Source organism: Magallana gigas, chromosome 1, assembly GCF_963853765.1.
Source record: "Magallana gigas chromosome 1, xbMagGiga1.1, whole genome shotgun sequence".
NCBI lineage: Eukaryota > Metazoa > Mollusca > Bivalvia > Ostreida > Ostreidae > Magallana > Magallana gigas.
Genome location: NC_088853.1, coordinates 17,474,500 through 17,546,588, shown reverse-complemented (window position 1 = coordinate 17,546,588; position 72,089 = coordinate 17,474,500). Strand labels below are relative to the sequence as shown.

Sequence of the window (72,089 nt, the reverse complement as noted above, 5' to 3'; positions counted from 1 at the left end):
CAGGTCTCAGTGAGAATTCGTCCCATATACTTGGTATGTAGCGGATCTGCTTTGCGTCTATTTTGATACACTACAACCTTCTTAAACGTGCATATGTAGGTACATCCACAAACAATCTATTTTTGGGGTTGTACCAAAACATTTTGTTGATATTCACGTTTGAATCTGCCTGCTATTTTGTCGAAAATCACACTCGGAATGTCTCGGATTTTATCATTAAAATGGCGATCGTAAACAGCGAAATTTTAAACGTGATGTTAAAAGTGGCAGTGACTTCGTTCCAAAGACAGTAAATATGGTAAAATAGGATTATAAAAGAGCAACATTGTAGGTATTATCTTAGAGACTAATCATATAAAAAAAAAAAAAATGTGAACGGCTTAGATGTTTTGAAGTGATGAAGTGCCGATTTCAATTGTATCGTGAAAATCATACCAAAATCAGAGTGATAAGAAAAATATTTATAAATGGCATTGGTACCTCATAGATAAAAAAACATTATTTGCGATGATATATGATTATTATCCAAAGAGTTGTGTGTTTTCTATCCCCGAGCCTTGACGAGTTGATAGAAAACACACACTGAGTTTGATAAAAATCACATTCTATCGCAAATCATGAGATACTATTTTTATCACATGTTTTACCACAATTTTTTGTTTTACCTCAATCTTTTCTATAACTGTAGGACGCACATAACATTTACTACAAGACGTCAACAACGTTACACACGGAAAAAAGTTCTTTAGATATAAAAAGAAACATTCCTTTTAAGCATGTTTTCATCAATTAATGAAAAAAAACCAGCATTAAATGCTTCACAATCTACACTTTTCAACCTAATGGTTTTGTTATTTTTTTTTATCGTCACTGGCCTAAGAACACACAGTGGAATATCAACAATTTTTTTCATGAGTGATATCAACCGTATATTGTGATAAATATGAAATATTGAACGATATGCCTCTATTTTTTTTCTTGATGCTTGCTTGTGTTTAGAACAAATTTTACTAATAACATGGAAACTGGAATTGACAACAAACCGAATTCAACAAATCGGACCATTGGTAAGCAAAATCATTAACTACATTTTGTTGTTATGTAAGAATATCTACGTTTAAGTATATACTTACTGTCAATAGATTCTGAGGCACATTCTAAGACTAAATACAACCCTAGGCAGGTTGTAAAAATTAGAGACCGCTTCGGCATTTTGACACCGTCCGAATTCATCAAGAAAATTTAAAATAATGATTACATTTATACCCGAATTAAACATAGTTACTATTCACGAATTACCATGTCTTTCTCACATTATGTAAGGTAACATGGGCTAGACTGAATATAAAATGGTTCTTGTGTTTGTTTTTTAGCTGAGCAGTATAGATTTATTTTATTTTTATTTGCATTTCTTTTTTATTACTTTGTTTACGCAAGAAAACTGATTACAAAGCATTTAAAATTTAGTAAAGACGAACGTGCATCGACGATTGCTAAACAGCGACATAAAAACGACCTAATGGGCTTATATACACTTTTCATAGGGTACTTCAAGAGGATTTTGGCAATAGCAAGTCATAACTTGCAAATCTATTTTTTTTTAAAATTTAACGACAATATTTGAAGCAAACAAATTACAAATTTAATAAATAAATTGAAGTATTTCTACATTTTGAATTATCTTGCTCAGATGAATGGATATTTTTTAATTTGAATGTGTTCTTCGTGTGTGTAACCAACAGACGGACAGAGACAGCGACACAATAATTCTTTTACTTGTTGTTACAAATAAGGGGATTGGAAATGATGTGCGGAATTTTTGTATATATATATATATATATATATATATATATATATATATATATATATATATATATATATATAATATAATATAATATAATATCATTTAATACTTAATAAAATAAATCAAATCAATGTTTATTTATTACCAATTTATATATATTTTCAGTAGAACAAAATATTAACTTCATTTTTATTAATTATCATTGTACAAAATGCATTATTTTACAATGTAATCCCCCATCCCCCCCCCCAAAAAAAGTGACAAAAATGGTATGCACTATTCATTTCAAAGTATTTACAACGCTCCATTTGTCTTCTTGGCATATTTGATAAACCGGTCTCATGTTAAAATACAGTACTATCCAAACACAGCGGATTCTTCACAATGAAAAAAAAATATTAGTAATCAAGATATCTTTCTACTCAACATAAAAATAAGAAAATAGCTACAACATAAATTGCTAGGATACACAGGTGCATGTCACAAAATCCAACAGAATGCAAATGTTATCACATTTATAAATAACCATAACATTTTAATGCTAACATAAACATAGTTCTGTTCTGTGTCTGTTATAGAGTCATTTAAAATCTTAATGTTATAAACCTCATGTTTTCCATAGTTTTGTCGTGGTCGTTACATGTACAAACGCTAAAGTCGTGGAGTAAACATCCCTACAAAATGGTATAAACAAGATATCAGACACATATCTAAGTCAAAGAAATAAATGCATTCTAATTTTCATTAACACACTATTGTTCAATATATATGCATGCATACACATAATAACTTACATATATCGCAGTACTTTCCTATCCAGAATATACTGTTGCAAACACACTGGGCCTCTGTTAGCGACATTACTTCACACACGCCGTGTTTACAGGGCATATATTCACAGGGATCTTAAAAAAGAAAAGAAAAAAAAAATCAGAAATAACGATTGTCTCTGTGTCAGAGACAGTCATATGTACGTGTTACTAAACTGTCTCCCAACTGTGAGTCACATTCACTGGTCATTTTTAAGATATGCATACATCCTATGAAATTTTGAGGGGAAAAAATAATATTACGATCTCGATCTGAAAATCAAAATTCACAGAAAAAAAAAATGTTCATAACTTTCTTTTCCTGTAACATGATGGCGAAAAATGCCACTAAACATGACTGTATTTAAAACAAACTTACTTGTACTTATATCACAAAATTGCCCATGCCAGCCATTATCACAAATACACCGTGTTTTTATTTCTGATAGAGGTTCACATCGGCCTTGATTGCATTCGACATTAGCACATACATCTATAAGAAAGAAAGGTAGTTAGTACATCCCTTGAGAATTGTAGGCCTTAATTTGTCTTACCTGTTATTTTACCTAAAAATAATGCAATGCGTAGTATGTCTTTTAGAGCAAAAAAACCCCACTGTGCATCGTAGAATATAAACGTGAACTATACTGTGCACAATCTTATTAACACCTTCTAAATGATGTTTTTTGCTCTTTTCTAATTTAAAACATCTTTATACAAATTAAGAAATATTCACTACTTTTTTTTTAAAATTTACATAGTTATCAATAACTAATTAAGGCAATCATTGTATTTGTATGCTGAAAATGAGGGAATGAGGGCGAGAGGACGGACAAAATCAACAGGTGTTCCTTAGAAAGACTTGATCAGCATGCAATATCATTTGCCAACTCTGTTAATGCAATCGAAAGTGTTACGCTGCAGGCAATAAACTGTATATTGCACCGTTTTGTTGACTTCCGAAACAGCAAGTTATAAAGAAGATTTCATTCTAGTATTTTAGCATATGTGAAGAAAAACCTGATTTGAATCATCGTGAATGAAGCTCTATAGATGTCTTATTTTCAATAGCAAACAAGATAGAGTAAAGTTTTATTAAATATTTAAATGAGATTGATATTTCATAGTTAATAAAGTAGTACAAGGCACAATGCGTGGGCAAAGTTTAAATTTGCCTGACGAGCAAAAAAGGGTTGCATAAACCAGCCTGCAGTTTATATCACTATTTCAAAGGTATACATTATAACACAATGCATATATCCATAACTATATATTCATTCTGTGTGTTTTTTTTTCTTTCAACAGAAAGATATTGTAAACAGTTAAAACCGAAGATTAAGATATTCGACCTACATGTATCACATCTGGACCCGCTCCAACCCTCGTCACAATCACAGGTGTATGTTGAGGAGGACAATGGGAAACATACTCCATTCAGACAACTTTTAACTGTACAGATATCTGTGAAAATGACACTATACATTGTAATACAATAATAATGTAGATTACAAGAAGTAAAACTGAAATACAGTACATGTTACTGGGATTGCAACTGGTTGACCTTTGTAAAGTCAATGCAAAGGTTTTACTACCCGATATATACAATGAAAAATGACGATAACAAATTGGCAACCATCTCTAAAATCAAAAAAACGAAATACAAATTCAAAGCAGAGCAACATGGACCTCTAAAAAGATAGAGGTACATTTTTGTAGGTTCAGGTGCCAAGGAAGAGTTAGCATCATAAGCTACCTTGTCACACTCGCCGTGAGCTCGTTGTCATAATCGGGAAAAAACGGAAAGTCCGTAGACAATTAAAAGATAAATTATGGTCTTACAATTAGAATGAAAATTTACCCTGATTGTGGCTTAAGTTTTTTTATGATCGAAAACAACCCAGCAATGTATGTTTTATTATATGATTCATCGACGAAAATGATTTAAAAATACACGCATCTATTCAAGTGTCATCAGACGAAGGTAACACATCACCTTTTACTTTGCCATTGCCGAACAAATTCGTAAAGGTGATATTTCATTGAATGACATTAACAATCATAACATATCGTTGGGTTTTGAAAATTATCAATCTAATTTCTGTCTGAAGCAAAAAAAAAAAAAAACTCGAATGTGATATAAATACTTATCATTAAATATACCGTTCCACAAATCTTTCTCTTCATGGCAAATATTCATTTGAAAAAAATGTTTTCAATGAAAATAACATTATTCATTAAATACAGAAAAAATATATTAACATTTTTCGCAGTATTGCCCGGAGAATCCAACCTGACAGCTGCACTGAGAGTGGGCAGAGAGTGTGCTTTTGTTGACAACAAGTTCACATGTTCCACCATTTTGACATACAGCATCATTGCAGGGGTTAACTGCACCTGTTGTACAATAAAATATTTTTTGATCGTTATTACATTTATCGTTCCCTATTTTTTTTCAAACATTAACTATAACAATGTCATTGTTATTTTTTAATTACTATTAATCGTTTTTACAATATATATGACTTGGTGTTATTAACAAATCCCTTAACAGTAAACCCATAATATTGATACAGGGTCAATTTGAAAGAACAGTAAAAATTACGCCGTGGTTAATGCATTCAGACTTTTTTTCTTGTTTTAAAATTTTGTACTACACCATAAAACATTTTATCTCAAAATGTTTAACCTTGGGTAGCCTAACTTAACTAATATTAAATAGAGATCGTTACAATTTAACCTTCCTAAAAATTGTTTTTAAATAACATTTCTCTGGAATCATTAGAGTTCCTGGTTGGCCAATTTACAGTTATGATTTTGGGTTTGGGTAGCCCTTCCAAAAAAATAAAATCCTCGACCAAAAAAAAAATAAGAAATTAGAATTCTTACTATAATCGAGGAAAAAAAAAATGCCGGAGTCAATGAATTTAAAAGATTTCACACAATACGCTATTATATAACATCATATGCATTAAACTTACCACAGAGTAGAGGTGTTATCCGGATATTGTCTAGAACAAGCCCCTGGTTTCCATACACACCTATAAACTCGATCTGAATATATATATATATATATATATATATATATATATATATATATATATATATATATATATATATATATATATATATATTTTTTTTTTTTTTTCTTTTCTGTCGCCTAGATTTGTTGCCACGTTTGCATCTTTTCAAAATAGAAATATTTTTTTACGATTTGTGCAAAATATTCAAAGCCACAATCCTTTTACTTGTTCTGATAGCTATGTTTCTGGTCTCTATCGAATTAAACATACCGTCATGTTATTCACTGCGTACAGGTCAATTTCAGCATTTTTCCATTTGTTTAAAGTATTTGTTGCAAATGCAATCATCGAGGTTCCTGTATCACTAGATATCCTGACTGTCAAAGATGTTGGGTGATTACCTCCAATGTTTTCTGCTAAACCATAATTAAACCGCAAGCATCGATTGGCTCCTTAAACAATCAGGAAAATACAATATGGAGTCAGCAATCTTTTGGTGAATTTGATGATTATATTTGATTATAGGAACAATAAAAATCTCATTAACTGCTTTCTTGTAATAGACAATGTGTCTATTCCATTTTATTGTTGCTATGGTTAAATTAACTGTTTAAACAATATTCCTTTTTCAAAATGAAAAAGTATCAGACAGCAGACATGGCCTATTTATGACCTCGTTTTAAACTAACTATTGCATCATTAAGAAATAAATTAAAACATTAAATCAGAAGTAATTACTTTTAAAAAAGACAGATGTTTGTAATTTTGCAACACCTCCAAATGGAAAGGGGGGGTTAGCAATGCTTCCAGCGAGTACAGCCATTAAATAACCATCGGATGCTGTTATGGTAACGTCTTTTAATGTCCAGTACTGTGCAACGCAAGTGTTATATTAATATATTAAAGTCACTTCAACGTTTAGATAATTCAATGTGTACATTAAATAAAATCATTCCTAAAAATGATATATATATATATATATATATATATATATATATATATATATATATATATATATATATATATATATATATATATATATATATATATATATATGCATTTATCAGTAAGAAAAAAACATTGAACTTCCAATTTTAATTTTTTTATACAGCTTAACTTAATATATCTTATTTTGTTGCATGTTATTGGACAAAGCGCTTATTTCACCATATGTACAATAACAAAAGAAATAAAAGTCCAAAATTCTGGAAGTTAACTTTTTTTTTGACAAAACAACGCCGGTAGGACAACTGCTGGTTTCAAAACTATTTCGACATAAATTAATATTCTAAATGTTTTTAAACACGAAAAAAAAAGAATCTTCAGAGGCTGTATATGAATTGTAAAATGTGTTTATCACTTACTATTTGACTCATTAGGAATATTACGATAGCATTTTGTTTAAACCTTATCCTGATATTTAGATGCATGGAACTAAGAGAAATAACATAAGTAAGTAGTACCAATATAAATCGTGTTTTTATTGTACCAATTAACACATATCCTTTAAAACGTTTTAAAGGCAAATGCATTCCTTTTTGTGTTAAAAATATTAGTAACATTTTTAGTATGCCAACGTAAACGAATACCGTAATTGTGGACCATATGAAATCAACCCCCGAAGAACCATGTGTCAATAATGTTGAAAAATCTCGTTCAAAACTCTCTGTCACTGTTGCATTAGCTAGACAATTGCAATATATAAATAGCACAACACCGATTAAACAATGAAAATAAAAACAATGATGCTATATCAAAAATACATTAATTTAACTAGATACAACTACAAGTGTTTGTTCAACATATGTATTACTTCCATTAGTTGAAAAGTCAACATACCGGCTACTGTATCACAATTAGTTCCCGAATATCCCTCCGTACATGAACATGTATACTTGTCTTTACGTGTGCCATCTACACATACTGCGGGATATTTACAAGGGGAACTACTGCATGCTTTACAAATGAAAAAAAAAACCCAACATGATTTAAAATTTTGTAAGAAAATAAGCAGACAAACTAGCACTAAAATATAAGTTTTGCTAATTAAACATATAAGTAACAGTTTGATAAAATAAATACAGTCAGAACTTTGGCACCATCATTTAGTGTAAGTATTAGACGTTCATAAAATGGATTGTAAAGAAAATATGCCGACGAGTACAAAGTATTAATATATTTATGGTTGTAAGCGTTTTTGAATTGGCAAAAATATTAAGCAAATAATGACTGGGGTGAAGAACAACATTGAATGTATTAGCCTCCGAGGGACGACATTTTGTCCGACGCAAAGTGCAAAACCACAGTCAACATTTTTGTTTTTGCTACACAAAGAAACAAATCAAAAACCACCAAGAAAAAGGATTTAAAAATTGGCACTGCCATAACCAAGTCTGAGTTGGAACCTCAAACGTATGTTCATTTCTTTCGAGAATTGGAGTTGAAGACTGATTAAAGAGATTATAAATCATGGTTAAAGTAGAAAAAATAGCCCTGATTTTCTCAGGTTAACATATTGTATAATTCACAATTACAGTTTAGCAGAAACTTTCATTCGTCGACACCAAAAGGTCAATTGTAATATTCCTATCTAATAGGCTACATAACTATAATCAATGTTACCTGAAAACACAGTCAACAATTGTTTTTGTTATATGTAGAAAAAACAAAAAACAAAGAAGTTGAAACGGATTGCTTCAATTTTCTCGGCTCAACATAGAATTCACGAAATACATTTTGCGCAAAGTTTATCTAAAAAATACCGTCAATAGCATAAGGTAATTGTTAATTCAGTAAGTTCATGTATATCTTTTACAACTATATGCTATGTTATTGTATGCGATTTTAATCATCTCCTATTAAATTTTAATTCAATACTATGAGGCTCGTATGCTATGCTATAAGAAATTGAAATGAAGGGCTTAAATGATATGGTATGCTATGGTATAATATTGTTTGCTATGAGATTTGAACAACAAGAGGCCCATGGGCCACATCGCTCATCTGAGCAACAATGGCGAAGTACATTGACTTAACACACTTAACGGTCAGACGCGACCTATCTTGAGTTCCATTATTTTCTATTTTTTCCTATCTCCACAATGTGAAGATTTCCACCAAGTAATTCCATAATTATATTTTCCTGTTATATGATATTTTTTTAAATTTAGATATAAAGTGTTCAATTGAAAATATATACTATGACTTTATTTATAAGCATTCAAATGCATTTTGCATGCTATTTTAAGGAAAATTCTAAATATTATAGCTCTAAAAATAGCCTGGTAATAAACCTTGAATTTTTGGGAATTAACAGGTTTAAATGTTAATAAATAAGGAATAATTTATCAAGGAAAATGATATAAAATTGAGGAACGTCTCGTGTGTCCTTAAATAATTATGAACAGTAAAATTTAATATTTAGCAAAGTTAAGTACCATGATAATTTTCTGACCTAAAACTCGATATTTTATAAAGGGGTAGGGGTGAAAATATATTGTGATATATTATTTATATATAACAACGGTATATTATTTCCTACAGTTTTTACACATATGTGAACAGTATTAGCTCATTTAAGATTTAAAAAAATCATACATTTCCTAAGAGGTATATCATTTAAATAATCAACACCCATTGTGGGCCTACCTTATTGTGTGTAATCATAATTTGAACATTTGGATCTACACAATTAAAGGATGCCAACATTTTATTTCATTAATATGTTGTCTTAGAGGCCATGCAATGCATATTTATTTTATATAATGAAAATACTGGAAAAGGTAGTTACCATTTACCTGCAATATTTCTTGTTTGGTAAATTGGTATATATGAAAAAAAAAATATCAAACTTAAATTAGTGTTATTATCATTTTCCACATCTAAGTGAATATTTTTAGTGTGTTTATTTAAGATGCCAAGCTCTATGAATATACCATGCAGATGAGATACATTTCATTTTCACAGCTGATATTTCATATGTGAAAGTTAACAAAGATTGACGGACAGAGAATCGCCAGCTAGTCTGGAAGGCAGTACGCAATGTTTGAACTCTGTGGCAAAAGTTGCTAAGGCTACAGTAAAAAACTTAATTGGTCTTCCCTTAAATAATTGATTACCTGATGTAAACTTGTGTGACGTTTAATATCCTTACTCACTTGATCGATGAAAACATTTGACTGGAAAATGTTGTCACATGATGTGTTATAAAGCTATATAATTTAATATATTGTCAGGCATACAGGTATCAGTTCTGTACTAAGGCCATTAATTATTTCATATTCCCTCAAAAACAACAAACGGCTACAAACCAAGATGATTTTCTGCTGCAATATTTTCTTTATAATAATGATAATGCACGGATATCCTCATAATTTCAATGTGTCAGAACTGTTAAAAAGAATTTTTTATTTACTCGTTTGAAAAATACCAAAATTGTTGCAGATTTCAAATAATTTATCAAATGAGAAAGGACCCCAGCAAGTAGTTATAGCACATCATCATTTTGATTTTTCTGTACACAAGTATATAATGTTTAGCAAGACAATTCCAATGATCAACAAACATTTCAGCGTCAGTCGTAGAATGATAGGCAACTTTTAAAAACTTATTCAATTTGTTAAATTTCATTTTATTTAATGCATTCATACATTATACAGATAAAATGTTTTGTAACTGAGCTAGCCAGGTGACACAAAATCAGTTTATGCACTGTGTATTTTGGAGAAATTAGTCCTACCCTATGACCCAATTACAACAGTTTTTAGTTTTGAAGATAACTGTAAACAAACGGTTTTGCATTAATTTGGCAGACTAGAGTTATCAAATAATTACAAGTTACCTTCTAATTTTAGTATCAACAAGAAATGTAATGATTATCGATTGTAATTTTCAATGCATCGTATATGTGTTTGCAGCACCCGTATTTATAACCTCTACAGATAAGACAGTCGCGGGTGATTAATCACAACAGGGTTTAACTGAGGCTGTGAAAACGTTTTTTTCAAATTCATAAACATCTTTTTATTGTCTATGGATTTGATTTACACGATTATAAACTCGGAATACATGGCTACTTCAAATTCTCTTTCGGAGGAAATTCCGGCGAACCCAAACAGAAAAAATAGCCTACGGGATCATATCAATGGCTTGTGTGTAAATCATGGTTTTGAGATGATTTCGGTATAGGAAAATTTCACATGCAAATGAGCTAATGGATCATGATTCTCGGGTGATCTGTAAAACTAAACAAATGCAAGAAAACCATGGTCCTGGTATGATCTGTTGTAACAAACAACTCGTGTCAAAACCATGGTCCTGGTATGAACTGTTGTAACTAACAACTCATATCAAAACCATGGTCCTGGTATGATCTGTTGTAACTTACAACTCATATCAAAACCATGATCCTGGTATGATCTGTTGTAACTAACAACTCGTATCAAAACCATGATTCTTATATGACCTGTTAAAGGACAATATTATGCAATGATTTTTTAAAGAAAATAATAACCACTTAATTTATAATTTGCAACAGACAATTATATATACTTTTAATATTTGAAATACATTGTCAATTACCAAATATGAAAAACAGTTTACATATATGTCACATGAACTGTATCGTTAAGCCAATATAATCTGAATAGAACACAGGATCAAAGTATTCCATAATTTAGATGATAATTATACTGTTACTTCAAACTCTTCTAGCAATTATTACATGAATTGTACAAATCAAAATATTATGTATGCATTTCAAAACCTAGCTGCAGGTCTGTAGCTCCCGGTCTGAACTAATGATACATGCATGTACATCCACGCATTAGTTGCTTGCTTCACTTAATAAATCACTTGATAGTGTATTGTAAATTAGTCTTTATAAAATATTATTTACCTCAAGTGAATAAGAATATATTCCCCAAAAATACTTCCATAAATTCACTTTATAAATATGCCAAGATAGAGCAAGATGCCCAGCAATATCAAATTTTCCAGACATGTACATCACATTTAGGCTCCAAGATGAAAATTCAAAATTTGCAACTCAACTTCCTGTTATGCAGAAATCTTAATTCTTAGTGGTCAGTTCATCTGGCAATTAACGAATCCTTTCAAACGCATGCTCTGTTGCCTTCTAAGATAATAACACATACCAGAATCACAAGAAAATCATAGCAGACTCAAAACCAAGAAACAAACCACATCAGGATCATACTTCCTTATTTGTCACCTATGATTTGGGTATGATTCATTTAATGGATCATGTCTAAATCATAGAACAAAACATGAATCTGTGAGTTTGATATGATTTTTAAGTGATTTTGATATGATTTCTTAAGAAAAGTTTTTGTTTGGGAAGTTACCGATCAAAAATCGATTATTTCAATCAAAGTCGCTCCCTTGCCTGATCCTTGTTGACACAATTAGAAATTAATAAACAATAAAAACAAAGGGAAAAGCACTTTAGTACGTTCTTAATGCATCAGATTTCATCATGTTCGCAGGTAAACAATCAACTGCCTATTTACCGAAGTTTATGTTCCACATACAAAGCAATTGTTTCCCAAGTTAAAAAGCAAAATGAAACGAAAAATTCAAAACAAGCTAAAACCACCCTCACAAGTGAAAATGACAACGCGTTGAAATATTTAACCTCAATTTACTTCACAATAATCGGCACCAATGTTATTTCCATGTTTCATAGATTATATTCGCACGTGAACTGTTGCACAACAAACTGCGAGCTTCAAGCAAAGAACCTCGTTTTTGAGATGCGGTAGACTGACGATGCCTGTCATAAGACCAGTCTATCACAATGAATTGCCAGTCTACGTATATGGAATAACGAGCCATTCTTTATTAGTATTTTCGCAAAAATCTCAAATTTGGAAAAGAGTTAGACTTTAATTTTTGAAATTTATATTTTCTTTTCCCTAAGGATGATTTATGCTAAATTACGTTAAGATTAACTCAGTAGTTCATGAGAAGAAGATTTTTTAAAATGCACCCCCCTTTTTTACAGTTTCGAGGTTTTCTCCTCTTTGAATACAATCTGGCCTTTTATTTTTGCAATGTATATTCACCTTCTTATAAGGATGATTTTTGCTAAATTTGGTTAAATTTGGCCAAGTGGTTTTAGAGAAGAAGATCAAAATATAAAAAGTTTACAGACGGACAGACAGACGGACGGACGGACGGACGGACGACGGACAACGGGTGATCAGAAAAGCTCACTTGAGCTTTCAGCTCAGGTGAGCTAAAAACGTCTCCATACACAGAAAAGTTCCAAACATTTAAACAAAATGATAAGAAGCCAACGTTTACCTCTAATCAGCAATGGGAACATTTATTCTTTAAAAAAAAAGCAATAAGAACTGAGTTAAAATCGTTCAGTGTGCTATTCTATGCTGTTCTATGTTATTGTACGATATGCCGAATATATTTCTATGAGATTGTATGTTATGGTAGAAAAAGAAAAAGAAATACAAAGATGAACTAAATGGAAACATTTCAATATCTATTTGTTTATTATGATATAAAATGATTTGGAACATTTCACTTTTTTTTATAAACTGCTTCGAATTGCTTCAGTAACATTTTCTGTAAAGTGAATTTATAAAATTTTAGGAATTACCATACATAATCAAATCGACACATTTTATCATTGGAATTGCAGAATCATCGATTGATCATCGCTTCTCTTTAGACGATTTGTAATGTTATCGAATTTTTTTCTATTTTCAAAGATTCCAAAAAAAAAAAAAATGAAATCGTTGCAAATTTAATTACCTGATGGCACTGCAGTCACTGTCAAAGTAAACCCTTCCCCTGGAGAGACGGTGTTGTGTTGGTCGCTATCAAAGCGGATGATCATTATATTGGTAGGACCAAGGTTTTGCTTGGTGAATGTGGCACCACCCGAGTTTCCACAAATTCTGTGAACAATTTCATTTATGCATGTAAAATTTTGGTGGTATTGAATACATTCACATTGTAACGTATTTTTTATCGCTGTGAACAATAAAGATAAACATAGTTTTTTTAATTCTTTCCCAGATGTGTTCTACAACAGCCTAGCGCGATAGAAATGGTTTTTACTACGAATACGATTAGAGTAATTTGAAGGTATTTCACGTGTTGCTACATGCGTTGTTCCAAAAAGAAAGACAGTTTAACGATTTTTTTTTCTGGTCCTTTCGCCATTGCATTGTTTATAATATATACTGAAGTCTTTCCGTAAGAAATTAACAACCTACATTTCCTAGAGGACCTCGTCATTGCATTACATTGTTTTCATTTAAACTCGACAATTATCTAATATTCATTTAAAAAAAATATATCTTTATGTTTTTAAAAAAAGAAGTGACGTTTTGATTCTGAAAATGAATATTACGTACAGCTTTCCTTTGGCTCCAGAGAGATAATCCCTTATTTCTATGTAATGATAGCATTTGTTTTTAATACTAGTTGGAAGTCCTAAGCTATCAATGTAGACTTGGATCTTTGTCTTTGCAGGGCCCTGTTTTAAACGAAAATTATAAAGTTCAGTTCAAGATATGGATTTCCTAGCATGTTTTCACTGTGAAAATTAAACTGATGACTTTTTTATATTAGATAAATGTAAATCCTAAGTGGCTTTTTGTGAGTTTATTTTAAAATTTAAATTTTGGGTTTTTTGTTTTGTTTGTTTTCCTTTTTTTTCTTTTTTTTTCATTTTTGCTTTATTTTTTTGGTAGAGGGACAAAGATCACTGTCATAAATTTTCCAGACACTCTCTTTTTACAATGTGCTGGCTTCTTTTATAAGACCTCTAGAAAAGGATTTCGCAAATACGTGGTTATTTTCCTCTGATCTTTGTTGTACATATAATGTTAAGTTAACCAACAAGTAACACATAAAAGGAATAAGAGAAATGCTTCTTAAAAGTAAAAGAAGAGAACCATAGTCAAAGAACGCATACGATTAACCTTAATTAACCATGTACAGGTCAAGCCCGTCTTGTATCCAAGCATGTCAATCAACACTGATTCGCTGGATAGCAATCTGATTGTCCCTCCGCATCCTAAATTACAACAAAATTTGATATCATTGTGGTTTTCTGGAAGACAAAAATCTATTTCCAGTATGAATCAGCAGTTATTTAGCATAGGAATAATAAAATACCATTCCTGACATTACGAGAAGTTTTATTCAAACATTTAATATCACTAAATATACATCTTACGATAAAATTTTGATTAACTAGACTAACCAACACTGGTGTTTACTTGTCTGCAGTCTGGTCCTATTAATCCATCAACACATTCACAGCTACACACACCACGCACCTGTTTCACAAAACCTTCGTTCTGGCAAACTGGGGGGTTAACACAGTCATCTGAATAATAAGCAACGATAAAAAGGTACGTTCAGTGGCTCCATATGCCCTAGAGTTTTTCTGTTCTATTCAATAACTTCTCAGAATGATTTATTTAACATTAAACATAAGTGGAAAATCCATGTAAGTTTACTTAGTTTCTTTCATAAGAGATATAAGGTTTAAAAGCACAGTTTTGCTTTTCGGGCACGTGATGAATCTTTTTGTCAACATTCAAATGACTTAATGAAATGATTATATACTATTATATAAATAGTGCCTGTTTGGGAGGGTAACAGTTGAAATTAACAACCCGAGAAAACTATTGTCCATCGACGCGAAGCGGAGGTTGAAAATGGTTTTCGAGGGGTGTCTATTTCAACTGTTATCCTTCATAACAGGCACTATTAAATTTATTACACAGAATGTCAATTTTAAAGAAAACTTAAATGCTTTGCTATATGAATGACTTGACTCTACTACGAACCGTACGCGCATCATTTACGCGCATGTAACAATTCGTTATGTTACCCGTTGCTAAGTGTGTTGCTAATGCTGAAGATAATAGAACGGATTATCAACTGCGTCTAAACCAATCCGATTTTAGTATATCACATGAACGTATAATAAAAGGAAATATTAAGGACAAACCGTACCAGCGCATTTATAAAATGCATTTAGCTCCGCCTTATCGTAAAACGAGAGATCTGTGTGCCCTTCTAGCAAATATTCCAAGTCAGGATCATTAAGAGTAAACTCTTTTCCCCAACCAATCTACAATTTAGGGAAAAAAATGCAGTATATTTTAATTTTAACAATTGTATGTGGTCTTTCTTAGAAATATTTTTGATTATTTAATTGTTTAAACACCATTTTTAAATAACCAGCTCGCGTTGTTATGGAAGTGTTCTCATGTCTTTACACAAATGAAAGACACTCAGTCACATCGTTCGGCTATCAATCGCTTCGTCATTGAATGTGCGAAGGAAATCATGCTATTATAGTTGTTCAGCGGGCGGTGTCTGTATAGCAGCTTGTTTCGGTTTAATCAAACTTTTAATGGCGAAGCAGAAATAGCTGGAAACTCCGATAGACTGGTGTGGTCGATCAACCCCACCAATGGTTTCTTAATCGAATCTGAGAAGCCGGTACGTTTCCTGCATCAGGGTTTCTGCAACTTTGCTCACCTGATTTACGTGACGTCTTCATATTCCTTTCTCATCTGTATTAATTTTATGAGGTCAGTGGTCTCAAACAAGATTTGAAACATGAATTCGTCGGTCATACCTAACCATTAGGGATTGGCCAACGGTAAAAAGGTATACATTACGAACCTCTAAGCCTTGACAGTTTCATGTCGACCAGTTGCTTTATGCATGGTTAGTAGAATCATATTGATCACATTTATAAGAAAACAAACTTGCACTGATATTGATTTTAAAAATGCAATTGAATTCAGACTATCTATCATAAAAAAAAAATTGGCAATTATTAGTTGTTCCATACTTGGAAATTTAAACGCAAGTTCCAGTCTCAAATAAATATATAAAGGATTTAAAAACTTAATTTCAAAAGTTGGATCCATCTGACTGAGGAAGCTGCTTTCGGTCATATCTTTATCTTCGTTGTAGCGCATATACAAAATTGCACAAATAGATCTAAGCATGTACATGTAACAGTTACATGTATCATTAGGCCAATATGAATAAAATAGTATTTCTAACTTTTTTATCTTCATTCAACTATTATGCCGATGGCTGTATTGTATTCATTGTACATACACCAAAGAAAAATCAAATCAGTGGTATTCTGTGGTTTCATCAATATTCTTTGAAATCCAATTTTCGTTGATTTCTTTGTTAAGCTGATCCATGGAATTCAATGTACATTAAAATGAAACTATTATTAAATCTGGTATTGATAGGAGCTAGGAATTTACGTACCCTTCAAACTGTGATATTCATTTTATCCACGAAAATTGATACCCTTGAATAATGAGTGAAACCAACAAAACTTAATTTGTCCAAAACAGCATATCACCTCTTGTTTTTAGTTTATACCTCGTAATGGAGGATAGAACCGATGTTATATTCTCTAGCATTGGACGTATCATAACCGAAGTAGTTGTGTTGCTTGTCCCTGGGAATGTTAGCCCAATTAATAGTAATGGCTTTATGTCGATCACTACCCCTCGACTGTTCATGGACGGCCCCGGCAACGTGCATCATTTCGTGTAGAGCGCCGTCCACCTAAAATAAAGTTATATTAAATTGCTCAACATGTCAGACAAACATGCATCCTGTTATGTTGCTGGTTATAATTTTCTGACTTTAAATAGTTTTTTGAAAGCCGTTTTTTTAAAAATCACTAATATCTTATTTATTTTTAAAAAGTTTCATAATTTGTCTAAAATAATTAAATCTTAAGCAATATATATATCACTGAATCAAGAAATTCTCCGAAATGGAGATCCTGAAAATGTTACTGATCTAAAAGTATTTCTGATAAAAAGCACTGGTTAAACCACATTCAGTTTACAATACCAATGCATTTATGCATAGTTTAGGTGAAGAAAAAAAAATAATAAAAAAAGGTGAATTGGAGTTGCTGTAATTGTTTCTACAAATACCTCTCTTTGTTATTTGACCAACGTGCTTTCAACTGAGTACAGTAGCAAGATATACTTACCCTCGTACAGCCAATTTCTCCAAGAAACAGCTCATGAACCTGTGTTTTCCGAAACCCAAAATGTGTCGCGCACCTGTGGAAAAGGAAACAACAGCAACGATAACAAACAGCATCAACAATAACATAGATTTACAACAAACATATTTTTTTTTCTTATTTAAAAAAACAAATGGAAAAATGAGGAACTAACTAAACATATGCAACTTTTGATAACCCCTGTCTTTAACGTTTATAATCGTTTAACTTTGTAACAATGTTATAAAACACATCATTTATCCGCCTTGTGTGTATATTTACTTTTCACATATGTTGGCATGTAAATATTGTAGAAAGCCGCTGCAGTCATTGCACCAAACGACGGATAATATACATAACAATTAAAATTACGAGTTTTATTATGACGTTACATAGTTAAGTCCTCTGAAATGGAAAGTATTTAATCATTCATTTTTTGTAAGAGATAACTGCAGCGGTGTGCACGTAGATTTATAACGATCTAGCTAACGCGCGATACTCAATTTGTCGTCAAACAACGCTGCAGTAAGGGCACTATATCTTTCCAAAAAAACAATTATTTAACGCTTAAACAATTGCAAAAACCTTTCCACACACTTTACATACAAAAGAAGTGTGTAAAAAATTTAAAGTTTACATAATTGTTTACACCTGGAATGTATATAGTATCCAAGAAAAAAAGACAGCCTTTACTGGTCTATAGAATTGAGAATGTCTAAGTCATTTTTTCTTTAATAAAACATTATACATATGTAAGTCAAAACCGTTGTTGTACCTTTATGTGATAAACTTACAAGAGCTTGCGACTTCCAATTATTTCTACATAATTAGGTTGATTTGTATATGGAACCCATTGAACGCAGCCTGCCCTGTTAAAAAGATTGACCGCCGCCGCCATAACATTATTGATCTTGTTTTCTGAAGAAAATTCATTTATAATAAAAAATGAAGAAAAGCGACGAAGTCAAACAATAAAACAGCCAACCCAAGAAAAAAAACCCACATAAACAAACTAAACGAACAAGGACATTTATCAAGACAAAAAAGGAAAAACAATAAAGTTGAATTTTTCTAAGGGACAAAACATATTTGGCAAAAATATTCTTCAATCTTCAGAGCCAAAAAGCCTGATTAAACAATACTAACGTTTACTCAGTATATATCGTATTTTTTTCTGATCAAAATGCTTAAATGTACTTTTTTGAGAAAAACAAGTTCAATGCAAAACAATACGTCATTGTTTATTAATAGCTGAGGTAAATGAATACAAAAAATAATTTAAAAATAGAATTGTGATATAATTGTTCCTTAAACATACTGTTAATATAAGTTCCATCATTAATTTTAAATGGGATAATTCTGTTTGGCCACAAGTCATCGGCAAAAAAGGTTCTTTTTCCTCGATTGGGTTTTCTATGAGCATTCTGTAAACAAAAATGTCAGGTTTGTGAATCTAATAATATTTTGAGTAGTATGCACATTATATTGAGACATTGACAAATATAACTTTGGTTGACTGGGCTACCTTAACTCGGTCAGAACAAGAGGTGGTTGCAGGATGAATGGTTTGGAATTATCACTGACAAGTTATAACACGGCAAACATTATCAGATTTGTACAACATAAACAAAAATGAACACTCATTCAAATTTAGTTTAATGCGCTATCATTGTATCATATTGTTGAATACTTGTAGTTGCTTGCGTTCTTTTGGCTAAGTAAGTATGATAGTCAGGATATGTTTCAATTTGAATAATGCTTAAATAATAGGTTAAGTAAACTTACAGGCTTATCATTCCAAGGTAGATGGTGTTCATAATTTTCAGCTCTCATAATTTTTTTTGCCTGATTATTGATATTCTTAGGCTATTTGGAGAGGAAAATCAACATTGATAAAATAAAAGAAATACGATTAAAACGGTTTCCATGGTAATTAATCAGCCAATCAATAAGCATGTTATCGATAGAATGCATTGTTAAAATATATGATAAAAAAAATGTGTATTACATATACATGGAATATGTGTTTTTTAGCATCAGTATCTTATGTATTTTTATTTAATCAAAACGATTTGTATCAAAGTTCTGCTTTTGACTTGTATATGATATAATGAAAATCTATTATGGGTGTTGTTGTCAAAAGTAAATCAATTATTAAAACAGAAAGATAGATAGATAGATAGAAAGATAGATAGATAGATAGATAGATAGATAGATAGATAGATAGATAGATAGATAAAGGAAAGATAGATAAATAGATAGATAGATAGATAGATAGATAGATATATAGATAGATAGATAGATAGATAGATACAATTTAAAATGATTTAGAAAAATGCCTTTGTTTGCCGAAACACAACTATCATATCTGAATATTCATCTTCAGTTGAATTCTCGTCAAGAAAAGCTAACAAAAAGAGGCTCATTCGTCACACTGCTCACCATAACAACATTTTCTAAATTTCTTTAAATTTTGAATGTACATCTATTCTAAACTATTGTAAAATTCACAAAAAAACAACAACAAATCGTCTAAATTTAAAAAAAACAAAACGTTACATCAATATACAAACAAGACGCCCATGGGGCCACATCGCTCACCTGAGCAACAATGGGCGTTCAAAAGATATTGTGCCATACGGTCCATCGGTAGAATAACAAAAAATAAATATCGTAAAGTATTCGAATTTTACACCTATTTTTGACATTGTACCTTCATGAAATACTATTTTTTACCAGAATAAGAAAATCCTACGCAAGATATAAAACTAAACATTTAGTAGGGGTACACTGTTAAGTTGTTAACTTCCAATTCCCTATATTTTCGTTCTGCCCCCCCCCCCCCCCGCACTATGTAAAGCGATCAAAATATATGAGAGCTTATAGGTACATTTTTTTCATCAACTACTTACTAGTTATTGTATTAAAAAAAAAATATAATAGTTGTTTTTTACTTCAAAAATCCTACATGTATAGATGTGAAGAAAAAAATTGTACCTCAATGTGCTCAATTCCTTAAATTAAAAACATTCAACAATTTTATTTGTGTGTCAGAACTATAGAAACTGTTTTAAAGATGTCGTTTTTATTTACTCGTGTCTGAAAAACTATCAAAAGTGATGTAGATTTCACATTATTCGTTGTATAAAGAGGGGCCTCAGAGAGTAGGTATATATAGAATGTCATTCTTTTATTTTGTTTGTACAAGTGTTTAACATACTCTAATTCATATAGAATTTCTAATGTTCAACCAAAATTTCAGCGTCAATCGTAGAATAATAAGCAAGATACAGAGCTCACAGTTAGTCTAGGTTTGAGTCATATTTTGTTCACATGAGTTTATTACATTCAGCTTAAGATTTTTAACTTGGTATTTCCTATTCAGCATTTAAAATGGAAAAAAAGAATGGCCTAAAATTTTCAGTTCTTTTATTCACTCAAGACCAGTTCACTGGTATTTGAGGTTCAAAATCAGTTTATACAAATGTACACAAACACAGTCAAGGATCACATGTACAGTAGGAGTAATAATGACGAAAAAAGGTTAAGTTTACAATACAATAAGTTGTTAAAGTTGGTTTCTGGAAGAACAAACTTTGAAAATTTTCTTAATAAATATTGACAAATTTTTTACTTTTTTAATGATCTGTGTACAAACATAGAATTGTGAGCAAATCTCTGTATCTTGCTTATAATTCAAAGCTTGACACTCAAATATGGATAGTAAATAGAAGTTGTAAACAATTAAACACAAGAAACATGCACTATAAAAAATAAAGAACAGAATTTTTTTTTCAAAATAAATCATAGATATACATGTATATACCTACATATTTCCGTCAGCGATATCAAACTGACTATTTAAACTCAATAAACCCTAGAAAGTGCCGAGCATCTCAACAAAACCTATTGCATTAATCTACCATTACGCAAAAGTTAATGTCGAATTACCTATAGAATGAATTGTATTCAGTACTTTTTTGATACATCAGATTTTGCTTAATTTGCGCAGGTAAACAGTTAACTTTTTGATTTACCGAAGTCTCTGATTGATTTGATACGTAAAAATCACGAAATACAGACGGTAGGTCCCAGGTTACAAAGCATAGATAATGAAAACGAAACGATAATCAGAACAAGCTAACACCAACGTCATGTGTAAAAAACAGTCAACGCATTGAACTATTTAGCCTCAATTTACTTCAAAAAATCGGCACCAATACATTTTGCATGTTTCAAAAATTTCCCTTCATACGCGAACTGTTGCACAACAAGCAAATTCATCATAGTCAGATCGACCCTTTTTCGTATAATGTCATGGCTGCTTTAAACAAAGAACCTCGTTTTAGAAGTATGGAATACGAGTCTTGGTAAAATGGGTATGAAAACCCGGGCCGTGGCAAAATAAAAGCCGGGGCAGATCGGCAATTGTCAATTCCAGATACGCATTATTTTGCAGCAATATTTACAGCGAATACAAATATACTGGTCCATCAAATATCCTGAAATTTTAATTAAATTGGCAGATTAATAACTGCCAGTCTTTTGTTTTGCCCAGGCCAAGTCTTGCCTACCCATTTTACCGTATGCCGAAACTGAAGCTATTAAACTGATTGAAACACGCCTTTCCTTTATTATTATTTTCGTAATAACTCAGATTTGAAACAGAATTAGCACTTAATTTTTGCAATTTATATTCCTCTTCCCATAAGGATAATTTATGCTAAACTACGTTGAATTGGACTCAGTAGTTCTTGAGAAAAAAGATTTTTTAAAATGCACCCCCTTTTTTCTACAGTTTCAAGGTTTTCTCCGCTTTGAATAGAGATTGGACTTTTATTTCTGCAATTCATATTCGCCCTCCCATGAGGATGCTTTGTGCCAAATTTGGTTGAAATTGGATAAGCGGTTTTAGAGAAGAAGTTCAAAATGCAAAAAGTTTACAGACGGACAGACGGACGGACGGACGGACGACGGACAAAATGTGATCAGAATAGCTCACTTGAGCTTTCAGCTAAAGACTCTATTTTATAAAATCTAAACTACATTGTTATTCTAGGTCATAGAATATCCATGAAAACGCAATTGGTAAATTTACTTTTTGGGATCATAAAAAAATTTGAACAAAGATCACTGTGACCTTGATAGAAAATATAATGTTATGATAAAAATCATGCGGATTGTATTTCCTGTGATAAAGATTTATAAACATCTAATTTGTTTGTCAAACTTTGAACACATTATGGAGTACCAGTTTTTGCTCGGGCTCACGGCTCTAACAATAAAGCTTCTAAACTATAACGCTGTTTGAATTGTAATATTTTACTTTTTAGAAAACTATATATCTTTTCACAAAAGAAATGATTAAATCTATGAACCCATCTCTGGGGCAAGTACATTGTTATAATCAAATGGTCACTGTTTAAACTAATTACACAATTCACAAGATATATAGGTGCTGCTGTTCATATTTCCATTTTAGACACCAACCTCGAGTTCAATCTTTTTTATCACTTTGCAACACTGATAAAGCTACTATGAATTTGTTTACTTCTCTAGAACAGCCATGTCAAATTAGGCCAAACTTGATACAAAGTATTTTGATAAAAAAGGGGTTTCAAAATTGATAAATCTAAGGAAAATGTCCTATCTGAAAGAAACTACACAACCCTGTTCTAGAGAAGTAAGCAAAGTAAAACGTGTACAGACAGACAGTCAGACTCACAGAAGAACAGACTGACGACAACTCATTGGTGTTCAGAAAGGCTCAACTGAACCTTGGGTTGAGTTTTGTTTGCAAGTAATATTAATATATTTTTTTGGAGTGGGATGTCGTAAAAATGACTTGTTTTTGACGTCATCGATTGTTTTAATTAGTGTTAAAAGTAAAAAAAAGCACACGAAAATTAGAAACAACTTGCTCTGGTTAATTACCTTATCAAGTTCAGTTGGTTCCAACATGTTTTTCATTACGTTACCATTCTCAACTGCTTCATGACGGAAAAATTTGTGAGACACATTCTGACCTGTGACAAGATTTAATAATATGCAAATAACAAATTTATCAAAAACACTAATTGTACGTATTTTAAAATTCTTAATAAAGGTTTCAGAAAAAAGTTTTATCCTTAAGATGTCTTGCCTTGTACAATAAGGTACTTTTTAATCGACAATCGTTTGAGTGACAGGGGACTTTTTTTTAAATACAATTCACTATAGCAATGGCATGGGTGTCTTCGGAACTGTTTGACAAGAATTTCTTCACTTTCCAATTAGAATGAATACGTCTATCTCACTCCTTATAAGGCAATCACCAGTTTTTAAGGAAAATTAATAGACAGAACGTGTAGAATTTTCTACAAGCTGTTTTATCTCTAAAAGTTCGTTGATTGCCCATTTCTCATGATTTTTCAGTATTTAAGATCCCCCAGCTTATTTCCTGCAAAATATTGACATTCCGTATTGTGTGCAGATTGCAACATCACATGTCAGGAACGAACCAATGTAGAATACTTTACAAACATACATGTTTTTTCTAATAATATTAAACTGACGAGAAGTTCCATTTCTAATAACAATAATGAATCTGGCTTGGAAACTATACTTTTTTGCATTTATTAACCTGACACTTGCATTAAATACTAAACAAAGCCAGTCTGAATATATAATTGTTAAACGTATATTTATTACATGATTTGCTCAATATTCTGTAAATATTACTCATACATTTAAATTGTTGATATTCCACTGTGTGTTCTTAAATAATGTGATTGACAAGAATAAAAAAGTAAGAAACTAATTCAGTTGAAAAGAATAAAGTTATTAATGTAAATCATTAAATGATTTTAATTTTTTTTTTTCACACATTGAAAAAAATACATGCTTAAAAATAAAATGCTTGTTTACTGATCCTCAATGAACTTTTATCATGCCTAAAAATGTTGACTTTTTGTAGTAGATTTGCTGTGTGATTCACAATTATGATGATGACAAATGTGAAACAAATATGTTGTAAATAATACTATACATGTATCTCTCATTCTTCTCTTTCAAAGCATTGTTAAATGTAAACGTATCATGATATACAAATTTGCTTTTAAAAACTAAAAACAATTTAACGATAACATACAAACAGCCAAAATGTTTCTCTCCTGGATAAAATGTACGTTTTTATGCTTTGTCTTATATGAAGTTATTGGTTTACGAAATGTATTTTGTTTATGATTTTATTTATCTTTTGTGTTCCTAATCTTTTCTGTTTTTATAAATATCTTAGGACTGATTTTTCCATCGGGCGTAGAAAAAGAAAGATGTGACAAACTCTGTCAGTTAGTGATATGCGAGACAATGCTAACAAAGTTATACAGAGGGCATTTGTTCTGCACTGCAGTGTGGAAATTGGTGTTTTAGGCTTTTAATAATTCGGCATCTAACGCTAAAAACATAACATGTAAAACCGGCTACTTTGACACAACGTACGACACACGGGATTATCTGAGTATCTGTCTCTACATTTGACGCTTTAAAAGCAAACACGTTAAACTAACCTATCATCATTTGCAATGGAAAAAAGGCTCATGAGTCAATTTGCTAAATATTGAATCAACATATCGTATACATGTTATATGATTATTATGCACAATACATTTTTGTCAACCTTTTTAATTGTACTGTTTTTTTAACATTACTAGGGACATTTTATAACTCGTATAAGAAACCAAGCTGTCTTTTTTTTTTATGAATTAATAGAACTCTTGCTACTTTGACCATATGTATTTGGCCGAGTTTTGCTGAGAAAAAGTAAGGTAAGCAATGCTTGCCCTAAGAAAGAGTACATAACTTTTTTATGCTAGACTACGTCAGTGTCGATTTACAAGGTACCCTCACAACTAAGTTTGCTAATGAATGTTCGAACCTCTTTCAAGCCAACAACATCTGCTTCGAACCCTTTGTAGAAAAAAAAAGTCACTCTCTTAGAGGCGTTTGGTTCATTTCATTTAGGTGTCCAAGTAGCGTAGTGGACAATGCACTCGCTTGTCACCGCTGCGACCCGAGTTCGATCCCTGTGATCGACAGTGGTGGTATGTGATAGGGTATGGCCCGCTTGGACACGTGGGTTCTCTGCGGGTACTCCGGCTTCTTCCTACACCAATGACCCCCTGGCGCTAACATCCGTGCCAACGAGAAATATTATTATAAGTTGTAGAACTTGCCTATCAATCGTTGTAAAATAAATAAAGTTCAGTTTCAGTTCATTTCATTTAATGATGTCACTTATTTACTTAGGCCTGTCGTTCCGTGAGGAACATAGAACATCAATAACAGTCCGCCAACGAACATGGTTCGTGGTTGTTTTGGCGGCACTGTTTCAGGTCATATCTAGTGCCTGTAGCTCTGCCTCTGCATCCCGCCTCCAGGAGTTTCTTGGACGTCCCCTTTTCCTCTTGCCCTGTGGGTTCCAGGTATGGGCTTGGCGTGTAATGCTGGATGGTGGTTTTCTCAAGGTGTGTCCTATCCAGCCCCACTTCTGACGTCCTGTTTGCATTTTCATTGCTTCATGTCCTGGTTTCCTCCACATGCCTTTATTTGAGATCCTCTCAGGTCATATAATGTTAAAGATGCGCCTGAAACAGGTGTTGTAGAAGGTTTGGATCCTCTGCAGGGATGCTTTTGTTGTCCTCCAGGTCTTTGCTCTATACAGTAAGATGGACTTAATGTTGGAGTTAAGGATCGACAGCTGAGTGGTAATGTGGATGTTCTTAGAGGACTATATGTTTTTAAGCATGGAAAATGCCGTCCATGCTTTGCCAATTCTTGACTTGATGTCAGAGTCTGTGCCACCCAGACTGTCAGCCACACTCTCAGGGTAGATAAAGGACTCGACTTCTTTGATAGACTTATCATCAACTGTAACTGGTATCTGGGCAGTGGTGTTAATCCTGTTTTTTACAAGTTGATCTTTAGTCCAATTCCTATTATCATTCCTGATGCTTTTCTGTACTTGTTTGTTTGTGTGTATTCCTCCAGAGCTTTTGCTTTTGCTGCGCTTGTCCGGCTGTTGTTCAGTGCTGCTTTCTTTTCGTTCCTCACCTTTAACTTCTTCTTCGTGTCTGCAGATACCTAATCTTTGTGCTGAGTCTTTTTTCTTCCAAGGACTTCTTCACATGTGCAACACCACATATCGCTGATATTCTCCCAATGAGTTGCGATGTTGGTATCAGTGCTTTCTAGCGGAGTTGTAATGGTTTGAATCTGTCAGACAGACTGAAGTGAAAAGCTGTCCTCACTTCCTTGGTCTTGAGGAGAAAGACATTGTACTTTTTCATCTTGTTTATTGTGTTATTGAGCTTCTTGAGGCGGATTCTAACTTCTATCATCAGTAGATGGGGTGTCTGCTCCTCTCATCGCTCTGACATATTTCAATGCTCTACCGAATTTCTTGTTTATGCAAATGTGGTCGATCTGATTCTCTGTTACGTAGTCTGGTGATCTCCATGTGGCTTTGTGAATCCGTTTGGGAGGTAAGATGCTTCCTCCTATCGCAAACTGGTTAAAAGAGCACAGGTCAGCAAATCTCTCACCATTCTCGTTCATTCAGCTTGATCCTTGAGTGCCCTTTCTTCCCTGCTTTATCGAGGAATCTCTGCAATTGCTGGTAGAAGGCATCTTTCTTTCATGATCAGCGTCATTGGTGGGGGCGTACATATATGTAGCATTGGATAATGGTCAGTTTGATTCACTGATATGGTGTGACTGAACTTTTTTCTAGAGCATGTTAAAAACATCTACGGATATGAGAGAACATATAAAATGACCCGAAAATAATAATAAAAAGCATGTATTTAGTTTGTTAACAAACGGACTACATAATAACATGATACGATTCTAAGATTTGATTGTTTGCAACTGCAAAATAGGTTACCCTACAGTTTGTCGATCTTTTACACGTGAATGCAAACGGGGCAACTTGCAGTGTATATGCATTTGTAAATTCCTATCTCGAAAATTCCTCCTCTCAGCAAAAAAGTAAAATAATATAAAATACAAAAAAGTAAAATAATATAAAATATATACTGTAGCTTGCTCAATTGAATCAAATAAAAAGAAAGGACTGTTTCAACAAAACGTTTGGTTGATTTATTTTTTTTTCTCGGTTAACCATACTATAGAAACTGTAGGGAAAATATATGGGTGACCGTTTGCTCAGAATTGGAAAGAAATTACACTGATGATTTTGAGAAACCGTTAATGATCATTAAAGAATAAAAAGGATCCTTTCAAAATTATACTATGCTTTATATATATTTTTTGTAAAATAAAAAAAAAATAGCTGAAATCTTTGTACGAATGGCATTAAAACTGCAAAGATTAAAAAAATCAGTTTGTTTCATTAACAAGTAAAATTACTTTTTAAGTCAGTTATAATTGAGGGAAAACAAAATCTTTTTTGAAAAAAAATCAATGCCTAGTTTCATTGTTTCGCACTATATCGATTTTTCTCTAAGTCATTTTCAATAATATAATTAAAAAAAAAAGTTATGTTAATAATTCTCCGTTTCATAAATACTGTTTAGTGTTTAGAACAAATCTTATTCATTATATTAAAGCTATTAATCAATCAAATTAGGACATCTCGAACGCTGAGTAAACAATATCATTAACTACACTCATATTTATCTAGGAATATCTAAAACATATAAACTTACTTTTAAAAGATGCTGATGCACATTCTAAAATAAAACACAAAGTTAGGCATGTGGAAGAAATTAAAGATAAATTCCTCATGTTGGCCCCGTACTGGTGTTTTTAAAACTTTTAAAATAATGATTATGTATGTTCATCTTACATAAATTCTTTATGCACTGGTTGCACTTTCTATCCATAGCGATGACTCATACAATCTAAATTGATACCAGCATGTTATGAATTCACATCAGGAACTTTTATAAAAGTGCATAACAAGCGCATAACTTATTTAAAGAACTTTAAGAATAAATGCAAGAACATTAAGGAACAAAATCGTGACTTGCAATTACCACAGAGTCGTCAAAGTACCCAATAATCAATTCATTTAAACCCATTAGCACCTTTATGCTGCTGTTTGTCAACTGTCGATGGAAGTTCGTCTCTACTCACAATTATTTGATGTCTTTCATAATTTATTTCATGTGCGTAATAGCAATTTTTCGAATGTAAACAAAGTTATAAAAGAGAAACGAAAATGAACTAAGAACATTATATTGCTAAGATAAAACACGGAAGAAAAAAGATCAATAAATGTTTTCAGTTTGGTCGACCTGACTTAATATTATATGAGAGAGTCTTGCCTCATAATATTTTGTGAAAAGTTCGTCAATATATATAATAGGTATATATTTATATGTAATCAATGTTAAATGGTTTAAAATAATTGAACGGTGTCAAAATGCAGAAGTGGTTTATAATCTCTACGTCTTGCTTGGGGCTGTGTTTGATTTTGGAATGTGCATCAAAACCTTGTGAAAGTAAGTATCTACCTTTATAGATATTCCTAGATTAAAATTAATGCAGTTAAAAAAGTGACTGTTGAGGTGGGGTGCATTTAATAATAGTATCCGATGATTTAGAATAGTCCAACGCTAGCATTAATAATATATATTTTTTATTATTTATTTTTTAATAGTTAATCGGTTTGACTCCTTAATACTAACTCTTTTTACCGTTTAAGCTTTTGCTGCTGAAATATTTAAACATATCTCTCTGTAACCAAGACAATCTATCTCGACACGTTCCTTTAAACTTGTTTTCCTTAATGCATTTTACTGTGTCTCCATTTAGTAACGATGCATCTCTAATTTTGCAAAATTTGATAAATTCACATATTTTTTTCTCCTTCCAAATTGAATATTTTCGGTGTGTATATCTTAACTTATAATTGATATCAAGCCCAAATATATGATTAGAAGCGTTTAGTAACTACATTCTGCACAACAGCTTTAACTATATTTTGTTTTATTAGATCAAAATATTTTAGTAGATTACCATGTTGTAGCATATAGGAACACAATAACTGTTAAAAAAGAAAACCTGCAAACGCTAAATCTGCACATTTTTTGCAGTTATCGAAACTTTTTGCTAAATGCAAACGTATAAGAAATAATTGAATTTCTAAATGAATCATGAAATATCACTTATCACAAATTAAATGGCGCAAATAGTAATGCTTCCGAGCCCTATTCCTTGATATTAAGAAAATGAAATTCCTCCTATGGTCCATTTAATATTGCTAGAATATAAATAGGCTATTCTTTATTCTCGATATGATAAGGACATGTTAAATATTCGTTAGCACGTGATGAATAGTTATAATGGGTAACACTTTTTGCAGATAACATTTTTCTGATACGCTTATTCAGTCCATTTATTTCTGGAATGGTAAGTGTAATTTGTAATTTAGGTTTTTTTTATACGTTTTCCTTAATATTTTGTCACAGGACACAATCTACCGCACATTTTCTCCCGTCAACTACAAAATGAAATAGACAACAAAATGAAAAGAATGATGGACCCAAAAGAACTTGATAAGGTAATCAACCAACACACGTAAGTCATCCCTGTAACATTTTCTTTATTTTTTTAGATACGTAATGTTTACGTCATCATTACTGTTCTCTTTCGTATCAAGTTTCCAGTTTTGCCGTATCGATACCCGACCCTCCCACTATCCCCCACCCCTCCTTCAAAAGAAAAAAAAAGTAATAAAGAAAATATCAATTATTATAAGCTAAACTTAACAAAAGGTTCTATTGAGCATATATGATTAGGACTTCTCTGTTATCCGTCCGTTCAACTGTTTGTCTGTCCATCAGGGCTATCGGTCTGTATACTACATCTCAAGAACCATCAGGCCGTATTTTAATCTTTGCATAAAAAATTCTTACGTCAATTGACAAACCTAAGAGCAAAACCCAATTTAAAAGAAAATACCGAGCACTGTTAAAAGTTTACTTCGTGGTCGCACCGACCAGAAAGTATACGGAATATTATAAAAACTACACTGTCCAAAATACTTAAAAAAATACTACAATGCTATAATTTGGGAAATTAGAAAATCAATCATCTCCGTGTAGGACCACTCTAGATTTTATTGTAAGAAACGTGGCTCTCAGACCAATACTTTGACTCCAAAATGGCTTAAAAAATAAGCAATCAAATTGGATTTTTTTTTTGATTACCAGTTCTGCTATTTGTGATAAGTTGAGACACAAAATTACAAGATCAGGCAGTTCATGCATTTTAGATCTTATGATATGATGCGCCTAAACATAGACTACTTTTTACGTACTATAAAACGAGAAAATTTGGCGCTTATGTATTTGAGCAAAAAAATAGGCGCAAATAAAGTTTGATAAACGCCAATATTTTAGTTTGTGTTTACTCAAGCGCTTGACACAACTAATTTAAGTGTAACTCGCGTACACGGGCTAAATGTATACTGTGCCATATTTTTATTTTTGTTTTACATAACTTTGTTATGCATTAAAATCTAGGAATGCATGAGGATTATGTGAGCTTTGAAATAGTTTTGAAGAGTTGTATATTTAAACAAGATACGCAAATTGTTGACTAAGCGAGCAATGTGGCCAATGTGTCTTTTCTTTGACAGCCGCTTCTTGACGAGAACTCACGAGAAAATGAATTCGCGAAAAGGACGATAGTGTTTCTGGATGGAAAGAAAATAAAGGCACTGTTTTTAAATTATTTGATCTATCTATCTATCTATCTATCTTCTATCTATCTATCTATCTATCTATCTATCTATCTATCTATCTATCTATCTATCTATCTATCTATCTATCTATTTATTTATCTTTATCTACCTGTGTTTTTATATTTTATTACTTGATTTACCTTTGTCATCAAATATTATTAACATGTTCTTAAGAAAACCCTAATGATCTCATATGTCATTTAAAATCATATTGATTACACAATAAGATGTAAAATACAAATATAGGGAAATGCAGATTACACGTAATAAACTTCATGTTTTTTTATTTCTACAATTCATTAGCAATGACATGCTTACTAATCAGTTAATAAATTTTCTGACCTTTTCTTTTTCAGTTTGTATGCAATTATTCTACTGTTTTGTTTTCTTTATAGCCTACGAATATGAATACAAAGCTGAATAAAATGATGGAGTTTGTAAATTATGAGAATCTTCTACCTAAGACGGATAATAAGCCGGTTAGTTAACACAGAAGGTAATTTATTTTTCAGCTAGGAACAGAAACATGTTATATTACAAGTAGGCAAAAGATACCTAAGCAAATTGTAACATTCAACTTGAATAGAATAATTACATGTGACTTGCATTAAACTAAAATTAGCAAAAAGTACAACATCATAGTTTATGAAGAAATGCTACGCAGAAAAAAGTGGCTTGTATCGTTTTCAAACATTGAAACAACAGAACGGAACTGATTCACGTACAAGTATTTATGCAAGGAACTATTTTCACATTAATCTAAACAAGATCTACACGCAAATGTTTGTTTTTTTTTCATTGTTTTCTTTTTTGACTGCATAAAGTACATGTAGGTTCGATCAGTTTGCAAAGAACTGCGAACGTTAACGCCCGTTTCCCGCCTACACTTTACACCCAAATATTTTCAGATTTTTTGTCAGACATTCAAAAACAAAGTTTTAAATTAATTAATTAAAATCAAATTCTATTTGATTTATACCAAAATTAAATTGTAATCAAATTATCAATTTTAAAGCAATAGTTTTACTAACGCGGGATCAGAATTTTTTTTCCCATTGAAATTGGTCTCTATGAGTGAGGAAAACATTATTAAGCGGCCGATATGTGCATCAAAAACTTTTTTTAAAAACACATTTTAACGTTGCATATTTAAGTAAATTTTAATTTTTATTCATATTTGTCATTTATACTTTGAAACGTTACGAAGCAAAATGCTTTCTGGAATGTATTTTGGTCCGTAAACATATGCCCCCCCTCTCTCTCTCTCTCCCCCCCCCCCCCCCCCCCTGAAACAACAAACCCTTTGGTACAAATATGCTAAAGACAATATAAGAAACATAAAACCCCTCAGAAGGAATTGTTGTCTCACAGGGGGGGGGGGGGGGGGGGGGGAGTAAGGAAATGTTTTGTTTAAAAAAACATGAATGAGCTATTTTAGCCCAAAATACATAGTACATGTAATATATCTTTGTATGAACAAATCATTTATATATTCTATGAAAATATACGTTATGTTTACCTTATTGTTTACCTTAAAAATAATTAGACAATTATTAAAGATGGCTTTTTAGTTAAGTTAGGCGGCTAGACAATGCTATCGTTCGAAGTCCTTTGCTACGTGTGCTCAGGTGACTTAATCTCCGGACCTTATTGGTGTATTAAATTTACAAAACATAAAAATACAGTAGGTTCAAGCATAGCTTTTACAACTTTCACCATAGCATGGCATTGAAATCTCATAGCATAGCATTGAAATCCCATACCAAAGCATACAATCTCATAGAATCGCATTCGTCATATCATACCATAGCAGAGCATACAACAATATTTTACCTTGGTTTTAAATGTTTTTATTTGAGAAAATAAATGTTCACATAATAGATATGTTGTATACTTTAGCTTCTTAATATTTTACTTCGATATGTGTGGAACTCTTCTGTGTATGGAGGAGTTTTTTTTTCAAATCTCATAGCAAAGCATACAATATCATTAAGTTCTTCATTTCAATTTCTCATAGCATAGCATACAAATCACATAGCATAGCATACAACTCTCATAACATATCATTAAATTCGCATACCATAGCAAGGCATAAAATTGTAAAAGATATGCATGAAATGACTGTAGAATAAGAACATGGATCAGAGTACCAAAGTGAAAATGGGTTTAATAGAATAAGACTTGCATATAGTTTCTGTATCTGATAAAATTTGCATGAACAAGAATTGGTCATGTTGCAAACTGCGTGCCATGTATTATCAAATGCTGTTTATATTTCAAAGCTTATAATGTGCATTTTAAATAGATTCGCCATTTAAGATTAGGCAAACTCTATGCACACTGCATTCTGTTAATTTCCTTGTAGATCAATGAAGCAACTAGAAGTCTTTTTTTTAAAGAAGAAGAATAAGACTAAATTTATAACAAGTTGTTTTTATTAGGAATAAAAAATGATATACTTCAAAGTAAAAGATTATCATCATCTTTGTCGTTTAATGATGTACTAATTTTAGTTTTTGTTGTTTTTTCTTTGTGAGGAAGGTTGCTGAGCTGTTTTTTTGTTTTGTTTTTTTGTTTTTTTTAAATATATTTTTTTTATTTTATTTTCCTGCACTATAAATGTTTTTACTTCAATCCAGGCACCAGAATCAATTTAGTTATGGCGTGTGCGGTGTAAAAATTTAACAATGCAAGTTGTGTGCAATGGGTTATCCATACAATTTAACCGAATGATGTAGAAGTGATGTAAAGCTCGACCTGGTAAGTTGCTTGCATATTGGTATAATATCACTTGGATTTTCTGACCAATATCAAAGCACCTAGATCTTTCTAGTATAAAGCCTTCACTATAAAAAAAAATACCCACAGGATAGCATTATTTTGTGTATATTTTTAACGGCGTAGGATATATACTTTTTTAAATATTTTAGTATAACGCATTTTTACAAAGGTTCATTTTATCATAACCTCATACGTAACACAATGATAACGTTCGCGTACCGTTTCGCGGGAAAAAACTTTCCCCCAAAACGTCTGATTGTTTTTACCTGTATTTTGTTTATTGTGTTTATTTTGTTAATGGTATCGAAAAAACAAAATCATAAAAAGAATAAATACACTGCATTTTACCAATATGCGCAAAAACGTGTGCAATGAAACCTAAAGTCGGCCTCCTTAATTATAAAACCCATCACACAATATAATTATAAAGAGCGCATCGTGACAATATAAAATTATTACGAGTTTAGAAGGACACGAGGTTGTTTTATAGTCTCTAATTAGTCAAAACCACAGGTAAATTATGGCATCGCCAATTCGGAGAAATATACTTCGACTTTTTTTTCAATTCATGATTTCTGTTCATCGTAAAGCACATGTATCATTTTGACATTTGAGAAATGACAAACGAGGAAGAGATGTAAATCACACACACGTTTTAAAACCATTGCGCGTGAATCTGAGGACCTATCTCTAATAAAAAAGGAGCATTGCCTATACCTGGAAACAATTGCAAATCAATACAATGAAAAATAATTCATACGTACATAGGGCAAGTTTTAGCCTGCACATTCTATACAATTTCTTACTATCAAAGGGCATCTTTAAACCTATTTTTCACTTAAAAAATTGCTATAATCCACTGTTGCAATTCTTTTAAGAGTAACTAACTACACTTATAATCGTCTTTTATATTAGCTGATACTCTGAAAATCAATTAAACTGTATAAATTTGATATGCGTACTTGAATCGTCATTTAAGTGTTGAATACATGTGTGTGTGTGTGTGTGTGTGTGTGTGTGTTTGTAAGCACCTGAATACCACTACACGAGTATGAATACACACGTTTTATCCCACTACATTTTTTCTTCCCACTACATGCACCCGTGTAGTGGGAAGTAAAATCGTTCGGAAACGTTATTTCTCATCGTACTTGATTCAAAAAATATAAAATTGTACTATGTTTGGGTTTCCGGTGTGTATGTGGATTTTTTGACACTCATCGTGGAGTCCATAAGAGTACTTTACACACTTTCCTCCATTGGATATAAATAGCGCATGCGCAATCGGAACTTCCTACTCGAAGATGGAAATAATTGTTTACAGTAAGTATCATTTTTTTCTTCGATATCTAGGGAATTATATCATTCTATTCTAATAGATAAATCTGGTAAACGACTATAACAAGGTCAGGCATTGTCTTTCCTGTTAAGTTTGTCACTGATAAGAGAACACGAGATCTAATTTTGACATCATGCGAATGCCATATTCATAATCAAAGAAGGGATCGTAACTTATTTAGAATTAAAATGTGTCTATTTTATTTCAAGATTTATTTAATTATGGAACAGATTATTACTTATATTTTAAGGGATATATCAGTACCTTCTTAGTGGCCGAATTCGGCCCCATTCCTAATCAGAAATAGTTGATATTTCCTCAATTTAGCGGTATTTTTCCCAACTGGTTAACACTGAGTCTATATTTAATTCTTTTAAATAAATAATATGTATTAAAAGCAAAATATGTGATCTTTTAACCTCAATCAGCATAGCTTTTATCATAATACCTGTTTAAAAACATTCTGTAAACATTGCCAACTTTTAATCCTAATTTCCTCTATCTTTCTAAAAATCATAATGCTGTGTTCTGTGGAATCGTTATGCTGTTTCCACATACATGTACTTGATTGATATACCTTTTCAATTGTACAATTTCATTAAAAATACGGATGAATTACGTTGCATAATTATATTAATAGAAGCATATTAGGAAACGTTACTTTAAAAAAGTGATTTAGTAGGAAATACTGATTTTTATCATTAAAATGAAAAGTTTGAGTTTTCTCATGGGGTTAAATTTCAAAATAAATGATATTTACTTAAGCTAATGGTGATTATTTCTTGATATTAGTACGATCTGAGATAAATTTGGGTACAGATAATGATCCAAAAAGATTTAGAGGGTTTCCTAAGTGATTAAGTGTACAGATTGATTTTAGAACGTTAAAATGAAAAGTACAGGTTTCCTCATTGGGGTCTAAGTTCAATAGGAAAGGATTTTTACTTAAACTATTGATGATTATTTCTTAACATTAGTGTAGTTTAGGATAAATTAGGGTACAAATATTGATTGAAAAAGATTTAGATGGTTTTCTATGTGAATAAGTATACTGAATTCGTAACGTTTAAATTAAAATAATGGGTTTCTTCATGGGAGTCTAAGTTCAAAAAAAAGGATTTTTACTTCAACTAATGGTGATTATTTCTTAGTATTAGTGTAATTTAAGATAAATTAGGGTACAGATATTGATTTAAAAAATTTAGGGGGGGGGGGGGGGTTCCTAAATAAATACTATTATTAATACTGATAATCATTTTAGAACGTTAAAATGAAAATTAAGGGTTTCCTTATGGAAGTCTAAGTTCAATAGGAAAGGATTTTTACTTAAACTAATGATGATTAATTCATAGTATTTGTGTAATTTAGGATAAATTAGGGTACAAATATTGATTGAAAAAGATTTAGGGGGTGTCCTAAGTGATCAAGTATACTGATTTTATAACGTTAAAATGAAATGTATGGGTTTCCTCATGGGAGTCTAAATTTAACAGAAAAGGATTTAACTTACACTAATGGTGATTATTTCTTAGTATTAATGTAATTTAGGATAAATTAGGGTACAAATATTGATTGAAAAAGATTTAAGGGGTTTCCTTAGTGATTTAGTATACTGATTTAAGAGCGTTAAAATGAAAAATATAAGTTTCCTCATGGGGGTCTAAGTTCAATAGGAAAGGAATTTTACTTAAACTATTGATGATTATTTCTTAACATTAGTGTAGTTTAGGATAAATTAGGGTACAAATATTGATTGAAAAAGATTTAGATGGTTTCCTAGATGAATAACAATACTGAATTCATAACGTTTAGATTAAAATTATGGGTTTCTTCATGGGAGTCTAAGTTCAAAAGGAAAGGATTTTTACTTGAACTAATGGTGATTATTTCTTAGTATTAGTGTAATTTAGGATAAATTAGGGTACAGATATTGATTGAAAAAGATTTAAGGGGTTTCCTAAGTGATTTAGTATACCAATTTAAGAGCGTTAAAATGAAAAATATAAGTTTCCTCATGGGGGCCTAAGTTCAATAGGAGAGGATTTTTACTTAAACTAATGATGATTAATTCATAGTATTAGTGTAATTTAGGATATATAAGGGTACAAATATTGATTGAAAAAGATTTAGGGGGTGTCCTAAGTGATCAAGTATACTGATTTTATAACGTTAAAATGAAAATTATGGGTTTCCTCATGGGAGTCTAAATAAAACAGAAAAGGATTTAACTTACACTAATGGTGATTATTTCTTAGTATTAGTGTAATTTAGAATAAATTAAGGGACAAATATTGATTGAAAAAGATTTAAGGGGTTTCCTAAGTGATTTAGTATACTAATTTAAGAGCGTTAAAATGAAAAGTATGAGTTTCCTCATGGGGGTCTAAGTTCAATAGGATATGATTTTTACTTAAACTAATGATGATTAATTCATAGTATTTGTGTAATTTAGGATAAATTAGGGTACAAATATTGATTTGAAAGATTTAGAGGGTGTCCTAAGTGATCAAGTATACTGATTTTATAACGTTAAAATGAAATGTATGGGTTTCCTCATGGGAGTCTAAATTTAACAGAAAAGGATTTAACTTACACTAATGGTGATTATTTCTTAGTATTAGTGTAATTTAGGATAAATTAGGGTACAGATATTGATTGAAAAAGATTTAAGGGGTTTCCTAAGTGATTTAGTATACCAATTTAAGAGCGTTAAAATGAAAAATATAAGTTTCCTCATGGGGGCCTAAGTTCAATAGGAGAGGATTTTTACTTAAACTAATGATGATTATTTCTTAACATTAGTATAGTTTAGGATAAATTAGGGTACAAATATTGATTGAAAAAGATTTAGACGGTTTCCTAAGTGAATAAGTATACTGAATTCATAACGTTTAAATTAAAATTATGGGTTTCTTCATGGGAGTCTAAGTTCAATAAAAAAGTATTTTTACTTCAACTAATGGTGATTATTTCTTAGTATTAGTGTAATTTAAGATAAATTAGGATACAAATATTGATTTAAAAAATTTAGGGGGGGTTTCCTAAATAAATACTATACTGATTTTAGAACGTTAAAATGAAAATTAAGGGTTTCCTTATGGAAGTCTAAGTTCAATAGGAAAGGATTTTTACTTAAACTAATGATGATTAATTCATAGTATTAGTGTAATTTAAGATAAATTAGGGCACAAACATTGATTGAAAAAGATTTAGATGGTTTCCTAAGTGATCAAGTATACTGATTTTATAACGTTAAAATGAAAATTATGGGTTTCCTCATGGGAGTCTAAATAAAACAGAAAAGGATTTAACTTACACTAATGGTGATTATTTCTTAGTATTAGTGTAATTTAGAATAAATTAAGGGACAAATATTGATTGAAAAAGATTTAAGGGGTTTCCTAAGTGATTTAGTATACTGATTTAAGAGCGTTAAAATGAAAAGTATGAGTTTCCTCATGGGGGTCTAAGTTCAATAGGATAGGATTTTTACTTAAACTAATGATGAATAATTCATAGTATTTAACATTAGTGTAGTTTAGGATAAATTAGGATACAAATATTGATTGAAAAAGATTTAGATGGTTTCCTAGATGAATAACTATACTGAATTCATAACGTTTAAATTAAAATTATGGGTTTCCTCATGGGAGTCTAAGTTTAATAGGAAAGGATTTTTACTTATACTAATGATGAATATTTCTTACCATTAGTGTACCCTAATTTAGGATAAATTAGAGTACAAATATTGACTGAAAAAAAATTTAAGGGGTTTCCTAAGTGAAAACATACTGATTTTAGAACGTTAAAATAAAAAGTATATGGTTTTCCTCAATGGGGTCTAAGTTCAATAGGAAAGAACTTTTACTTAAACTAATGGTGATTATTTCTAAGTGTTAATGTAGTTTTGGATAAATTAGGGTACAAATATTGATTGAAAAAGAATTAAGGGTTTCCTTAGTGATTAAGTATACTGATTTTATAACATTAAAATGAAAAGTATGAGTTTCCTCATGGGAGTCCAAGTTCAACAGGAATGGATTTTGACTTAAACCAATGGTTATTTTTTCTTAGTGTTTATGTAATAAAGTATAAATTAGGGATAAAAAATATTGACTGAAAAATATTTAGGGGGTTTCCGAAGTGAATAAGTATACTTATTTTAGAACATTGAATGAAAATTATGGGTTTCCTCATGGGAGTCTAAATTTAACAGGAAAGGATTTTACCTAAACTAGTGATGATAATTTTTTAGTATTAGTGTAATTAAAGATAAATTAGGGTACAAATATTGATTGAAAAAGATTTTAGGGGTTTCCTATGTGATTAAGTATACTGAGTTTAGAATGTTAAAATGAAAAGTGTGGGTTTCTTCATGGGGGTCTAAGTTCAACAGGAAAGGATTTTTACTTACACTAATGGTTATTTTTTCTTAGTATTAGTGTAATTTAGGATTAATTAGGGTCCAAATATTGATTGAGAATGATTTAAGGGGTTTCATAAGTGATTTAGTTTACTGATTTTATAACGTTAAAATGAAAAGAATGATTTTCCTCATGGGTGTGTAAGTTCAATAGGAAAGGATTTTTACTTAAACTAATGGTAATTATTGCATAGCATTTGTGTAATTTAGGATAAATAAGGGTACAAATATTGACTTAAATAAATTTAGGGAGTTTCCTTAGTGATCAAGTATACTGAATTTGTAGCGTTAAAATTAAAAGTATAAATTTACTCATGGGGTTCTAAGTTCAACAGGAAAGGATTTTTACTTAAACTAATGGTGAATATTTCTTAGTGTTAATGTAATTTAAGACAAATCAGGGTAAAAGTAAAGATCCAAGAATATTTATGAGGTTTTTAGAGTGAATAAGTAAACTGAATTTTTAACGTTGAAATGAAAAGCATGGGTGTCCTCATGGAGGTCTATTCAGTTCAATAGAAAAGGATTTTTATTTAAACTATAATGGTGATATAGGTTTTTTTTTTTAATAATCAATTACATGTACATAATGTATACTTATTTTTTCAAGTTAAAAGCAAAAGATATTGGTTTCCTCATGGGGGTCCAATACTTTACAAAAGGATTATTTTATATACTCACGGTGATTATTTCGTTGCATTAATGAACTCAACATGTAACCAATATTATTCTTCTTTTTTACATTTTCTTTTAGAGACTCAAAACCAAAAATTTTGTTTGCAAATAGTTGCTGATGTGCCTTATGATGTAGATGTTGGATATTGTGCTTTTCCAGGTAATGAACAATTTTTTTCTTACTGTAAACAAACACATGCTTAAGGGAAAAAAAGAAAGAGGGATATAGAAGAGAAAGAAGCTTTATTTGTACTTAAGTGTCTATGAGTAATACTTTTACGTTTGATCTGAGTGAGCTGAATTAAATTCTTTATATAATTATATATTACTGTATACAATATATATGATTATTAAGAAATTAAGAATGAACAATTAATTGTGAATGATACTATGCATATCTGAAATTTTTCTACATTTTCTTTTAAGAGAAATGGCCCAAAATGGAAAGCATCTGCAGACAATGACTGATATGTTTTTTAATGCAGATGTTTAAAATGATGCTTTTGAAGGTATCAGTATAATTTTTGTTACTTATTGTAAACAACTAACTATTACAAATAATAACAGAAAAAGAGAAATGCTATGTGTGTGTGTGCGTGTGAGAGAGAGAAAGAGAGTGAGAGAGAGAGAGAGAGAGAGAATTAGATTAAAGGGGAGAAATAGTGAGATGGCTTAATACAACTAATTTGTATAAATGAAGTAATTTTTCTATTTAGATATTTTACCTGAATGTCACTACATGCGTGTAAATAACTAAATGTGATGTCAATTTGAAAGAGAGAGAGAGAAGTCGATAGACACTAAGTTTGATTTAAAGGAATTAGATTGGAAGGGAGAGAGGAAGAGAGAGAGAGAGGAATAATTGAAAAAAATAGCATTTTTGCTATTTGGATATAATACATGAATGTCACTACATATGTGTAAATAACTAAATGTAATGTCTATTTGAAAAAAAGTCAGAAAACTTGATAGAAAATAAGAAACAAAGGAATTAGATTGGAAGGGGGAGAGGAAGTGAGAGGACTTATTAAAACTTTTTGTTTTAAGTGAAGCAATTTTTTTCTATGGAGATACTTTATCTGAATGTCACTACAAGTGTGTAAATAACTAAATGTTATGTCAATTTGAAAAAGAGAGAAAGAGAGAGAGAGAGAGAGAGAGAGAGAGAGAGAGAGAGAGAGAGAGAGAGAGAGAGAGAAAGAGAAGTTGATAGGAAATAAAAGTTGAAGAAATTAGAGTACAGGAATTAAGATAGGAAGTGAGATGACAAATTTCAACTTTTTGTATAAATAAAGGGATTTTTGTTCTATTGAGATACTTTACCTAAATGTCACTTCATGTGTGTAAATAACTAAATGTGATGGCAATTAGAGAGAGAGAGAGAGAGAAAGAGAGAGAGAGAAAAGTTGATAGAAACTAAGCTTGATTTAAAGGAATTAGATCGGAAGGGAAAGAGGAAGGGAGAAGAATTATCAACATTTTGTTAAAATAAAGAATTTTTTTTTCAATTTAGATATTTTACCTAAATGTCACTACATGTGTGTAAATAAGTAAATGTGAAGTGTATTTAAAAAAGTCAGAGAAATAGATATAAATTTAGAGATAGAAGAATTAGATCAGACGAGAGAGAGAAAATGAGAGGACTTATTACAACTTTTTGTTTAAGTGAAGCACTTTTTTTCTATGGAGACACTTTACATGAATGTCACTACATGTGTGTTAATAACTAAATGGAATGGCAATTTGAGAGAGAGAGAGAGAGAGAGAGAGAGAGAGAGAGAGAGAGAGAGAGAGAGAGAGCGCAAGAAATCAGTTCGGTAGAGAGAGAGAGAGATAGATAGAGGATGTATTAAAACTTTTTATTCAAATGAAGCAATTTTTTTCATTTGACATTTTTAGCCTGAATGTCACTACATGAGTGTAAATTACTAAATGTGATGTTAATATGAGAGAGAGAGAGAGAGAGAGAGAGAGAGAGAGAGAGAGAGAGAGAGAGAGAGAGAGAGAGAAGAGAGAGAGAGAGAAATGTCAATAAGAATTAGAAGATGAAAAAGTCAGAATCTAGGGGAGAAAGGGAGTGAGAGGACTTAATGCAACTGTTTGGATAAATGAAGTAATTTTTCTATTTAAATACTTTACATAAATGTCACTACACGCGTGTAAATAACTTAATGTGATGTCAATTTGAAAGAGAGAGAGAGAGAGAGAGAGAGAGAGAGGTTGATAGACACTAAGTTAGATTTTGAAGGAATTAGATCAAAAGGGAGAGAGGAAGGGAGAGGAATTATTAACATTTTGCTAAACTAAAGCATGTTTTTCAATTTAGATATTTGACCTGAATGTCACTACATGTGTGTAAATAACTAAATGTGATGTCTTTTTGAAAAAAGTCAGAGAAATAGATATAAATTTCGAGATGAAGGAATTAGATCGAAAGGGACAGAGGAAGTGAGAGGACTTATTACAACTTTTTCTTCAAAGGTGGTAATTTTTTGTTGTAAATTGAGATACTTTTACTGAATGTCAGTACATGTGTGTTTATAACTAAATGTAATGTCAATTGGAAAATAGAGAGAGGATTTAATAGAAAATAAGAGAGAAAGAAATCAGTTCGGTAGAGAAAGAGAAAAATAGAGGAAGTATTAAAACTTTTTGTTCAAATGAAGCAATTTTTTTTTTGAATGTTTTTGCCGGAATATCACTACATGAGTGTAAATTACTAAATGTGATGTTAATATGAGAGAGAGAGAGAGAGAGAGAGAGAGAGAGAGAGAGAGAGAGAGAAAGAGAGAGAGAGAGAGAGAGAGAGAGAGGGGAAATATAAGATAAAGAAATCAGAGTGGAGGAAAGATAGTAAGTGAGACTTAATACAACTGTTTTGTATAAATGAAGTAATTTTTCTATTTAGATACTTTACCTGAATGTCACTACACGCGTGTAAATAACTAAATGTGATGTCAATTTGAGAGAGAGAGAGAGAGAGAGAGAGAGAGAGAGAGAGAGAGAGAGAGACTAAGTTAGATTTAAAGGAATTATATCAAAAGGGAGAGAGGAAAAAAGAGGAATTATTAACATTTTGTTTAAGTAAAACATGTTTTTCAATTTAGATATTTGACCTGAATGTCACTACATGGGTGTAAATAACGAAATGTGATGTCTGTTTGAAAAAGTCAAAGAAATTGATAGAAATTAAGAGATAAAATAATTAGATTGAAAGGGAGAGAGAAAGTGAGAGGCCTTTTTACAGCTTTTTCTTCAAAGGAGGTAATTTCTTTTTTATTTATTGAGATACTTTACCTGAATTTCACTATGTGTGTGTAAATAATGAAAAGTAATGTTCATTTAAAAGAGAGAAAGAAGTTGATAGAAAATAAGTGAAAGATAAAGAATTTAAAGCGGAAGAGAGAGAGGAAGTTAGAGGACTTATTGAAACATTTTGTTTAAATCAAGGGATTTTTGTTCTATTGAGATACTTTACCTGAATGTCACTACATGTGTGTAAATAACTAAATGTGATGGCAATTAGAGAGAGAGAGAGAGAGAGAGAGAGAGAGTCAGTGGAATTGAAACAAAGTTAGAGACAAAGACATTTTGCAGAAGGTAGAGAGGGAGTGAGAGGACTTATAAAAGAAATGTGTTCAAATGAGAGAGAGAGAGAGAGAGAGAGAGAGAGAGAGAGAGAGAGATCTCATGTAGAACATAACAACAGCAGCAATATTTGAACACTTTTATAAAGGTCAATTGTACATTTCTAAAAACTTCCTTGTATAACAAAACATAACCTTTTTTTATAAAGAGTAAAACAAAGTAAACAAAATGATTTTTTTATGTTTATTGTTGTCTTATGTTTTCAGGAAAAATATCCAAGCTAAATGAGGTTTGCTGAGAAAAGTGTTTGTCTCACATGGAAAAGCCATTGTCTAAGATTATACATATTAAGGTAAATGTATAAATTAAATGTTATTTCTTAAAAAGAAATAAGCATGAGAGAGAGGGAGAGAGAGAGAGAGAGAAATAAAGAGAGATAAAGAGAGAGGGGAGAAATAAAAAAAAAGAGAAAGAGAATACAGAGAAAACTGCTTTTAGTTTTCATCAATATGAAGTTGATTCATCATTGATACACTTTTCCTGAATGTCACTAGATGTGTGTAAAAAAGGGATAACAGCATGAAACTGAGATAAGACATTAAAAAAAAAATTGAGAGATAGGAAAAGTTAAAAGAGATAGAGAGGGAGATAGTGTGTGAATTTAAAGTGTAAAGTGAATTTTTAACTTAATGCCTCTACATGTGTTTTTCATTGATAGTTATGAGAGAGAGAGAGAGAGAGACAGAGAGAGAGAGAGGGAGACAGAGATACAAAGAGACAGAGAGAGAGAGTGAGTAGTGATACCTTTTAGTATTGCATAAAATCTGAAAAAAGTACATTTAAAAGTCTTGCTTTACAGAGATGAAACACATTCTCAGAATTTATATTTTGACAAGTATTTTTGTGTTGCAGCACCAGTGTTCAGACATAGGTTAACTTCCTAGATAGACGATTGAGGACCAATAGTGTCAACGGAAAAAAATCTACGCCATGAATATTGCTTTAATCAATACTGGTTTAGAAATGATAATGAAACTCTGGTACATTTTTTATTGATCGTGTGGTTTTCATGTATTCTCCCAAAAATGAAGATATGAGAGAATTAATACACTTTTTACGTGTACATGTACGTGTAAATTCAGTAGCATTGAAAGTTGGGTTATGCAATGTACATAATTTGCTGTTTTAATGTTCCTAAACGATCATATTGCCTTGTTCATATTAATTTTTAAATGTTTTAGTAATACTCAATAAAAAGTCAGAGTCTAATGTAATGTCTTGATTACTTTCATAATCATTGATATTCATTTTTATTTAATGTATCAACATCACTACGTCAAAAAATACATGCGCGGATCCAAAAAGAATTCCAGGGGGGTCAGACGGTTATTTGAGTTTGTTGGGGGGGGGGGGGGAGAGGGTCCGAGGCATATTTTTGGTAATTTTATAATGCAATTTAAAGAAATTTTAATTTTGCAAGGGGGGGGGGGTTCAGACCCCCCCGACCTCCCTCTAGATCTTAGCATGAAATAAGCTTAGCTAATGCATGATCTTGTTTTTGTATATGCCTTGCAATATTATGTAGAAATAATCAATGTGATTGAGCATTTTGGTGTGAATAATTGCATGAATTTTTATATCATAATCTGTAATTTCACCATTAAAACTAGTGCTCTACTCAGAAGTTGTGCCGCTATTCTGTCTTTAAATAACCATACAGCTTTGGCTGAAAATGAAAGATGATGGATGCTTGTATATGCGTGTGATATACATGTACATGTAGGTAGAAGGGGCCTGTGATAGTTTTTCTCTTTCAATAACTAAACTGCCACGGTCCATTAGTTGTTCTAATAACAACATTTGGTTTTAGCTATTCAAAAATCAAAAAAAATAATTGAAAAACAAATAATTGGGTTTATCCAAAGATTTATAGGTTTGTTACATGATCTTTGAAATATCTCGCACTTTGAAAAAAATTCAAAGTGTGTTACTAGTAATTTTGGAACCAGTTAAACGCGCTTTTTTTTTTCAAAGTGCGTTGATATCGTCGATATTATAAAAAAAAACTGTTCAGGATTTGGTCCAAATAATTGATACTTTTATTGACATACAATAACTGATTGTTTTAACCTTGGTTTGATATTGTTTAGCTCAATGGGATATTTTTAAAAAAAAAGAATCCAATGCATTCTCAGCTTACTTTATAAACAGTTTCTCGATTCGAATTTTTTTCTCATAAGCTTACGTAGTTTGACAATTTACACAAGAACAAATCAGGAGTTTTAAATTATCCAAATATGACATAAACTGCATCGCGTAGAAATTGCCTTTTTCCTTTTTTGTCTATGCAGCAAAATTAATGTACTTCTTATCTGATACATTGGGCTATGTCAGAAACGTTTACTTCAAGTTGCTGAATATCATACGTTTTGGATAGAAAGATAAGGGGTAGGCAACCTTCTTCCTGAAATCAATTACTAGTAAATGATGCACTGGTAATTGACCTGTATGATTGGTTAACCCACACCCACCCCGTTCTCAAAGACGGTTAATGAGATTTACTAGTGTTAACAATTCATCATACAATCAGCAAATTAGAAATTCAATTCCAGATTTTTCTATTTAAACATATTTTTTTTAAAGTGCGTTAAGTGTTTCGATAACAAAAAATGTTGAAGTTCCATCATAACGCACTTTGAATTTTTTTTTTCAAACTGCGTTAGCTTAGTCCTAAGTTTAACGCGTTTTATTTTTTTTAAGTGTGTACTTTTCTCAAAGTTTGTTGCCACATACGTTATTTAAAATCCACTATAAATCACAAAACTTGTGTGCTATAATTCTTTAGAAACTGTACAAAGAATGTATGGTGTATCAAATCATTTGATAATGAGAAGATGGGATAAATAAGTAAAATTAATGTAAGTAGTCAGTTTCATGTGTGTATTTCAAACCTGACAATGTAGTGAGAATCATGTGTGTCTAACTGGTGGGTCACGTGGTCTGATGTAGTGAAGTTCAGGGGAAAACCCAAATTTTTAATATAATGAATTTACGAATTATCAGCCCCCTAGGCTATTAAGAGTAGAAAGTCTTTTATAAATTTGCTCAAATTTTTTCTTCACGACCCTTAGAAAATAGTGTAGTGACTTTCTGGTGAAAAGTCATGTGTAGTGAGTTTCATGTCTTTACGAGTATGGGTGGGTGTGTGTGTGTGTGTGTGTGTGTGTGTGTGTGTGCATGCATATTGTTTTATTCTGTGTTATATGCCTTGTTGTCCCATTTATTTCCTTTCTTATGTTTGTTGATTTTTTTTCTTTTCTTTTAACGGACGTGTACTTTTAAATCTTATTTTCTCATTTTTATTCGTTGTGCAGTAAACACTTTCCCATAAAAAATCCAGGTAATTATATAAGCCGGTAACAATACATTATTGATGACTCAATTTAAAAAAAAACTGTATTAGTTAATTTGATATCTATCATACTATCATAAACCTTCATTGACTCTCTCTCTCTCTCTCTCTCTCTCTCTCTCTCTCTCTCTCTCTCTCTCCATTCGTCTGCAATTTTTTTTTCAGTTGTAAACTAAACAGTAATCATTGTTGGCACGGAATCAATGAACAGAGGGGCACCCCTATTACCAACTAAGCTATTTTTCATTTTCTAGGAAAAAACGGAAACTTGCGTGGTGTCTTCAGCGCCTGCACTAACTGCGTGGTGGAATAAATGGACCGATAATGGACATAAACTGTGTACATTCTTTTCTATCATCGCATTGTGTGTAACCGCTTCCGTTTGAATTCTTTGAAAGTCACAGAGATATTATTGAGTTATAGTGATATGGGTATTTTGAAGAATTTTTTTTTTGTATTTTGCATGATTTTGCAATTGATGTTTTTTTTTAAATAAACGTTTAAAATGCGTCATCTCATCATTTATTCAACTTTTAGTTTTACATTAATAAGATAATTAATAATGTTTCCATTTCCACGAAATAATTAAAACTCTTTGACAAAAATATGCAAGCATCAAATTACGTATTGCAATTTTAGTATTAAAGAAATACCGAGAAAATAACCCACATTTAGAACAGTCATTATCCCTTTTCCTTTAACACAAATTAAAAAAAAAAAAAAAAAACACTTGAATGGGATAAATAATTGTTTCATTTTTCTTAAAAACTTCGCTGGGGTCAAATCATTTTTTCCCTACTGTTGTAACACATTAAGAGGATCGCATACAAATGTAAATACACACATAATTAATGCCGCTGTGATATTGTCGACCGCCAGCTCTGTACAACAACCCTGCAGTAACGCTTGTCTATGCATGTCCATGCTAACTACATGTTTTTGTGATACACGCATATAAATTTAGTAAGAACTGGTTTTTGTTGTCTCGATTTACACTTGTAGTTGTTGGGTTTTTTTTTGTATGTAAAGTATATTGAATCAATGAGTTACACAGTCCTAAAAATAGTACTTTCCATATCATCATGACGAGTCTGGTAACAAATGTCTGTATCAAAATAAAAGGAAGATACGCCATATCTTGAATAAAAAAGATGGAAGGGAGGGATACCAGTTATAAGAACAAAACAGTGTTTGAATTTGAAAAATAAAAACCTTTTGAAATGTAAATAAGTAAAGACGCATTTAACTAGGTCCTAACAAAAGTTTTTTTTAATTAATCATTGTCAATCGGGATCGATCGGGATACAATTTCGAAATAAACCTACCGTTGTCACATAGTCATTGACACAGACTTGCTCAGCGAATCATAATCATAGTACTCAGAGTACTCCCGTGATGTCAACACAACTGTTTTATTGGATGTACATGTGTATACAAAAATTAATGATAAGATAAAAACATACTGATCGATTTGATACGTAGTCAATCAATGCGTCTCCATTCGATACATGAACAGTCACAAAAACAGTGACCTTTTAATGAATTGATAAATTCCCTGTTATAACTATAGTGATTGAAATTTTTTTTTCATAAATTCCAAATACTGATTCGCTCACTCTTTTAAGATATTACATTCAGTTTTTATTGTATGTTATACACCTTCTTTTTTGTGGAATAGTAAGTTTGTATCTGAATATGTTGAAAGAAACAATAAAACAAAACACTAGAGATGCGCTCAAGGTCGTACCTGCTACGGACGCTGGATGACATAGCAGCTACGCTGTTGAACGGCAAACTAGCCTTGCCACCACGCAGATATTAGTAGCCTAATTGTTTATTGGTAGGCATCAAATTCACGATGGCTACCTTAAGTAACAATTTCCAACGGACATGAAAGTTATCTAATATATGTATAGTGATATTTTGTCCATCCTTTAACGAATTATGATTTTAACATTTCTGCTTCAAAATAATTATTTTTGACAATGTGATAAGCCTTTAGTTGAATATAACCAATCCACGAGAGACTTTCACAATGAACTTGATCGTGCGTGACCGGAACCAAAAGCGTAATACATTGATTCTGCTAATATATAAACAGTGCTACAGGTTGTTGATTAATACAGACTTTTGGAGTACGCAAAGGACCCGTGCCTTTCCCAAAGTGATATCGCCTAATAATGAAGGAATTATTTTTGTGCTTTCTCGCTGTTATCATCGGTAAGTAAGAAATATATTTTCTGAATATGCCATTGTAAAAAAATATACATGTATATATATCACGACATTCATTTTCAATATTAATAAATATGCCCTTTGTGTATTCTTTCTTATATATACACGAATAAATCCTTGGATTAGGTAACGACATAGAAAAAAAAATTAAATATTATTTTAAATAAAAAAAAGTATATGCCTATCTTTACAGATATACTTTAAACCACACGTTAGAATAATCGTATCTTTTTTATCCTCATTAACATTTCATACACTATTGACAGTTAATTTGTTTCACAAATCTAAAGTGGTGCTTTCTGTTGATATAATAATTTGTTTTTATCTGTCACACATGTCAACTCTGTTGAATGGTATTTATTCTATATCAATTCTATCATATAAATCAGTTTGGTATACAAGTCAACGTATAGTTTAATATTATCATATAAAATTTAAAACAATTTATTGAATTTGTTGTTATACATTTTGGGGATGGGCAAATTAAGTTTGTATAGCTTGTGCTCAATCCATTCGTAACAATTTATTACAATAAAATATGTTCAAATTAAATCATATCATGACATTTTTTTAAGAAGTAATGTAGAACTTTTTCTCTTAGTAGAACTTTTTTCCATGTATTGTTTTTTTTTATTTTCAATTCATATTGTCCCTAATATATTCATACTGTTATTTTTTTCAGTTGAAATGGTATCTGGTGAGTATGGAGTATCTTACCTTTTGATAACTGTTAATTTTTCAATTTGAAATTCGAAAGATGTATGAATGTTTGATGATTAACTTAAACTATAAACATGCACAATTTTGTACGTCATATTTCGTGGTTCTCTTATGTTTTTTGTTTGTTTATCTGGTTTTCATTTTTTCTTAAATATTTGATTTAGATATTTTCCAGACATGCACAAGGAATCATAATTCACAAACGTAAAATAATTTAACAGCCCTATTTTACTCACCATATGGCGCGATTTATTAACAGTTAAACTTGAATTTCAAGAAATATTTTGAGATACGTATGTAAAGTTTCTTCCAACAGCTAGCAAATTTAAAACTGATAATATGTAGGCCGTTCACACTGGTTTTGATATACATGTGCATCCTTTCACAAACGTCTTGGTATCAGTATTTTGTTTTTATACCCGCACTTTCTAAAGAAAGTTCGGGTATAGTGTTGTTACCCTGTTCCGTCCGTCCGTCTGCCATCCGTCCGTCCGTCTGTCACGTTTTACTTTCTCAAACTGCTCTTACATCTTAAAAACCAGCAAACTGAACTCTGGAAGTTTAATTCGGGGTGTCATGTTGTATTGTAAAAAGGTTTCAAAATTCTCTGGTAGTCCTGGGGTAAAATAATTAATAAAAAAAATGACGTTTTTCACAATAAAACCATCTTCCTCGAACTCCTCCTACATTTTCAACAGTAGACAAATCATCCCTTGGAATATGTTTAAGGGTATCCTATAGATGCGCAATATGGTTTCCGAATTTTCAATTTTGTTCTGGGGGTCATTAAATGGCTGAAAAATAACGTGGTTTTTTTTTTTACAAAAATGCTGGTTTCAAAAACGCCATTTTTTTGTAGTAGCCAAATGATCTTCTAAAATACGATTGGGGGTGTCATGTTGAAGTGTGATCAGGTTCCAGAATTTTTTTTTAAGGGAATCAGTTGGCAACAAAAAATGACGTTTTTAATGCAAAAAAAAAGTATGGTCCCCAGAACTCCTCTTAAAACTTTGAAGCTACGTCATCTCTTGGGATATAATTGGGGCTGTCCTATAGATGTGCAATAAGGTTTTAAAAATTTCAATTTCATCCCGGGAGTCAAATTGACGTTTATCACTCAAAAAACCCTGACAGATGCCAGAACTCCACTTATAATTTAATGGATAGACACATCATATCTTGGGATATGATAGGGACTGTTCTATAGATGTGCAGTAAGGTTTTAAAAATTTAAATTTCATCCATGGAGTCAAATAGTAGCAGAGAATTGACGTTCTCACTCCAAAAAAAACCCATAGATCCTCGAACTCCTCTTTTGGTTTAATGGATAGACACATCATATCTTATGATAGGGACTGTTCTATAGATGTGCATTACGGTTTTGAAAAATTAAATTTAACCCTGAGGCCCATTACCTACATACCGTTTGATGCCCTTTAAGGATCACAAAAATATATGGTTAAGGGGTGTGAATCTCAACCGTTTTTGAGTTTTCGAGATATTCGTGCACTTCCTGTTCGAGGTGGGTCACGACCCCCCCCCCCCCCTGTGGCCCATGACCTACATACAGTTTGATGCCCCTTGACACAAGGAACAAAAATATATATGGTTTAAAGGTGGGGATCTCAACTGTTTTGAAGATATTAAGGGACTTGCTGTTCGAAGGGGGTCAGGACCACCCACAGGGCCCATGACCAACATAACATTCGATGCCCCTTGATATCAGTAACAAGAATATATATGGTTTTTGGGTCATGATTATAACAGTTTCTGAGATATATTGTAATTTCCAATTCCTGGGTGGTGGGGATGACCCCAGGGGTCAGATCTAATTAACCCTTTTATATTGCCAGTAACAGTCAATATATGATGACGAAAACCCTATATTATTATCTTTGTCCGTTTTCAAGTTACCATTTACAATAGAGTGTACGACTCTTCCTACAAGGTTCAATGTTCGACCCTTTTGACGCCCCTCCCCCCCCCCCCCGAAAAGTGGTCGTCTAACCCAAAGTGAGAAAAATAAAACCAGGGTGCACAACTAGATATGCAGGCCTTTTGTATCCTAGAATTTTGTGCAATTCTGTTCAGCCATATCTGAGAAACAAGTTCAGAGCGGGAAATAAGAAATAGAAGAAGATGAAGAACATGTAATAAGAACCATACAAAAACAATAAGTCTCCCAATTTCATTCGGGAGACTTAACAATAAAGATTAAATAGAGATATGATCATCAAACAATTTCTGATTCTAAGGGGGTAAGGATGACCAGTTGGGTCATGACTTACATGTCATAATGATCTGATGCGCCATGATCTAAGGAAGAATAATATTTTTGGATTAAGGTGGGGATCTCAATGGTTTTTATGATATTTGATAATTTCAGGAAGTGCACTTGGGATCATGACGTACATACCATCTGACATGCCTTGAACAAAGAAACAATAATATATGTTCATGATATATGATTCAATTTCAGAACCAAGATACAGATCAATAATCTACGTTTTGTAATGCTGCCTACTTATATATACATGTATTAGTTTGTGTTTTGGTCTTCAAAACATGTTTATGACTGTAGTATGGCTTAGTCTTATTTTCAATTACATGAAAAAATGTCAAATATATGACTTGGAACCCCCCACCCCCAAACAAACTCAAATATAAACTGTTGCCTCCCCCCCCCCGTTTTTAATTGTCGAATGATCTTTTAAAAAGAAAATATAATTTGGGGTCTAAAATGTTTTATAAACTGATAAAACATGTTATTCTTGAAAAAAAAAATACATTACACCTTGCATAATTGACAAATGATCTATTGAGATATGATCAGAAGTCATATTTATACCTTGGGATCAATAACTGATATTCATTGACAAGTTAAATTAATAACAATTAATGATTCAAATTATAAATGTTTATACTCCACATCCACCCCCCCCCCCCACACACACACCAATCAAACCTGGTTCTAAAGATTCAGTCTTCTTGCATTCTTACATGTGTACAGTAGCAAATTTTAAATCATTTCTTGATTGCTTTTTCTCTCCTAATGCACATTAACATTTTGGAAAATGCTTAATTCAATTTTTAAGATTTAGAAACAAAATGTTATATGCATGTGTATTTGCCTATTTGGAGCAATTGTAAAGTATCCTCAACAAAGCAGTGTCATCATTAGGCAAGGAATTACCCACATTGATCAAACTAGAATGTCAGGGTGTCTCGAAGGGGGCATAAATTATATTCAACTTGATGCACAATGATACAACGAGCAAGAATAAATTATATGGTTTAGGGATGAAGATCTCAGAAGTTAACAAAGTATATAGTGTATCATCATTTTCTATTTCATAAAAGGGGGATGGGGTTACAGACAACACCTGCGGGTCATGTATTTTACACCATTTGATGTATCATGCATTTGCCTGTTTCATGGGGTCAGAACAGTCCCATAAGGTCATGGCCTACATTGTATTAGTCTGACAAATGAAGAAATAACTTTTGCAATTAGAATGACAGAAACTTTAAAAATGCGATGTGATAGGTAACGATGATAAGCTTATTTAAATATTTAAAGATGATGATACAGTATGCTGTCAAAGGGAGATCACTTATTTAGAAAGTGAAAGTTATACTTATGTATGCTGGCGTCTCATTATATTGTGCTACTACATGTATTATGCTTACCTATATTGGTCAACATCATAATGATAATTCAATTAAAGCACAATAATGAATTCCTTTCGCTGATCATCACAAAAGGAATGTTTATGCACGTTAACTAATCCTTTTCTGCATATGGAAAACACATGTGCATGTATACGTGACCAAAACCGTATACCCACTAATGAGACCTGCAGACCTGTGTTGTGTACGTAACTTCAGACAAAGACCAGTTATTTGTCACATGCATGTACTTTTATGACCTATTCTTCAAAACCCCTTGCACTATTTTGTTAGGTAAATAACAGCTTGATGGTGGTGAAGGACACCTGCATATTGTGATGTATACTTCCTATTGAAATAAACAATAAAGTATGAATATAATATTTACCCCCATAATAACGTTACCTAACATTAAAGCGCAATGGGTTAGAAAGTTTACATGTCTGTAAGAGCATTGGGGTCCAAGGTGCATTTTTGGTAATTTTACTATTGATATAAATGAATTGTTATGTGGGGGGGGGGGGGTATTGACCCCTCACTCCCATCCTTTCTCTAAATCTGTGCATACAATGATGTACATGTAGGCACACAGAAGCAAATCTAAAGCCGGCAACCGCCACGGAGAGGGGACATTATTTATTTTGTTTGTAATAATTATATAAACCATTATACTTTCTATGACATGAAATGTTAATATTGATTAACTGAAAATTAACTGCAAACAGTTTAACCCCAAATTGCACATAAAGTGCTGCTCATGTGTATTATGGGAAGGGATCTCATCTTTCAGTTATGAAAACTACAATTTTTAAATGTATTACTTGACTTGCATGTGGCCTTCATTTTTAATTAAAGTGGTACGAAACAATGTTAGTTAGGGGCAAACACTTGGTGCGGGTATTACTGTCTAATGACAGCATCTAGGCTTTTTTGTTTTGTTTTTTTTGTTTTTTGTATTTTAATTGGCTATTTTTTATTTTCCTTCCACATTGCTAAATGAAACAGACTTACATTTAATCACTAATAGCATATTCAATAAAGTAATCGCGTAAGTATGGCTTACTTTTATCTTAGTGTTTACTACAATATGAGCATATTTTGCTAGGTTTGTGTCATAGTTAGAAATATTGATTGGGGTTGAGGGCAACATTGATTATATTAGTATCCGAGGGACGAACTCTTGCCCGACACGAAGCGGAGGGCAATATATTCGTTCCAAGGGGGCTAATATGATAAATATTTCCCGAAAACACAGTCAACATTTGTTTTGTTATATGAAGAAACACACTAAAATTCAAGAAAGTAATTGAAAACAGATCGCCGTAATTTTCTCAGCTCAACAATGAATTTACGGTTTTAATTTTGTGCAAAGTTCATACCCAAAATATCCTCAGCATCAAACGTTCACTGGTGATTTTTCCGCCGCCCGTAACAATTAACATACAGATGTTCTACCTGATTTTAATTCACAGTAATTTGCATATCCATATAACCGTTATGATAGAAAACCGTCATATTGTGCGTCCGTTGTTTACTTGCCTTGCTTGACTGTCTATTATGACGTCACCTTGTTTTAGAGTTGCGAAGAATTATTTACGTCATCGTTTACGAATCAAAAAATCAGAAGCAATTAATTGAAATAGAAAGAATACTCTCTAGATATGATTCCTAGCCGGTCAATATAAAAAAAAAATATTGACCGGTCAATATTTTTCGGACGAGCTTATATTACAATTATTGACTTATGGTCTATATAGAGTTATATAGTGAGAATATACTACTGAATATAACAATTATATATATTACTATCTTTAACACATGTGATATACTCCTTACTTTGTTTCAGCCTATAGCCCTTTCGGAATCGGCAGCCCATTTGTCCCACCCTATCAAGAATGGGATGTATTTGCACAGGAAAACTCTGCTGAATTGTTTGATTAAGAAAAAAAGCAGGTATGAATATTAATCTTTAATGCATTTTAAAAAAACCCAAATACAACTATAATTCATGGAATATGCTTACATTATTTGTTTAACTTTTTTTGAATTGTTTCATAATTTGACGACTTATAGTAAGATTTTATGACTAATATTTAATTTTAAAATAACTTCATTTCATGAATTATGCAGGAAGTTGATGATGTTGAACCTTAACAAATTACACATCATAATAATTTGTTGAGGAATATATATACATCATTTAGGCCCACTGAAACATGCTCTTATAGACAAAAGGTTTTTTGTTAATGTTAGAATACTTTAAGATGACCTAAAGAAACACATTTTGATTACGTACATATGTAAACACAGCACGAGTCATTTATCAGAAATTAGTTAGGGAAAAAGGAAGAGAAAAATACAACAACGTTTGTTAATGTAAATGTGAAATAAATATAACATTTATTATAGCATTGAATCATGATTTTTTGAAGTATACTCTCATAACTGCAGCGGTGTGTGCATACAAATTGAGTTACGCGCGTAAGCGCGTTATGAAAATTTGTATGCACACACTGCTGCAGTTATGAGAGTGTATACTTCAAAAAATCATGATTTAATGCTTATATTTACATTTTTTAACTTCTTGCCTCGTCTGCAAATGTGATTCATACCTTAAAATTCATATCTTATCCTAAGGGTAAGTTAATATTAATGGAAGAGCCACAGTAACAGCCACAAGCATGAACTTTGATTTTCGCTTGTGACGTTGCAGTTTACAGCGTTCAACGTTTGTGACGTCATAATTAAACTCGTCAATTTGACCTTTGACTACTTGTTGCATTTAGAGGCGTTTGAAGATCACAGAATTTAATGGAAAAACACAGTAGAATGTAAATATATATATATGAAATACGTTTGAAATGACTCACAATATGTTTGATTCTACTTACTTGATGTATCGATGCAACAATGACAAAGGACAAAATCGTACATGGCCTGACTAGTCCCCCCTCATTCAGATTGTTGAAATAGCATACGTGCATAGAAAAAGTGCACAGCAGAGTATGTAGAATATAAAACTACATCCTCTGTCGTATTAAAAAATATACATTTATACTTGATTTTAACACTCTCACGTCCAATAAGGATTTTCTACAAGCCTCCGTTTATTAAACAGTGATCTACGATGACAAACTACATGTGCGGTTATTAACTGTTATTATTTAATAAAAATAAAACGTTTTTGGTGAAAACCACGAATTTGAGCAATTATAGGTCTCGACTCCATCAAAATAAACAAATAAAAAAATGAATAAAAACGTGTTCGTCAAATAAAAGTACTTTTAAGATGGGGTGAAGATCCATTCATACCTGAAATTTGCAATTTAAAATTGTAAACGATAAGAATTTGCTGTGCGACTTAATTTGAAAACCTATCCCTGTCGTGTTTAAAAAGTGAAGTCGTGTTTAAAAAGTGAAAGCACGATATTGACTTTCACCGTGAAATTTATACTATAAACAATGCATACAACCTTAAAAACTAATAGTTCACCTGAAATTAAGAATTGTTTACCTTTATTGCTCAAAAAGGAGAATATATAACACCTTCTACATCCCTGTAATTTAATATGCATAGATTTTAAGAACTCAAAATCTAAATCAGGATGATTATATTTACTTTTTCAAACAAGGAACTTGGTTAAATTAAGATTAAGATTAAATTAAGATTCGCATGTTATCCAAGCAATTCATGTTTGACAAAAGATTCATTTGATTCATGGAAATTAATCATTGAGTATTTTTTTATGGTTTCTCATGTGTAAAAGACCTAACACATTTGAACTACACGTTAAATGTCTAAACAGCGGAGTCTATTTTCTGTAGGTAGATTTATGTGTTGATTGTCTGCTATTGTAATACAATTTCACTTTCATTGCAGATTCCTACAAGCTGGTTTCCATCGTAACGTCTTTCTTTATTGAATGGAAATTTTGTATAATCTTGTTTTATGTTTTATGTAAAATAGACAGCAATCAAAGAATAAATTGTTCTTAAAACAGTGATTTCTGGAACAGTATTTCACAGTCAATTCGCACATTGCCTATTCACGTTCAAAATACCGCCACAGTATTTACTTGTTTTTTTTTTTGTTCACGAAAACAAAAAGTTTAATCATTCCTTTTTTCTCCTAGTAATATGATTTTAAGATACTACTTTGTTCAATATACACGGACAAGGAAAAATGAAAGCATGATATATAATGAATATGTTGTTGGGGGGGGGGGATAACTATGTTTGATCTGTTTTATCTTTAGTTTTTGTTGTTGTGTTTTTTTTCTTTCTTTTTGTCTACAAAATGATGTAATTGGATATGATAAACATATAGACAGTCAAAACGCATGGAAGTTAATGTTTTGTTTTGTTTTTGTTAATTTAACATAACATTCTTCTGTTCGATACTCTTAAATCGATAAAAAAGACAGTTTCTTTAATAGAAAACAGAAATATGGTGGTGGGTAACAAAGCATGAAATTATATCATTTGCAATTTAAAGCTTCCAACATTTGTCAAAAACAGATGATGTAATAATATTTTTAAAAAATGAGTGCACCTTTGTTGTTTGAAAGAAAGTCTCAACTATAAAGAAGCAAATGATTTCCTTTCAGACCAGGCGTTGAGAAACATACCATCGGAGAGGGAGATGGGCTTTCATTAGCAAAATTTTTCTTAAATTAACACATAGAAACTACATAATGTAGGATCACCATCAATACCCTCACTTTTTGTTAGAACTTAAAAACATATCGGGTGTATGTTTATGAGCCTTGTACGTAGTTAACTAATACTTAACATAAATGAAGAAAAATATGAGGGAGTGTAGTTTTCAATTATCATCTATCGATTTCTTGTATCAAGTCTACTGGTGTCAGATTTTTCAGGGGTTTTTTGTTATTTTTAGGGGGAACCTTTATGATACATTATTACTATTCAAAAAGCTTCCCATCGGAATTTGGATTCTCTCGATCAATAAACTACCATTAGTTACAATATCTTCATCGCAATATTTAACACTTCGATAAATAAAGCGAAAACCGCAAACCGTAAAACTATTTTTAAAAGGATTGGTATACAAGATAGATTTTTTATTCAAAGAATATTTTATTATGTAAAAAAAAATATTGCATAATAGGATTGGGCAGCAGGCAATCTGCCTATTTGAGCCCTCTCCTTTAACAGTCAATTTGACAAACATTGATGGTACAATGTAACAATAGAATATAGTAGAGAAAAACAAAGGAAAAATAAGTGGAATCAAGATGCTTGGTACCGGGTATTATTTATGTACAAAATGTAAAAATAGTTGTAGAAAGCTAGCAGTTCAGCTGTTTGAGTGACACTGTGAATTATGCATTAAAACTTAAATCTGTTGGTAGCTAATATATAATCATGTACAATCTTAAATATAGCAACATTTTTGTTATAAGGCAAACTACTGTCCCCATATAACAATAAGTTCAGAGAGATGGGGATATCTAAATGTAAATTACTTTTTGACTGTATTAAAACTTGCCTCTGTGCATCATAATGTGGACAGACAAAAAAATAATGATAAGCATTTTCAGATACATAACCACACATATCACTAATAGAATTTTCACACAAAAAATGATTGAATAGGTCAGCATTTAAATTGCTTGCATTATTTCTTATCTGACAATGTATAATATTTGCTTTTCTGTTTTGAAAGTCATAAAGTGTGTTTGGCTTTCTTAAGAATATGTTTTTTATGGCTTTTTTGAATGAAGACTCAGTTGGTAAAATTCTAATGTGAAGAGGTAATTCATTCCATAATTTTATAGATGAAGGTAGAAAACTGTTCATAAAGGCAGTTATTTTTATCTGGGGTATAACAGATTTAAAATCATCTTGGTGTCTTAGTGAGTAATTATTTTGCGGTGTACATGGCATAAGTAAATCCTGTAGATACAAGATAGATTGCTTCCTATAATCTACTTCCGCAAACGTTAATAAACTTTTTTTCCCCCACTGATGCCACTTTGTTGCTATTGATAATCATATCTTTGCATTAAAAATGTCATTATTATAAATCTTTTTTTATGCTTTTGTGAAAAACCATACAATAAAGAACTTTAATGACCAGGAAAAGGCAAGTCTAACGATGAAATGCAAATGCAATGCCCATAAAACTGAATTCAGCTACAACTAGGTAAAAAAACGCACAGAAATTAATTTTAAAATATTTATTCCAATGATTATTGACAATTATTATATCATTATTTTTTTCATTATATAAGAGTAATTTGATATATTTCGCTGATTCCCTAAGAATCGTTTTAAACATACTGATTCCCTTCAGAACAGACTGATTCCCTGCAAAAAGGTTAAACTTTCAGTTCGGTACCTTCTATTCGGAACACTTCGTAATTTCATTTAACCAAAGGACAATTTTCGAAATATTCTGAATAAAATCATGAATATTCAAAAGAATATCATTTAATTCTACAGTAAAAATCGTTTAGTTCGAACACGGTTATAGCGAATTCTCGGATATAGCGAAGTGTTTTTGAGTCCTAGGTAAATTGTTTAACAAATCTTTGCAAAATTATACGGTTATAACGACTTAGGATAAAACGAATCTACGGATATGGCGAACTGATTTTGAGTCCACAAGGGTTGAATGATAACAACATTTAATACCTTTATAAAGAATGTCTTTACAGTTTAAAAAAGTTTGCACTATCATTTATCAAATACTGTAGCTGAAACGTTCTTTTTGATTGGCTATACGTATTTATCTTTTTTGTACAGCATTACTTGCCTCAAGGTAGCCTATTCCCCTCAGTTTCTCCTCTGGGAATGACTTGCTCTCGAGGAACTAGAACCTTCCGGCTCCCTTAACGGTATACTTTAATTGTATACTGACAATCGTAAAAAAAAAATGCTTAGCTGATTGAGAAAAAAACAACAACAACAGAAAAACAGTTTTAGTCACCTATTGTCTGTTACTGTTGAAAGTTTCACTACATATATAATAATGTCATTTTTTGATAGTTATTCACTAGTTTTCTATAACACTAACGCAGTAATACACTCTCATATTCTTGTGTGTGTCGTGTTCAAGTTTAACAGTAGGGTCAGGGGTGTTTCCCGTCCAATTTTTAGATCACCTAAGTAAACTCAGGTGACATATTGCTATATTAGTAAAGAAGAAGATATTTTCTAAAGATTTAATACATTTTTACTATATGGCCATATATTTTGATTACGCAAACTTATCACATAGGTTTGCTAGATATACATAAAATCTTTACTTACAACAGTCGATGTATGTGCTTATGACATTGTTATTCCCCAGACATGTGCAGGTATTGCAACCGTCAATGCAGGGAAATGTATGTCCTTGGATGTACACATTTCCATAGTAGAAACAAACTGTAACCCAAAAGGAAAACAAATTAATTGATAAGCAATAGCTGAATAATATACTTTTTGTTATAAAATCATTTTTTTAAACTAGTGAAACTGAAGTCATTCAGAAAAGAGTCATTTTAAGCATGTTTGTGAAAGAGTGTATTAATGTTATCATAATCATTATTATTATTATTATTTGCATTACGTTTTTTTATTATTATCATTATTATCATTATTATTAATTATTATTAATATTATTATTATTAGTAGTAATATTATAGAAAGTATTCATTATTACGTGAAGAAGCGTTTGTTTGTAAATCAGGTGTCCGACATACACGACGACACTCACATCTATCAGAACAACACTTCAGACCTGAGAAAAAACAATCAAAATAAAGATCATGAAATGTTACTATTGAATATAAAAACACACAAGAAGCATTTTAAAAATATGTATTAGATAAAATACATTGATATTCATTTAAAACAACGTTACTGTTTAAATGATATAATTTATATGAGTGCTTTACATACGATAATATACCAATTTCTTGTGTCGGGATTCATGGCCATCATAATCATGCATTTAGTTTTTAACAAATATATATGGGAGTAGAAAAGAAGATTTTATAAGATTTAATACATTTTTACTATATGGTCATATTGGTCTAACCCTAGAGCCTGGACCCCCTGACACAGGAGACATGGATTACACAATTTTGGTAGAGGGCTTCATGGACATCATAATCATGCATTTAAGTTTAACAAATATATTTGGGAGTAGAGAAGAAGATTTTCTAAGATTTAATATATTTTTACTATATGGCCATATTGACCCACCCTAGTGCCAGAACCCCTGACGAAGGGGCCATGAATTTCACAATTTTGGTAAAGGGCTTCATGGACATCAATACCATGCAGTCAGTTTTTTCCTCACATGTGTGGAAGTAGAGTAGATGATTTTTGAAAATGTCGCTTTTTTTTTGCATATTTGGCCCCATTTGCAGTGGCCCGGGGTGGTAGAGAAACAAATTTTACAATTAAGATTCCTCTTACCATAGACATCCTTCACCCCAAAAATGGTAACAATTAGCCTTCAAGTTTTTAAGAAGAAATTAAAAAAGTAAAATTGTTAACGCACGACGGACGACGGAAGGATTGACCATGCAGTTTATCAAACATTTGCAATTAGAGATGTTGTTACTTATCGCATTTTAAAACCACTGTTATAATCATGATAAATCCTCCTTCCTAAAAAATGTATAGATAATTAATAAAATATTAGTTTTGAAATATTAGGATTTTTCAGCTGGGTTTGTGTCAACTCTGATTTCTTTTCTATTTTAGTTTGCAACCAGATCAACATATTGTTGATTGTATTCCTGAAGAAAATAACACATAATACCTTATATTAGAAAGAAATATATTTCTAGAATGAAAAAAACAAAAATGCATAAAAGTATGCAAACATGTTTTATCAATTTGTAAACAGTCAATTTACTTACGGTTTGTACTTCACCACGTATGCAGGTATCTTGAAAGACTAAAGACTTGTAGATCCTTTACACCCTAGGGAAAATGTAATTCATTATATTGAATTTATTAACCGATCTAATTTGACAACTCGAACCCTGAGTAACAACATCATTAACTATATTTATATTAATCTAGGGATACCTTAAACATATTAACTTAATTACAAAAGATGCTGATACAAATTCTTAATTTAAAATCAAACACAAAGTAAATCAGGCGCAGAAATAAAAGCCACTTTCTCATGTTTATCCCGTCCTGATTATTTTTAAAACTGTTAAAACATTGATTATATATGTTCGTCTTATAGAAACTCATTATGCACTGATTGCACTTTTTATCCATCGCGCTGTCACATACAATTTAAATTGATATCAGCATGCTATGAATGGACATTAGGAACTTTTAAAAAGTGCATCTCAAGCGCATAACTTATTAAAAAAAATTAAAATTAATGTACGTAAGGATATAAGCGCGTTGTTTGCTACTGTTATCAACCGTCGATACAAGTTCGTCTCTAGTTACAATTATTTGGTGTCTAACACTCTATTTTATGTGTATGATAACAAATATTCTAATGTAAACAAAGTAATAAAAGAGAAATGAAAATGAAATAAAATAAATCTATATTGCTAAGGTAACGAACAAAACCAATGACCGATAACTGTTTTCAGTCTGATCGGCATGAGAAAAATTTTTCTTTCTCGGGCTCGAAATCGTAAATACAAAGATGTAGCTGCCACGTTTTCATCCGGTGTTTATACATAATCTAGTTTTAATATATTATTTAGTTTGTAGTTTAGTGCTAGTTTTGTAGATGTTTTTCCTCTTTCTTATGTAATTTTTATTTTGTTGTCCTGAAGAAGGGACGGTTTGTCCCGAAAATTTGACAATATTTTACTTTATTGTTCGTGTCGTTGGTTATTTTTAGTGCTTATATATATATATATATATATATATATATATATATATATATATATATATATATATATATATATATATATATATATATATGAGAAAGAGCGTTGTGCATCATAATATTTTGTAAAAATATTTTATGGTTCATTGGAAATATACGTTAATATACAATTTAATTGCTCACTTTACTCAGATTCTTATTCTTCTCTGAATAAGTTGTTCACTTGTTATGCACTTTTTTTAAAAATATTTGTTTTGTATTCATAGCATGCTGGTATTCATTATTTTTTGGTAAGAAGCATCGGGATTGATAAAAGTGCAATCAGTGCATCATGAATATCTTTATTAGGTACATGTATAAATGTAATCAATTTTAACATGTTTTAAAAGAACTTGGACGGTGTTATAATGCAAAAGTGGTTTCTAATCTCTGCGGCTTGCTTGGGATTGTGTATGATTTTAGAATGTGCATCAGCATCCTGTGACAGTAAGTATCTAACTTTATATAGATTAAGATTAATTAGTTAAGAATGTGGTTGTTGGGATGGGGGGTTGGATGGGTGTGTGAACAGCTTAAAGCGGTTTTCCAGTTTAAAATGCATTTTATGATTATTTTTTTTATCTAAGATAGTCCAACACTAGTATTAATAAAAAAAATTTTTATGATTTATTGTTTTTTTTTCTATTGTATAGCTTAGGTTTAATATCTTATTGCTAGGTCATTGTAAGAGTTTAAGTTTTGCCGACAATATCTTTAAACATATCTTTCTGTAACCCAGACAATTTATCTCGACAATTCATTTAAAACACTATTTACATTTTCTAAATGCAACAAATACTTGTATTTATAAGTTAACCATAAAATAACGCCTTTGCTATAGAATAAACATACATTTAACTTTCATATTTTCAAACTGGTTTTGTATTATATTTCATCCAGTTTCAAATAAATTGATGCAAATAGGAATGCTATGAGACAGATTCCATGATATATTTTGTTTAGAAAGAATTCATCTTCTTGACCATTAAATATTGTTTAAACATAGATATTTATTATTTTCAATACGATAAGAAAACTAATAAAAAATACCCATTGGTTATTATTTGCACTCTTAGTCAGGGATATGAAACATACATGGAACAGCCATATTTACATTTTATTTTGTTAGCTTCCGCGACAAAAAATATAAAACCCAACATTTTTTCGAACATTTCTTTTTGAATTAAGAAGTAAATATAAATGATTGAATGTTTTTCAAAAGTACATATACAATTGGTTATGTACGATTCAAAGCTTAATTTAATCTTACACAAATAAATATACTCAAAACACGTGGAGAAGTTTATATTTGAGTTTATGGCGCATGTTTTAGCAAAATGTACTTATAGAAAATTGAACGTCGCAGATTTCTAATGCAAACGCACGGGTAAATATACACTGATGTAAATATAATTAATTTGTACATAACTAGTAATAAAGGATACGACTTCTCAAAGATAAAAACTTTTCCGGATTCGCTTTTTCGGTGCATTTATTGGTGCGAATGGTTAGTATGATATTCACATTTGTTATTTAGTTATAATTCATAAGTTTTCTAAAATTTTCGTCACAGGTCAAAATTTCTCGCATACTTCCGACCCAGAGGAACTTAATAAGGTAATTGATAAGCACACGTTTGTCATTCCTGATACTTTGTTTTTAGATATGTAATTTTTACGCCATATTTACTGTTTTATATCGTATCAAGTTTCAAATGTCGCCTTATTGACATCCCTAACCCCCTACAAAAATAATAATACTATTTGTCTGCTGACCGTCCGTTCATGTACCTGTCGGATTAATATCATATCTTTATATAATATTTTCAAGGTCACAGTAATTACTTGTTTCTCTCTTTTTTTTTATAATTATTTATACTGTAAAACAAAGTTATAGTGAACAAGCAAATTAAAAGTCCCTGGTAGTCGTTATGAACATGTCTAACTGTAGTTTTTTTTTCCAGTTCTGTTATATTTGATATCTTGAGGCCATCAATTACAAGATCAGTCAGTCCATGCATTTTAAATCTTATGATATGTTGTCCCTAAACAGACACTTCATTTTATGTTCTGTAAAACTGAAAACAATCGGCGTATTTGAGCGGAAATGCAAGTGTTTATACCTTGGCGCAAATTAAGCTTAGCGCACAAACATTTTATTTAAAAAATGATTTTGTTTGATAATCGCACATATTACATTTTGTTTTTATTCAAGCACTTCACACAACTGATTTAAGTGTTGCTCGCGTACACGGGTTAAACTTGCAATTGGCCATATATCTTTATTTTCGTTTTACATTATTCTGAAATTTATTAAAAAAAATCTAGAAATGCATGAGGATTTTGGAGTTTTAGAATATTTTTGAAGAGTTCCATGTTTAAACAAAGTACACAAACCATTGTCTGGGTGAGCAATGTGGCCAATATGTCTTTTCTTTGACAGCCGCTTCTCGACGAGAACTCACCAGAAAATGAATTTGCGAAAAGAACGATAGTGTTTCTGGATGGAAAAAAAACAAAGGCACTGCTTCTAAATCATTTATCTATCTATCTATCTATCTATCTATCTATCTATCTATCTATCTATCTATCTATCTATCTATCTATCTATCTATCTATCTATCTATCTATCTATCTATCTATCTATCTTTCTTTCTATCTATCTATCTATCTATCTATCTATCTATCTATCTATCTATCTATCTATCTATCTATCTATCTATCTATCTATCTGTCTATCTAAGATAATATTATTGATCACGTGTGTCATTAAAAATTATATTGATTACACATTAAGATATAAAATAGAAATATAAGAAAATGCACATTACACGTAATAAATCATTACACGTAATAAATATCACTGATTTTGATTTAATAATTTACTGTACATCAGCAATTACAGGTGAATCTCGATAACTCGAACTTCGGGGGACCATGATTAAACTTCGAGAGATCAAGAGTTCGAGAGATCGAAAGTTTAAAAAAATCCGGAAATTTTTGTTCCGGTCATTTTGGTTCTAAAATTATAGTAGCCGGAAATTTATATTTATAACATGGATGGATAGTCTGACATGATTTCAGTCGTATTTTCTGCTACATTACTTCAATTTAAACAATACAGAACTTACTTGTGTGGTTATCAAGTGTATTTTTTCACGTTAAAAAACTTTTCAGCATATTATGTTTTCTTAATCATTACGTTAGAATATTTTAAATAAAGAGCATTTACCGAAACATTCACAAGTTGTTGAAATTAATAGATCACATACAAATTACTTATCTACCCCTTGAAGGAAGCAGTGGGTAGTGTCACTTACGTAATCAACCAATTAACACTACCACGCTAGCCCCCAGGAGTTCACTCAACCGTCCAGGTAAGGTCCACGCGGAGCTATAATTATACGCTTGATCGGCTGCGTGTGTACACAGCAATCACTTCGAGTTATCAAGAGTGAAAAACAATGAAATATGTATAACGGGACCCAGGTTTTACTTCGAGGGATCAAGAACTTCGAGAGATCGGAGTTCGAGAGATCAAGAGTAAATTTGCTTAGTTATATAGAGAAAAAAATTGGGACCGTGAGTTCACTTCGAGAGATCAAGAACTTCGAGAGATCGAAGTTCGAGCCATCGAGTGTCACCTGTACATGCTTATTGGTCGGTTGATAAGTTGTCCTAACTATTATCATTTAGTTTGTATGCAAATATTCTACTGGTTTTTTTTCTGTATAGCCTCAGAATCTTAATACAAAGCCAAATCAAATGATGGAGTTTGAAAATTATGATAACCATCTACCACCTAAGACGGATGATAAGCCGGTAGGTTAACACATAGGTTATTTTTTTTTTCAAGTAAGAACAAAAGCTGGTTATTTTACAAAGAAGGCAATAGACACGAAAGCAATTAAAATATTCAAAGTGAATATCATAAACCTGCATTAAACTAAAACTAGCAGTAAGTACAACATCATAGTCTTTAAAGAATTGCTACACAAAAAGTGACTTTTTTATAAACATGAAAGGGTTTGGTACTTGTACATGTTTTTATGCAAGGAACTGTTTTCTAATTATTTTAAACAAATATACGCTTAATAGTTTTAAAGTGTTTCTTTTTTTGACTGCATGAAGTAGATTTGATAAAAAAAACAATTGGTGCGTAGGCAATTTACTCTCCACCGGATCTTATATTGATGCAGTAGATTTACAATTTACAACATAAACCTATAACAAGAATATGGACCAGAGTATTAAAGTGAAGATGGGTTCATCTGGCAATTGACTTGCATGTAGTTTCTGTATCTGATGAAATCTGCTTGAACAAGAATTGATCATGTTTCAAATTGCGTGCGCTGTAATAATGATTTATTAATATCGTTCGAAATTTTCATCGTCTGATATTTGCATGATAATCATGTAAAATCTCAGTGATATGGTTAAATTTAAGCATGCTACTTTAGGTTTCTTTCTCATAAAGAGAACTCCCAAGAAGTTTAAGCAAAGTTAATATGTAATTTATAAGAGCCATTTCTGCTTCTGTAATGTCAAATCATGTAACCCCTTTTGTAATAATTACTTCATATGGATGTGTGAACGATATTTAATACACCTTGTGATATTTTCTTACCTGAAGAAAACATTATGTTACCTACTCATAGTTAGTGGTTATTCTAAACAATTCACCGACGGTATTTGATTTCATTCCTTAATAAATTCAAACAACCCCTACTGGAATTCAATTGCTAAGGCTAAAGCATAACCTGATATCTGTTTACATGAAAAAAAAACTGCATCGATAAAAAAATTATCTTCATTTTAATAAATTACCTAATTAGTTATCGGAAAATGGCATTGTTAACATGACATTTCCGACGATAGCAAGTTTATTTCCTCCCTTTACAGCACCCCTTTTCAATCAGCATTGCCTTATAAAATAGATCATGTCTTTTAAGGGAAAAAATGAGTTCTCCATCATTTTCATAGCCAGTAAATAGGTAAAAAAAAAATTCAAATCAGTATTTGTATAATAGTGTGCAGTCTGTAAGTTGTGTTACCACGTATAGCTTTAGATTTACAAAAATGATATTTCTTTTGATAGGGAGGTGATAGAAAACGAAAAAGAGGAAAGAGAATCTTTATTAAGGAAGATGCCTTAAAATGGCCAAACAAGACTATCCCATATAAAATCAATTATGGATCTTATCAAAATCGTATGTTTATGTAATGCTTTTCTCTGGCTTTTTATAGTTTTTATATCATTTAAATCGACCTCAGCTTTTTTAGGAGAAAAAACACGTTTTCTGGACTTTTAATTCTTTTTGTTTGTTGTTGTTGTTGCTTTGTGAAAAGAGTTGCTGAGCTGTATATTTGTTTTGTTTTGTTTTTGTTTTTGTGTTTTTCTTTTTGCATTATATATAGATTTAATTTACTTCACTTCAGATACCATAATTCATATAGTTATGGCGTTAGCGGTGTATAAGTTTAATAGGGCAAGCTGTGTTCGATGGGTTCCTCATACAAATCAACCGTATTATGTAGAAGTAATTGGTAACTCGACCTGGTAAGTTGATAGCATATTGGTATAAAGTATTGAATCTTAGTGTTGTATTGACAAAAACTCTCTTAACTTTTTAAATGAAAATTTATATTTAAAACCTAAACACTAGATTTATGAAAATTTAAGATCGTTGTGAAGTTTCATTATTTTTTTTTATGTCATGTGTAACGTCAAAACGTATGATTTTGAAATGTATCATACTGCTTTGTGTTCAAAAATAGTCAATGATTAAAATGTTTACTGGTCCAAAAGATTTAACCATTTCAAAAATTTGACAAACTAGAAATAAAAATAACGAGAGGAATTCTTTTTTTTTTTTCAAAATATCTACTATTCAATGTAATTTGTTAACCAATCCCTGAATAACAATCAAGATTTCAAAACTTGGTAAAGTAAAATTCTGAAAACTAATGAATATCAAACGCAAAAATTGCAAAGCAAATACTTCTTGTAATATCAAAAAACAAAAACAGTACTGTTCCTTGTTAAAGAAGCACGATCATAATTGGGATGGTATAGCAGTGTTGAAAAATAACCTTCTCAAAAATCCATTAAACGAAATACAAAGCAGAGCAACACGGACCCCTAAAAGACCAGTCGCCTATAAGGAATGAGCACACTCCGCCGACCACTCACACCCGCTGTTTTCTTTGTTGTAATCGGGAAAAAAAACCCGGAAAAGTCCATTGACAATTAGATGATTAATTATCTAGTTACAATTAGTATGAAAAAAGTCAGTAAGCATGCAACTCAGTGAAAGCTTATATTTGCTGACTGAATCGTTGTATCGACCATTAAACTTACGAAAAGATAATTAGTCATATCTTTTCAACTTCTTTGTCAGTTGTATGCCTCCCCTTAAAATATTGTTCATTAGAAGAGCATGCCGTAGAATATCGAATTTACTGAGAGACACAAAAACCATTTGCAGGTGATGAAGGTATTTTGCTACATAAGTAAGCATAAGTAATGAAAGTTGTCTATAGAAAAATTTAAGTCATCACGTTCATCACAAAGTTTTGTTGTAAGGTTACCATCAATGTCCATTTCCAGTAAATTATCACAAAAAATGAATTAGATGACGTTGTCTGTGTGGCATCGTTTATTTCAAGTACACTGGGATATATTCTGTCGACGTAAGCATGGCATAACAATTGTTAATTGATACATGTAACGCGTCGTCAACATACCTAAATGTTCAGTTGAAACCCACAGCGAGTGATTTTTGTTTCAAGTACAAGTGTTTGAATAGTACTGCTTCATATGAAAAAAAAAAATGGTCTCCTCAAAATTGGACACAACTGGTACTCTTGGACATTCAAACAGATTATTGGAAGAATTGATTTTTTAAGATGTCATAAGATTATGGAATCTAGAATACATTGGACAAGATCCGGAATTAAACCAGTGAATTGTTAGCCTAAGCTGAGAAAATGACGACGGTATATGTTCAGTCAAGATTTTAATTTGCTTATGTAACAAATCAAGCGTGTTTTGGTTACCTGAATCGGAATGAGGAAGCGAGCACACATTCCGCTTCGCCGAATCAATTAGTAGTTTAAATGTGAGTTTGTCAAACCCATACGCTATTAAATGTATATGTCTGAAATTTTCTGTATTGAAGTAAGTTTATTATACTTTATACTGTATTGACAATAGAAAACGCATTTGTCAGTTTACAAAGATAGTTAGTCAATAAAATTTGAGATTGTGATATTTGCTCTCAGTAATTGTTTTATTATTTAAGAAATTTATGTTTGTACTAATGGTAAGCAATGGATGTGACATTGATATATAGATATAGTTTTATCAATTTCGTAGAATTCAAAATTCAACGTCGACATACCCCCACCTCCAAAAAAATAAAGATTAAAAGATAAATAGTATGGCCCGGCGTGTGTAATGACTGAAAGTGAAAATATATCCAATATGGCTCTTTGGTTGAAATAAATCGGAGGCTGACACACGGTGTAATATTGACAATGATATGTATTGTTCCCTATGCATTTGGGTCTTTAAAACTAGTCTCAATGTAATATTGTTAGTAATAGAGTTTATCCAACTTTTAATGTGATTTTTTTTTCAATCATCATTTTTTTTCCATTTTAAGAAAAAAGTATAACTATTTTTTTTTTAAGGAAAAAAAATCATTAAGAAGTATGAGTCGGTGCTGTCTTTGTTTGCATTGTTTTCAATTCATCCTTAGCACTATCACTGAATAAGACACTTGAATAAATATTGTTCAAAGTTTATAAAATTAAACATAAAAATGCACATCCAGGTTTGAAATTGATTCTCTGGCTTCAGCTGTGAATCAATATTCGTTGATTTTACTTTAATTTGTTGTTGTTTTCTTTTCAAAAGGTGCAGAACCGTTCC

At 31.4% G+C, this 72,089-nt stretch overlaps 2 protein-coding genes and 2 long non-coding RNA genes across 5 annotated transcripts; 2 read left to right on the top strand and 2 right to left on the bottom strand.

Annotated features, from left to right (window-relative positions):
• Positions 1-4,878: 4,878 nt before the first annotated feature.
• On the bottom strand, positions 4,879-6,075 carry LOC117688415 (uncharacterized). Its single transcript, XR_010711428.1, has 3 exons — positions 5,904-6,075; positions 5,592-5,664; positions 4,879-5,007 (listed from the first exon to the last, which is right to left on the bottom strand). It is a non-coding gene; the product is annotated as an uncharacterized lncRNA (long non-coding RNA).
• Positions 6,076-17,045: 10,970 nt separating this feature from the next.
• LOC117688414 (hatching enzyme 1.2-like) lies at positions 17,046-18,592 on the bottom strand. The gene is made up of 3 exons (XM_034466474.2): positions 18,489-18,592; positions 17,680-17,752; positions 17,046-17,240 (listed from the first exon to the last, which is right to left on the bottom strand). The coding sequence occupies exons 1-3, from the start codon at positions 18,590-18,592 to the stop codon at positions 17,046-17,048; spliced, it is 372 nt and encodes a 123-aa protein (XP_034322365.2).
• A 10,368-nt stretch (positions 18,593-28,960) lies between these two features.
• Positions 28,961-48,570, top strand: LOC117687915 (uncharacterized). 2 transcript variants are annotated; one of them, XM_034465327.2, is made up of 5 exons: positions 28,961-29,198; positions 30,168-30,259; positions 31,340-31,417; positions 31,840-31,923; positions 47,917-48,570. In XM_034465327.2, exons 1-5 carry the CDS (start codon positions 29,120-29,122, stop codon positions 48,046-48,048), a joined length of 465 nt encoding a protein of 154 aa, XP_034321218.2. In that variant the 5' UTR covers positions 28,961-29,119; the 3' UTR covers positions 48,049-48,570. The 2 variants fall into 2 exon arrangements, 1 of the variants encoding a protein (XP_034321218.2); XR_010711418.1 differs by having other exon boundaries at positions 28,964-29,198; positions 31,840-31,940; positions 47,917-48,125.
• On the top strand, positions 35,234-45,934 carry LOC117686624 (uncharacterized). Its single transcript, XR_010713985.1, has 5 exons — positions 35,234-35,548; positions 40,742-40,822; positions 41,089-41,171; positions 44,517-44,602; positions 45,163-45,934. It is a non-coding gene; the product is annotated as an uncharacterized lncRNA (long non-coding RNA).
• Positions 48,571-72,089: the final 23,519 nt, after the last annotated feature.

What these genes read in the sequence shown, in the direction of transcription:
- LOC117688414 (XM_034466474.2), bottom strand. Translation starts at nt 18,592, where the DNA reads ATGGCGGCGGCGGTCAATCTTTTTAACAGGGCAGGCTGCGTTCAATGG. An exon ending in ATTGGAAGTCGCAAGCTCTT is followed by an intron (nt 17,753 to 18,488) that starts GTAAGTTTATCA and finishes CCTTTTCCACAG; the next exon opens with GTGCGCGACACATTTTGGGT. An exon ending in GAGAAATTGGCTGTACGAGG is followed by an intron (nt 17,241 to 17,679) that starts GTAAGTATATCT and finishes ACTTTATTTTAG; the next exon opens with GTGGACGGCGCTCTACACGA.
- LOC117687915 (XM_034465327.2), top strand. Translation starts at nt 29,120, where the DNA reads ATGCAGAAGTGGTTTATAATCTCTACGTCTTGCTTGGGGCTGTGTTTG. An exon ending in TGCATCAAAACCTTGTGAAA is followed by an intron (nt 29,199 to 30,167) that starts GTAAGTATCTAC and finishes ATTTTGTCACAG; the next exon opens with GACACAATCTACCGCACATT. An exon ending in CTAAGACGGATAATAAGCCG is followed by an intron (nt 31,924 to 47,916) that starts GTTAGTTAACAC and finishes TTCATTTTCTAG; the next exon opens with GAAAAAACGGAAACTTGCGT.